This window comes from Malus domestica, chromosome 11 (genome assembly GCF_042453785.1).
Source record: "Malus domestica chromosome 11, GDT2T_hap1".
NCBI classification, from domain to species: domain Eukaryota; kingdom Viridiplantae; phylum Streptophyta; class Magnoliopsida; order Rosales; family Rosaceae; genus Malus; species Malus domestica.
Window position 1 is genome coordinate 29,114,856 of NC_091671.1, and position 60,948 is coordinate 29,175,803.

A 60,948-nucleotide genomic window follows, 5' to 3' on the forward strand; every position below is an offset into this window, starting at 1 on the left:
TGTCCTTACAATCCATCGCCCCAGGAAGAATGTCAACGATTGCCTATCGATCTTCCTGAACACCCTTGCCAATTACCTGCTCATTCCACTATTTGGTTACCGGGTCAATAAGAGAATAGACCCTTTGATTCGGATCAACTACGACCCCCGAGGTTGGGACATGATGTCCATTTGCAAGGCTTAGGATCCAGTAATCCACCCACACCCCTGTCTGATCACCACTCATAATCTGGCAATGAGCCCCTTTAATAATAAAATCTCTGCCTGCTAGAAGACTCGCTCAGGTCCAAGAAAACCGTCCCCCCTTCTTAGCCTTAAGGAAAGAGTAATCGGGAAAATATCGATGTTTGATGGCCTGAGCCTAGAGAGAGTCGAGGGAATGTATAAGGCGCCAACCTTGTATGGCCAACAGTGCTAAGTTGAATTCTTTAAGATTACGAAAACCATGCTCCCTTCCTGCTTTGGTAACCCCAATGTTTCTTGGTTCACCCAATGTATCTTTCTTTCCCTCGTTCTCTGACCCCACCAAAATTTAGCAACCTCCGCATCAATGTCATTACATATGTTGTCGGGAAAACAGATGATGTTCATGGGATAGGCCGGTATTGCCTGAGCTACTGCCTTGATTAGTACCTCCATTTCGACCTGGGAAATGAATCATTGATTCCATCCTTGAATCTTCGCCATAACTCTATCCTTCATAAAAGTCAGGGCATTCGTTTAGATCTCCCCTACACAGTTGGGATACCCAGATAACTCCCAGGTCAACAACTTGTAGCATACCAAGAATATAAGACAACTTGTTCCGGAGCCCCGATGGAGTATTGGCCCTGAAATAGATGGAGGATTTTTGCATGCTGATCTCTTGTCTCGAAGCCGTGCAGAAGGCATTCAAGATGTGGGTAATGTTCTAGCAATTAAGTTGAGTAGCCTAAAGGAAGATTAGTGTATCGTCGGTAAACAACAAATGAGAGAGAGTAAGCCTGTTCATACTCAACCTAATTCTTTCCAAAAATCCCTCATCAACTGTACCTTAGATGAGTCTCGAGAGAACGTCCGTCACAATGAGGAAAAGATACGGGAAGAGTTTGTGGGAGGGTTTAAACCGCTTCCCAGGTTGTCCATTGATAAGAACAAAAAAATCCACTGTAGTGACGCATCCCATCACAACCTTTTATCCACCACAGGTGAAAGCCCATTCGAACCATAACTGCCTCTAAAAAATCCCACTCAATCCTATCGTAAGCCTTGTTTATGTCGATTTTCATTGCCAGCTCAAAGCGAGTTTTAACCTTCCTGAGTTTGAGGAGGTGAAAAATCTCATACACAACCAATATGTTATCCTGAATCTGACGCCCCTCAACAAAAGCATTTTGAGTTGGAGAGATTATCTGAAACAACCAAGGCTTTAACATGTTGGCTAACAACTTGGAGAATATTTATATGAATAGTTACATAGACTAATCGAACGATATTGGCCCACCGTGGTCGGGTTTGTAACCTTCAGGATAAGGACAATGTGCGTGGAGTTTAATTTTTTTAGACTTTCCATACCTTTCGCAAATTCCTTCCCAACCCATTCACATCCTTAGCAATTATGTCCCAAAAAGATTGGTATAAAAACTCCGTGGAAACCGTCCGGGCCCGACACTTTTAAGCCACTCATGTGAAACATTGCCTTATTGATCTCATCTATATTAATTTGTCGGGTAAGATGGGAATTCATTTATGCCGAAATGGATGTTTTGACACTGTCAAGAATCAATCCCCAATCTCTATTCCCCCCCCCCCCCGGATTTGAAGAGCCCAGTAAAGTGATTCTAGTATCACCCTTTTTACCCCAATAGATTCCTCCCTCCATACCCTTTGGGCGTCTTGGAGCTTTTCAATTTTATTAAATCTCATTCTCTAGATAGTAGTTTGATGAAAGAAGCGGGAGTTTGAGTCACCTTTAGTCAACTATTTTATTCTGGACCGTTGACGCCAGAACAACTCATCTTGTTCCTCCAACATATCAATAGAGGTAGATAGTGCACTGATCTCATCAACTTTATATTCCCAATTTTCTTGAAGCAGTACCAACCAATTTAAATGGACCCCAATATCCTCCCTTGCTCACTTGAATCTTCTCCTACTCTAATTCAATAAGTTTCCCTTATAGGAATTTAGATGACGTAGCCACCTATCACACGTGCTGTTTCCCCCGGTCTTACTTCAGCTTCGCTTGACAATCTCCCTACACCCATCCTCATTTACCCAAAAAGCCTGAAAACGAAATAGTTTCTTTCCTTTTGTCTGCAGGGGATCATTAGTGACAATGATCGAGCATTGATCAGAACCTTTCACCACACCATGACTAACAGAAGTCAACGGCCATCTGACCTGCCATCCCCCGTTAACTAGACCTCGATCAAGCTATTCCTGGACAAGACCATTGTTCATGTTTCCCCTCCATGTAAACTTTGGGCCACTAAACCCAAGGTCAATAAGCTCCATCTTCACCATAAATCATGAAAGAACCTGGGTCTAGTATGGCAATCATCGCAACCACCATGCTTATCAAACTCCCACAAAATTTCATTTAAGTCGCCTCCACAAAACCATGGGCCCTTCATGGGATTCATAACCTGTCGCATAGATGTATGAATTATATTTTTTGTTGAGAATAAAATTTGCATATCGGTTGACTCGTGCCACCATAAGCTCAACCCACCAGTTACACCAATTGGGGGAACATTGAAACCCCGATTGTAGCCCAATATCTTCCTAATTTCATCCAATCTATGGCATTTCATTTTAGTTTCCAAAAGAAACACCACATAAGGTCTAACCTTTCTTATCAGCTCATGTAGGTACCGAACTACCGTGTCCGACCAGAGACCACAATAGTTCCAAAGAACATAGATCATGGTGATTTTGCGGCTGTTTCAGGCCAGCCGCCACAACCCCGAGGTTGTTTCCCAGCCTTCCTTGCCCAAAGCTCCTCCATTTCATTCTTCGGAGCCCTGTCCAGATAGTCTCAAATGCTATCCTCTTCCATGATTGGAACATCCTAAAGGTTATCTTTTGCTAGAATGGACATTTTCCACCGCTGACCATTGTTATCTAAGAAAGATACCATGGAATCTGCTCTTTTTTCTCCCACCTTGAACCACCAAGCTCATCCTAGCTTTAAGCTTTCCCAGGCCTCAAAGATTTCGAGTGCCCAACATCCTTCCCATAACCCATCCCCTCAAATAAGTTTCCCACATGCTTAGGGTTTGGCTCCAAGGTTATTGGGATTGCCCTTGAGACTAGTTCTGAAGACATGGGTTATACTATTACACCCCCTTCTCTAAGAGCAATATCTGTCTGGGCCCAATTATTCTCCCTTTCCTCAAACGGAAGCCCAGAAGAATGACTAATCTCTTCCAACTCAATAATTATCACCCCTCTTCCACTTGGCATATAACTGGGCCCCGTCTCCAGGAATTGTCCCTTTCCACCTCATGTACACTCCACTAGGTATTGTTTAGACCCACGTGGTATGAGTCACCCTAAGGATACTTTAAGGAAACCCCTCTGCTGGCTAATGCTGGAGTTGCCCACATAAGTGTTGTCAGTATAGTTCCTTATCCCTTATTTTGTGTGCCTTCCATCTGTCATCTTTCCTTTTGTCAGGTGGTACCTCCCTAGTCGCCCTTTGCCCACTCATCCTAGTGCCCTATCTATCCTGAAACCTAGAGAGTTCCTGCTTAGTCCTTACCTTCACCGCCCCGCCCTGTCGCAGATCCCCTGGCACCACTAGACTAGCCCTTCGAGACTCCTGACTATCTCAGGGTCTCTTGGCCCTAGTCCAGTCACCATACCCCGCATCACGACCCCTTGATGGGGGGAAGAGCAATCGGTATTGACATGACCAATGCGGCCGCACTTGTAACAAAAATCTTGTAAGCTCTAATACTGAAATTCGATCCAGGAATCAATATCCACAGTTCTTGGTAGCCAACACCCCATAGTCAAAGGTTTCTTCATATCAACCATGATCTTCACTTGCAAAAAGCTCTTTCGCAAGGTCCAGATCCTTCATTTCCTGGAACTGTCTAATTTCCTTTGCCAATCTTCTTGCACTCATCTCTGAGCATAGGTTGAGAGGAAGACCTCTAATTTGAAGCCAAAACGAAACCTTCTCCAACTTTATCTCTTCCAAGGAAAGATTGCTAGGCCACATTGGCACCGAAAGTTTTTTACTTATAACCCCCCACGGGACAAGGTCCCTGATGTAGTTCGCAGATTCATCATCCTTCACAATAACGACAAAGGTATTCCCCTGGACCCAGTTAATATTTACCTCCCCTGTCTTCTTCCAAGTGGTGTTTGGATATTCTTCACACCCCACTTATTGAGGGGTTGATCAAACAAAACCGCCCTCACAAGCTTCACCCCATGTTCCATACTTGAAATTTCTAGTGAATCTTCCAATCGTATCACTAAATCATCCACCTCCATCTGCTTCATTCTCCACCAACAACCCCGATGTAATAAGGAAGGTTAAGCAACCTTGGTACAGATGTGAATCTTCATCCTTTGCACTACTTGTAGGTGCATAAAGCTCTTGTATATGCCTAGGAAACACCCACCTACTCGAATACTATTCCAGACGACCCACAAAAAGTTAATGAAATATTCAAACACAATCTTTCTAACCTTGACATTTAGATCTTGAGCTTTCGCAATAAGTTCTGAACAGTAGTTGGTGTTGTTTTCAGACTTTTATCCATCAGATCTGGTGGTTAAGGGCATTTCCCCCCATAAATCCTCATTAATATTTTACCCTCAATTGCTAGTGTCCTAACACACGGGAGTGAGCAAATCAGAACTCAAGGGCTCATTATCCTTGTACGCAGTAACCATAAACTATGTACCCAGGTAGGTAGGGGAATGAAGGTGGGAGTAATTGCACTCACAACGGAGGAAGAGCTCTCACAGAGGAGAGAAGGCAAGAACTCATCATTTGCTTGATGCCTCTAATTATAGCCTTATGGTTTCTGTATCCAGGAAAGAAAAGTTGAGGTCAACCAAAGAGATGTATCATATGGGGATTAGTGCTAGCTTTTTGGTTCGAATCTAAAATGATGATTTGCAACGAAATTTCTTTACCTTTTTTTAGGTGGTGGCCAAATTGTTTTTTTTTTCTTTATCTACATTAAGTGTGGAGGGGTGGGCTAAGCTCACAATAGGCTAGTAATAATGGGATTTAAGTTCAACTTTAGCGAGAATCGAATCTAAGACCTCTCATTTACCAGTGAAAAGGGATACCACTAAACTGTACTAATAATTGGCAATTGTATTTTTTTTATTTGTAGAACTATTTGGCAACTCAGACTGTACTGACTATTTCAATCGGATAGGATAAATAATCATCAGATAGTATTAACTAAGGCGTTTGGTGCAAGATCGAACTAATGACTATATTATTTATATTGTGTTTTGTACAAATATAAATTCAATGTTAATTATGTATTATCTAGAAACCCAAATACTTTTCAAATATTATCTTTAAAATAAGAAGCAAATGAAAGATAGTCGTCACGCCTTGAACCCAAGGTCGGTGGAAGAAATTGAACCCGAATCTAGAGCGTAAGTTAAAAACTAAATAAATAAAAGAAAATTGAAACGAACTGAAAAATAAATTATTCTTATAAAAATAACTCATGATTCTTAAACAAATCATGAATTCTTTACAATTCTATAATAAATAGATGAATAAACTTTCTATTCTCACATCTAATCCAATCTCATCTTGCCTACCCTTTTGAATGTTTAGTTCGTGAACCTGCATAATAATAGAGGGATGAGCTTCAATAGTTTAGTAGGAACATAACCTTAACACAATAAATTGACAATACTAAATAAAGTGTCATGAGATCATATAGCCAAGTATCCAATCATTATTGATAACAATGCATGAATGCAATGCAACCTCTTCGGCTACACCTTTTAATATATATAATAAAACACGCGGGTGCATGTCCCATACCGTGCATTTTACCACTGTAGTGGTGCTTTGAATGTTCTATTGTACAAACTAATATCCCAAGTTCATAAATCTTCTTTGCCAGTCAATCTTATCTAATTTATTGATGTTCAACCTAAATCACCCACAGCGACAATTTATCCCACCGATTTCCTACTCTAATGTGTACACGGGGCTCACCTGGAACTGGTTTCATAATGAATAGATTCAATTACACAAAAGATCCTTTCCAACCACCCGCATTTCCAGAATTCCAATCTCAACATTGAAGTTTAGTCATGTCATCTTTCATATGTATCATCGATTAAGCCATGTCAAATCTTATATTTATTTTTTTTATATAGAGACAATAAGACCAAAAGCAAAATGTGAGAGAAGGGGAAGGAATGGGTTGAGAATAGGAGGGGAAAGAATCATACTTCCTTATTAAAAGCAAAACACTGTTGCTTCTAAGTTGCGGCTACAAGGTGCCTCATGGAAAAGACATCGTGATATGCATTTACCGTTTTCGACTAGTTTGTAATTGATCTAATCTCTCTTCCCCTTCAATCTTATGATGTTGCAGAGAAATGGAGAGGAGCAGTGCGAGTGTCTTGTAGAGTACATGGAAAAGACGCTGGAGCCTGGAAGGTGATAGGGAAAACAGAGCCAGCGAGAGGAGGTGGGGAGAACAGAGTGCGAGACGAGGAGAATAGAACCTGCAAAAGGAGATGGGGAGAACAGAGCCGACGAGAGAATGAGACAGAGAGAACCATGACAACGAGAAGAGGCGAGAGAAAGCCTAGTTTGTGAGAGGGAGATGAATGAGACCCTACTAATTATAAGCTCTTTTGGAAGGTTTTATTAAGGGATCTCTTCCCTTCTAATCTCTCTTCCCTTCTAATCTCTCTTCCCTTCCCTTATCTCATATTTGAACAGTTACGATTTAGCCACGTTAACATCTTATATTGATTTTTTTTTATAGAGCCAATAAGACAAAAAACAATATGTGAGAGGAAGGGAGAGAATGAGATGTGAATAGGAGGAGAGATAATCCTACTCCTTTAGTAAGAGGGTGTATGCCGTATAAAATAAGTGGATCAGATTAAATTAGCTTGTCCAATTTAATACGAGAGGTGCCAAACGACTAAGTCCGTATTATTAGACCCATTTTGTCTCTTATATGACTTGCCAAATAAGGCCTAAGGGTATATGCGAGAAAAACAAAAATTATGCTTTTAGAGAATTAATTTCATAGTTTATAGTAGTGAAGTCCACATGTCAAATGATAAGTGGGAAAGGTAAGTAGGGAAAGATAAACAGGAAGGGCAATGTTATTCACACACAATTTTTTACTTTCCGCACACCCTTACTAGTTTTTGTCCATTGATCTTCTTCAACTCATTTGATCCGATTGCCAAAAATTTAAAGAAGTGTGTGAATAGCACCACCCAAATGAGAAAGGTAGCTAGCATTCCTCATTTTGGAAATGTATTTCTTCCATCCAAACAAAACATAAGGTTAACCCCTACCGTAACCTAGCTCACTAATCCATGTATATCTCGTCCATGCCTTCTTGAGTCTTGTCAAAATCTCTTACTCTTGCCTCAAGATTTACCTCCGCAACAGCTGGCTCAGCCCTCAGCCTCTTCACTTGCGTTTGTAAAGCATCCACATCCTCTCTCAGACTCTTCAACTTCCTTGCCCTTTCCACAGTCTTCTTCATACCCAAAGCCTTTTGAACACAAGGCTCCAACCACGCCAAGTCAAGGCCTCAAGCTCCTCCCACAAAAGTTTTAGTTCTTCACACGCATAGGCTGTCATATCCTTGACCTTTTTCGTCTTCATAAAAAGCAATATGCGGCCCAAAGCTGTGAACGCCCACTCAGCAAACATGCGACTTCTCTTGCGTTGGCATTCAATTAGCGAAGGATGCCACAAACAAACTTCATCTAGCAGTGGAACAAAAGCATTGTCTATGTTCCCTAAACCCCTAAAATCCGCAAGCTCTTCGATTGATGGGGACGGCACATCATCCTTAGGTTCCTTAGCTATGGGAGGATTAGCAGGGCTATCAGTAGGCTCGGTGCAAACCTGCTTGGAACTTGGTGCATCCTGTGGTCGGTAGACCTGTAAACGGGTCAGGTTTATTAGGTTTGGGTCGGGTTGAACCCGACCCGTTAAATTAACGGGTCACCCGAATCCAACCCGTTAAGCTAACGGATCATCCGAACCCGACCCGTTAAGCTAACGGGTCACCCGTTTCACCCGTTAACAATTATTATTATTATTATTTTTTTGCATAAAGTTTATTTTTTGTTATTAAGACTTTACTAAAATTACTAAAATATCATCAACTAACGGATGCTAATGGGTGTTAACGGGTCCTAACGGGTCTAACGGGTTGACCCAAAATGACCCGTTATTTAACAGATCATTAACGGGTTCACCCGTTAGCGACCCGACCCGTTAAGCATCTACCCAAATATAAATATTAACGGGTTTGGTCGGATCGGGTTAACATGTTGGGTCCAAAATGCCAGGCCTAGTGGTCGGCACCTCTCCATAACTTGTGGCCTAATTTGCTGCTCCTTTATGGTTTCATCCAAGGGCTCCACATGTGCAACACTACAACTTTTTGGGTCTTCTAAAAGCTTGATTTCAGACTTATGGACTGCAACCTTGGCCTCAATGATACATATGTCATTCACAAGATATCCTTCACGGTGGTCAGAAAACTTGCTTAGAGGAATTAAAGATGCGAAGCCCGATTCTCTTTCCTTCTTATTGAACACATGTCCAGTATCTGCAAAGTCCGAATATTAGTGATCACAATACATCACTCATTAAGTACAGCAATAGAAAATAAGGATGGTCATTGCATAGAGTACTTATAATAAGTAACAGAAATTACCAGTTAGTCTCAAAGCATTAGATCCACGAATAAAAGACTTCCACGGCCAGCAATCTCAAGATCGAAACAATTCAACTTGAACTGTTTCAACAGGCCAAAGAAAGAGATCTCAAGTTCCAGATTAACTATCAATTTTAAGTTTTAACTACTTATTTCAACTACTTAACAAATACACACATTGCCCACAATTATATTCCAAAAGGATGTTGTGTAAAGCAAACCCAAGTATACTACAGAAAGTGTTCACCTTTAGCGAACATTTGAAGCCAGACTAACCTAATCAGTATCTAAACTGTATCCGTAAATAGGTTTTGTCAGTCAGAAGACCAGAGCATTTACTAAATAGAAAGTAAAAACTTGATTGCCATAATTTCAAGTAAAATTCGAAAAAAATTGTACTTTCAATGCTAATCTCCTTTTTAGACATGAAAAATATTATTGCCCAAGTGATCTAATATACTAATTAAAAGCTGGTAAACTATCAACTGCACTGCAGATATTTTGCAATATCAAATGCACTGGCAAACAGTAAGCAACCTCATATATACTGCCATAAAACAAGATCCCATCTTTGGCAGAAGAAAGATATCCAGCACCTCAACCTCCAATTACACCATTTTAATTACAAATTTATGGCTCATGCACACCCTTTTCATTTTTTATTTTTCAAGAAGAGATAAATTTTTATTGCACAGAACAATAAAAATATAAGGGCGGACAAGAAGTCCACACCCCTTTCATTTTCAAAGATCTAAACCAACCCACCAGACATGCAGACGTATAATTTTCAGACTGCAAAAGTTTACTCAGCACAACTGAACGTCATATCAGCAGGTATTTGTCAACAGAAGAAATGTAACTCCAAATGACCGGGAACAAAATCAGTGAAACCACAGTGCAGTTCACTCTTAGTAAATAGGCCGGGGGACAGGGGAGAAGAAAAGGTCCGAGGGCCTGTCAAGTTGCTCCAGCCATGAGAGCAGTTCCAGCCTTGTAAATAGGCCGGGGGACAGGGGAGAAGAAAAGGCCCGAGGGCCTGTCAAGTTGCTCCAGCCATGAAGAGCCCGAGCTCGTGGAGAAGGCCCGAGCAGGGGCCTGTCAATTTGTGACAGCCCCGGAGCCTGAGCTCCAAGCCCATTTTTTATTTTTTTCTGTCAGGCGCGTGTACCCCACTCGCGCGTGAGGGCACGTCGCCCGACAGCTTTTCAGAAAAACAGACAACTTTTCAGCCTTTCACAGTTACAGTTGGGAAGCCACGTGACTTTCCACGGTCCGTTCGATCTCAACGGCTCCTTCATTTGGACCGTTGGATCTCAATGGTAAAAAAAATAAAAAAAATCTGATTTAATATCAACCGTTCGATCTGAGATCAACGGTCGATATTAATATGCTTTATAAATAAAGAAAAAATAGTTTTAAAATTAAGAAAAGTTACCGTTTTGACACGTGGCACAATCTGGAGTGTTGGAATTCAAATTTTTTTAAATCCAACAGCAGAAATTAATTATTTGAAAAAAAAATTAAAAAAAAATGGAAAAAATCCAAAAAAATTGTAAAAAATCTGAAAAAAATTTGTAAAAAATTGTTTTTACTTTTCTATAAATACCACTTCTTCTCCATCTACCTTACACCACAATTTCATATTTTCTCAACCACTTTCAATCAAATTCTTATCTTTCTCTCAAAGTTTCAATCCAATTTTTTTTTCCACAAAATGACTACTGATGCAGGTACGAATTGGTCGCTTCTTGAAGATGTTGCGTTGTGCACTAGCTGGGTTGAAGTTACTCATAATTCCCTTACGGGTAATGAGATGCAGTTGCGAGAAATGTGGAGTTTAATTCATACCAAATTTCTTGAGCAAATGAGTGGGAAAAGAACCAAAGAATCGATGTCCAGTCGTTGGAAAATACTTTGCCATTCCTTTAGTACGTGGAGAGATGCCTTGACACAAGCTAGTAGTAATGTTCGAAGTGGGGCAAATTATGCGGATGAGGTAAGATTATTTGTTTGTATTATTTATTTGTTACCTAATTTCATTATTATTATTATTTGTGACCTAATTTCATTATTATTATTTGTTTGTATTATTTATTTGTTATCTAATAATTTCATTATTATTATTTATTTGTGACCTAATTTCATTATTATTATTTGTTTGTATTATTTATTTGTTACCTAATAATTTCATTATTATTATTTATTTGTATTATTTATTTGTGACCTAATTTCATTATTATTATTATTTGTTTGTATTATTTATTTGTTACCTAATAATTTCATTATTATTATTTATTTGTATTATTTATTTGTGACCTAATTTCATTATTATTATTTATTTGTATTATTTATTTGTTACCTAATTTCATTATTATTATTATTTATTTGTTACCTAATAGTCTCAATATTATTATTTGTAGCAACTTCAAACACAAGCATGGTATGGTGCCAAAATCAAATCAAGAAACAAATCATTCACCCGGTGGGAATGTTGGAATATTGTTAAAGATTGTCCTAAATTTAAAGTTGTGCCTATTGGTCCAGAAGTATGCATGAACAGCATCCCTCTACACAGCACCTTTGTACATAGCACCCCTCCACACTCTACACCCGATCATGGCTCCCATGTTGATGAAGAAGATGGAGAAGAAGTGCCTGAAACGCCCATTCCTGAACAAGCGTCGGGGTCGACCCGTTATCCAATTAGGCCTCTAGGTAAGAAGGCTTCAAAGAGGAAAGGGAGTGCTTCCAAGAATGATTATGGAAAGTACATGCAAGAACTTGCTCGTCAAGGTGAATTGACGTTGGCGCGGGAATTGGCGAAATATGAGGTTGACAAGGCTAGAGATGAGGTAAAAGCTGCAGCTATTCAACAAGCATTTCAAGCTGAACAGGGGAAAGAGATCTACTTAGGCAAGAAAGGGAGTTGCTTAGAGAAGAAAGAATTACACAACGAGATCGTGACATTATGAACACGCGTTTAGAAGGGATGTCTCCAAATTCTAAATATTTTTGGCAGTCGAAGAAAGCGGATGTGGTGCAAAGGAGGCGTGCAAGAGAAGCGAGATCAAGACAAGATGGTCCTAGCACAACAAGACAAGATGATCCTAGCACCACAGATCGGTTAAGTGGTGAGGAATAGGGTACTTTTGTAATCGGAGCCCATAGTTTTCCAATCACTTTGGGTTGTAATTTATTATTTATGTTGTTTCCATGTAATCGGAATAGGGTACTTATGTAATTTATTATTTATGTTGTTTCCATTTTATTGAAGTTAGTACTTTATTCAAAGTGAGAGTACATGTATTTAATTTCGTAATATATTTATCCTAATAATAGAATCTTTATTCATCAAATTGTTCACGTATAATGAAATTACAAAACACACCAAATAAAACTAAAAAACTCACCAATTGGAATTACATAAACACACCAAATAAAATTACATAAACATACAAAATAATAAAAAACTCACTACAAAAAACACACCAAATAAAATTACATAAATATACCAAATAATTCACACCAAATAAAATTACATAAACATACGAAATAATAAAAAACTCACTACAAAAACCACACCAAATAAAATTACATAAACACACCAAATACAAACAAACATACTAAATAAACTTAAGTATCTTCAGCTTGTTTCAATGCCCACTGGTGCTCTGTCAAGTCAATTTGCCGATCAATGTGCATAGATGACCTTTGAAGTGCAGTATATCGTTGAATGACCCTTTCATTGTAACGTCCATCCCTTTCTAATGGGTCGTGTTGCACGGGTTCTTCGGTGGCATCATGCGCACAATATATCCATGTTCTTGAATTGTTCATCGTGTCTGCCTCTGGCTCATATTCATCAACCGCATCATAATCGAACTCATCTTCCACAATCATGTTGTGAAGAATGACGCACGTCATCATGATGGATCGAAGTGACTCTACATCGAACATTCTGGCAGCACCCCTGACGATCGCTCAACGAGCTTGAAGGATACCAAAACAACGCTCCACATCCTTCCTGCACCCCTCTTGACAGGTTGCAAAGTGTTTTTCCTTTGCACTTCGCGGACGTGGCACTGTTTTGACAAATGTTTCCCACCGTGGGTAAATGCCGTCAGCTAGGTAGTATGCCCCTTCGTACCTACGTCCGTTGACGACGTACGTGACTTTTGGTGCCTTTCCTTGCAGGATGTCGTTGAACACTGGGGATTGGGCAAGGACGTTGAGATCATTTTGAGCCCCCTGAACCCCGAAAAAGGCGTGCCATATCCATGTATCAAAAGATGCCACTGCCTCCAAAATGATAGATTTTGATCCTTTTTTGTCCCCATATGCGCCTTGCCATGCACTTGGACAGTTTTTCCACGTCCAGTGTATACAATCGATGCTTCCTATCATCCCAGGAAAACCTCGCATCTCGCCCTTCTTCAGAAGCCTTTGCAAGTCCCAGCGAGTAGGTTTTCGGAGGTACTCTGCGGTATACAAAGATTCGACTGCTCCGCAAAACCTCATCAGGGCCTCAAGAATGGTTGATTTCCCCATCCTCGTTATCTCATCCACTTGGTCTGCAGATGCTCCATACGCAAGCATCCGCAAAGCAGCAGTGATTTTTTGCTCAGGCAGGAGACCCATAACACCACAAGCATCCTGCTTTTGCACAAAGTAAGAATCATGGTTGCAAACATCAGTCATGATTCTGTTGAACAAATGTCGTTCCATTCTAAAACGGCGTCTGAAGCACGTATCAGGAAATGCACTGTTATGGACAAAGTAATCGTCCAACAGCTCTTCACCCCGTCGTTGCCTGCTTCTATCAAGGTTTCTTGAACGGTTGGGCCTGCATATCTGAGCAACAGTCTGGATGACTCGACGGGAATGTGAGGCTCTAGCCATTCTTGTTTCGTCATCTCTCCTTCTACGCTCCTCATCCTCTTCCATCTCATTTTCGGTTATCTGAAGGTTGAACATTCCTTTAGATTGGTTAAATAATTCTTCCTCTTGCTGATCGATTTCCCACATCATCCTTGATGAAGAAGAAGACATTGTAATGATGGATGGTGAAGAAGAAGCAGAAACTATGAATAATGAGATAGAGATGTTGAGAAAATTGGTGTGAGATTTGTGAGGATGGATGGTGGATTATATGGACGATTCAGAAAGGATTGGATTGTAGATAAGGCCACGTGGCATGCCGTCATTCGTTAAAAATCTGATCGAAATCTATCCTCAAAGATTCTGAAAAGATAATGACACGTGGCACGATCGTATTGGATAAAAATCTTATCGAAATCGATCTCCAATAATTATATTTTCGGATAATGACACGTGGCGCAATTTTGAACGAGTTAAAATCTGATCAAAATCTATCGTCAAAGATTCTCAAAAGATAACGACACGTGGCACGATGACATTGGATAAAAATCTTATCGAAATCCATCGCTAAATAATTGTTTTTTTTTATAAAATGACACGTGGCGCAACGAGAACGATTTAAAAAATTTTATCCGAAATTACAAATAATTTTATTTTGTATTATTTAAACAAACAAAAAAAACTAATATTTTATTGCCTATTGCCAGGGGGAGGGCTCCAAGGGTGGAGATGCAAATGGCAATTACTGTTCATTAATGGCAGTTACTATTCATTAAAGGCAGTTATTGTTCAAAAGGGTGGATTCAATAGTGGATTGCCAGGGGAAAGGCTCCATGGGTGGAGTTGCTCTAAAGAAAATACAATAAAAAGAAACATAGCTGTAATATTTTCTGGTGATTGTTTTTTTAGAGGACCCTATCATACGCTTTTTCCAAATCTATAAAGACCATGTGTAAATCCTTTTTCCCATCTCTATATCTTTCCATCAATCTTCGTAAGAAACGGTGTTGGCATCATCGTGGACAAGACCTTGACACAAGATGTTGTAGAAGTCAAGAGGGTAGGAGATAGAATCATGGCAATCAAGATTGTAATAGGACAAGAACTCATCAATGTGATTAGTGCGTACGCACCTCAAGTAGGGTTGGATATGAGTTCGAAGGAGAAATTTTGGGAAGACCTTGGAGACTTGGTGCAAGGAATTGCCCAGACGGAGAAGTTATTTATAGGAGGAGATTTAAATGGACACGTGGGCAGAGAGACATGCAACTATGGAGGTTTTCATGGTGGCCATGGTTTTGGGGAGAGAAACGAGGATGGGGAAGCTATCTTGGATTTTGCAATGGCATATGATCTCTTCTTAGCCAACACCTTCTTTAAGAAGAGAGAAGAACACGTGATCACTTACAAGAGTGGGTCGTCAAAAACACAAATAGATTTTCTTCTAATGAGGAAAGGGGATTGTATAACTTGTAAGGATTGCAAAGTTATACCGGGAGAGAGCTTGGCTAATCAACATCGCTTATTGGTGATGGATGTACATATCAAAAGAGGGAGAAAAAAGAACAAGACTTGGAAGTGCCCTAGGACTAGATGGTGGAATCTAAAAGGAGAAAAACAAGCCATTTTCAAAGAGAAAGTAATCACCCAGTGTGTGTGGGATAGAGAGGAGGAAGCTAGCCAAATGTGGGATTCCATGGCTAGTTGTATCCAAAAAGTAGCAAAAGAGGTATTAGGAGAGTCCAAGGGCTTTGCTCCACACCAAAAGGAATCTTGGTGGTGGAATGAGGAGGTACAAACAAAGGTGAAGGCTAAGAAGGAATGTTGTAAAGCTTTATACAAGGACAGGACCGATGAAAATGGTGAAAGGTATAGAAGAGCGAAGCAAGAGGCAAAGAAAGCTATGAGAGAAGCTAAGTTAGCGACTTATGACGATATGTATAAGCGACTAGATACTAAAGAAGGAGAGTTGGATATCTATAAACTAGCTAGAGTAAGGGAAAAGAAGACAAGGGACCTAAACCAAGTGAGGTGCATCAAGGATGAGGATGGAAAGGTTCTTGCTACAGAGAACGCGGTCAAAGACAGATGGAGAGATTATTTTCATAATCTTTTCAATGAAGGACACGAAAGGAGTACTTCTTTAGGGGAGTTGAGTAACTTAGAAGAGTGTAGAAACTACTCCTTTTATCGTCGAATCAGGAAGGAAAAAGTGGTTGTAGCTTTGAAGAAGATGAAGCATAGAAAAGCAGTGGGCCCAGACGATATACCGATCGAAGTGTGGAAAGTCTTGGGAGAGACAGGTATAGCATGGCTCACTGACCTTTTCAATAGGATTTTGAAAACGAAGAAGATGCCAAATGAGTGGCGAAAGAGCACTTTGGTGCCTATCTACAAGAATAAGGGCGATGTACAAAATTGCATGAACTATAGGGGTATTAAGCTAATGAGTCATACAATGAAGCTCTGGGAGAGAGTCATTGAACATAGATTGAGGCAAGAGACACGAGTTTCGGACAACCAATTCGGGTTCATGCCAGGGCACTCAACCATGGAGGCAATCTATCTCTTACGAAGATTGATGGAAAGATATAGAGATGGGAAAAAGGATTTACACATGGTCTTTATAGATTTGGAAAAAGTGTATGATAGGGTCCCAAGAGACATTCTTTGGAGGATTTTAGAGAAGAAATGAGTACGAGTAGCATATATCCAAGCTATAAAGGATATGTATGCAGGAGCAAAGACTGCCGTAAAAACTCATAAAGGACAAACCGAAAGCTTCCCCATAACTGTAGGATTACATCAAGTCTCATCCTTAAGTCTTTACCTTTTTGCGTTGGTAATGGATGAGTTAACATGACATATTCAAGATGATATTCCTTGGTGTATGCTTTTCGCAGACGATATAATGTTGATAGATGAAACTCAGGAATGGGTAAATGTGAAGCTTAACCTTTGGAGAGAAGTGTTGGAATCTAAAGGTCTTCGCCTAATCCGATCAAAGACAGAATATATGGAGTGCAAGTTCAATGCAAATTGAGGCCAAAATGAGTTAGGGGTGAGGATCGGAGATCAGGAAATACCAAAGAGCGATCGTTTTCGCTACTTAGGATCTATCTTGCAAAAGAACGGAGAATTAGATGGAGATCTCAACCATAGAATACAAGCTGGATGGATGAAGTGGAAGAGTGCATCCGGCGTGTTGTGTGACCGCCATATGCCACTGAAGCTCAAGGGAAAATTTTATAGGACGTCAATAAGGCTAGCGATGTTGTATGGCACAGAATGTTGGGCGGTGAAGCATCAACATGTACACGAAATGGGTGTAGCGGAGATGAGGATGCTTCGTTGGATATGTGGGCACACGAGAAATGATAAGATTAGGAATAAGGATATTCGAGGTAAAGTAGGAGTAGCCGAAATTGTAGGAAAGCTGAGAGAAAATCAGTTACGGTGGTTTGGACATGTGCAAAGAAGGCCTACTAATGCTCCGATTAGAAGATACGACTACGGGACAGAGGTTCAGGGCCGAAAGGGTAGAGGAAGACCTAGGAAAACTTTGGATGAGACTCTAAGAAAAGACTTAGAGTACTTGGATCTAACGGAGGACATGACACAGGACCAAGCACAATGGCGTTCTAAGATTCATATAGCCGACCCCACTCAGTGAAGAATGCTTTGGTGTATTTAACACAATACGTTGAAATGAAGCAAAGCTTATTTATTGATATCTCCGAAAAGTTACAAATATGTACATATACATGAGTCAAAATAAACAAACAAGAGGGAGCCTTCACAAAGGTTGCTTAGGAGAAGTCTCAGCAGTCGGTAGAGCCCCCAAAAGAGAAGGCACCGGAGGGGGATCATTTGGAGCCTCAATACTAGACAGAACCCTAGAATGAGGAGGTATCAGAGGTTGATCATTTAGAGCTTCATTACGCGGTACAGCCACAGAAGACGAAGGCAATAAATGCCTTTGGAACAAACCTACAAACCGCTGATGATCAAGTAAAACCTGACCATCAGATTCCTTCATCTGGTCAAGCTTCCTTTTCATGTTTGTAGCATAGTCATGTGCGAGCTGGTGCAACTGTTTCTCATGCTCGAGCCCTCTAATCTCCTGTTTGAGACTCATCACTTCAGCCGCCAATGATTCAACTTGGCGGGTTTGAGCAAATAGGCATTGGGCCATATTAGACACAGAACCTGCACACTGAACACTCAGAGCCAGAGAATCCTTAACAGCCAATTCATCAGACCGTTTGGAAAGTAGTTTGTTATCTTTGGGAGTGAGAAGGTTCCTGGCCACCACCGCAGCGGTCATATCATTCTTCATCATGGAATCCCCAACGGTAAGAGGACCAGTAGGGGATAAGAAGGATGGGCGCCAAATGTTGTCTGGAGAAGGCGTGGCTGCCTCTTCAACAAGGTTCAAGTCAAAACAACGGTCGGACGGGCCAGACATTTTCAAAGGTGTTGAAGAGAGAAGAGGTCGGATAAATAAAGATCTTAGAAGTGCAAAAAGGGAGCTTCTACTGGTGGAGATTCAAGTGTGCTTTGGAACTTAATGCCAGCCTCTATAAAAATCTGCACTCGACGGAGCTTCAGAAATCGAAGAGGCACCTGCCCAGAAATCGAAAAGGCGTTTGCTTTCTCAAAAGCTGGGCTGCTCAGAGACCACGAGGGCCGATCTCAGAAATCAAAGAGGCGTTTGCTTTCTCAAAAGCTGGGCTGCTCAAAGACCACAAAGGCCGATCTCAGAAATCGAAGAGGCGCTTGCTTTCTCAAAAGCTGGGCTGCTCAGAAACCACGAGGGCCAATCTCAGAAATTGAAGAGGCACCTGCTTTTTTCAGCCTTGTCAGCACCTGTCACATGCACACTCAGCTTTGCTGAAATTACGGGCATTCTGTTGAAGATTTCTGGTAAAGTAGAAAACATGTGAATCTTACTGTTCAATCATCCACTTTCCACACGCACCATCAGCTCATGGGTACCACAGATAACTTTGCCAAAGATCTCTGACAAAGTTTAGACACGTGAAGCTTGCAGCTCCCACTACATCGCTATGACCAAGAAGGGTAGCAAAGAAATAGCACTAACAAAGTTTAGACACATAAATTTTGAAGGTCTAGTTACCATATTATTACCTACAAGGGTAAAGGAACAGCACCACTGCTGGATAATTGGAAAGTCCCTGTGTGTCAACCTCTGTGCTCCGTGGCAAGGTAGACTAGCAAACATGCCCAACCTTTACTCATATTCGAGAAAACACACCCAACAAGATTGCTTGCTCCAAAATCAAAGAGGCACCGCCCTCCGAATCTCGAAAGCCAGACTCCCAACATAATTACTTTCTCAAAAATCGAAGAGACACCGCTCTCCGAATCTCGAGAGCCAGACTCCCAGCAGGATTGCTTTCTCAAAAATCGAAGAGGCACCATTCTCCGAATCTTGAGAGACAGATCCCCGACATGATTTCTTGTTTGAAAATCGAAGAGGCACCACTTTCTCAACTTCGAGAGCCAGATCTCCTTGGATAAAGCTTGTCTGTAATCTTCACATGCAACATCAGCTTTCCAGATACCACAGACCACTTTTTCAAAGTGCTCTGACACACATGAAGCTGACAGCTCCCACTACCGTGCTATGACCAAGCAGGGTAAAGGAATAACATTACTACTTGTTGTTAGGGAGACTCTTATATATGTCGACCTCCATCCTCAACAGACAGGCAGACCTACAAAAATGCTTAACCCTTCCTCATATCTGAGAGGGCACTCTCAACGAAGCTTCTCGAAATACTCAGCTTTCTTTCCCCCCGATAATACCTCTACAAACAAGCTACACCAGAGCAAGAATATGTCATATCATCAGGGTTAAAAGCAAGAGTATCCCATATCATGCTTTTTCCCTGTCTTTTCCTTTGGCCTTGTTCTTACCTGCAAGACAAAGAGAAAGTGAGCAATCAGTCATACAAGAAAGCATGTGGAGACAAGCGTAACAGAACACGTGCCGATACATCCACTACTTTGTCAACAGCAAAAGTATCCCATATCAGCAGGGTCGAACGTACTCTAGATTTGATGGACTTGTTTTGACCCTTAAATTCTTCAGTCGGCCTTATACTATGGAGGAAACCAGAAAACCCTTCAGCCCAGTTCAAGAATAAGCCTGTGGAAAGTTACTTCTTCAAAATCAAAAGTATCTCATATCATCTATTCTCCTTTTTCTTCTCTTTATCCTTCATGCTGCCTGCAAGATAGGGAGAATGAGAACAATCAGCCGGAACTCGAAATCAAACTTCTGATCTGGGACTGATTGCTTGGAGCTCTGATTGCTTACTTTGTCTGTCACCTCTTTCAGCAGATCCCCTAGCTCGGCGACTTGGGGGACTTCTACTACATGGTTTGTATCGCGCTTGACCAAGCCTGAAACTACAAGTAAGCTTCAAGTGAAATTGATACATTACCTTGTGCATCTCCACCAGTTAAAGATACCACCCCTGGATGGAGGAAGAGTACTTCCAGAGAAGATGCCACATCTACCTATGAGACAGATAAAGCAAGTGAAGACGATACCACACTTCGGTACTTAGAAGTTTCGTGATTACGAGATCATTCTCCCACACTATTTCCTAATGTCATTTGTACTAAATCATTCACTTGTACTCACTAAAGAAAAGCTTGAACCTATGTACTTGTGTAAACCCTTCACAATTAATGAGAACTCCTCTACTCCGTGGACGTAGCCAATCTGGGTGAACCACGTACATCTTGTGTTTGCTTTCCTGTCTCTATCCATTTACATACTTATCCACACTAATGACCAGAGCAATCTAGCGAAGATCACAAACTTAATACTTTCTGTTGTACCAAAGTCCTCACTGATTTTGTGCATCAACAATCTTTAAGTCCTTACCTTTTTGCGTTGGTAATGGATGAGTTAACAGGACATATTTAAGATGATATTCCTTGGTGTATGCTTTTCGCAAATGATATAGTGTTGATAGATGAAACTTCGGAGGGGTAAATGCGAAGCTTAACATTTGGAGAGTGATGTGAAAAATAAGTTAACACACAAAATTAAACCCTCTTTTTATCAAATGTAGTAAAGTATGTAAGTAGGGATCGTTCTAGGCCGGGGATTAGGAGGGATTGCTAAACACTTGAAAACTGACTTAAAAACATAAAAACAAAATTTAAAACACTAAACTAGACTCAAAGAATGCAAAACTATACTTTAAAATACTTAAACAAACATAAAACTCAAAACAGCAACCTAATGACTCAAAACTGCCTAAAAACCACTTTCTGGGCAGTTTTGAGAACCTAACAAGAACTTGGACGAAGTTGGATGAAAACTTGAATCAAAACACTTAGAAACACAAATCAAAACACTTTCTAACTAATCTAAGACTTCAAAATAAAGGGGGATTTGTTTTGGACGAAAATTGAAAACAAAACAGAAACTTTAAAACAAAACAGATTGTAAAACGTTTTTGGATGAAAAGGATGGATAAAAGGCTAGTTAGGAGGTTCTTCTCCACACATGACACACTTGCAAACAAAATGATTTTCAGTTGTTCTTTCAATAAATTATGAAACTCAACACCCCAAGTTAATTAGATACGCTTAAATTAACCTTCAAGTTCTCCTTAAGTTAATGAATTTGATGGAAAAGCGCATACAACAATTCAAAGCATTCCTCAAAGGTTCCTTACGTGATGAGCACAATAAAGATACAATCAAGAATCATGAAGCACAATGAGAACTATAAGTGTTGACGAGGCATTCGTTACTATGATGAGCATGAAACTAGTGCCAAGAATTCATTCAACGCGATCGTTTTCAAGCGACCTTCAGTACTTGTGATTATAAGATTGTAACTATTAGGTGAAACTCCCTCATAATCTAGCATCATATTCATGCATGAAAACTAAGCGTGCACTCTCAATAAATATACACAAATAAGTTATCAATCAAGTAGATGAACGAATTGAATCCGCAACTTATGAAATACAAACTGAATGTAATCAAATCATATTGCAAGCATGTACATGGTTTCGAATCACCCCCCAACTAAGGGGGTTTAGTTCCTCATTCTTGCAATACAAAGATACATAAAATTAGACATTAAAATCAAAGGAAAGAAAACACCTAAAATGCTCCAACTTGGAAAGCAAGTGCATCAATGGATCTCCCTTCCTCCTTGTTGCGGCATGAAGCTTGTGGACAAATTTTTGGGTGGATTTATGGTGTAGAATGGATGGGGAATTTTGTGGAAGGGTTTAGGGTGAGAGTGGAAGAGTGTTTGATGGTTGGGGAGTGGTAGAGAACTAGGCAAAGAGGGTGGAAGAAGGTGGAGTGGCTGTTATGTTTTCTAGGCACTAGAATGGTGTTTTTTGGGTGTTTTGCTTCCTAGGGTGTGTATGGACGAATTTCTGTGATAAAATGATGAATATGGGGGATTGTTCTTTGGCCAAGGGGTGTAAACATGTATTTATAGGCCCCAAAAACCTTAGAAAATCAGGTTAGGTTAAGGATGAAATGCATGGTAATTTGTGTGTGTGGTGTGCAATGGTCCAAAGGTGAAAATGAAGTGATGATGCAAAGTGTGAAGGGTAAAATGGAGTGGTCTTGAAGCTAGGGAGCATGAATGATTGTGTACATTGCATAGAGATGGAAATGGAGGTGTAAATGGGTCAAAGGTGCAGCAACATGTGGTACACAAGGCATGGGATTCCAAATGTGAATGATGGAGCATCAATTGGTGCATGTAATGGATGTAAATGTTGTCTAAAATCTAATGAGTGAAGGGAACAAGAGGTATCAAGCAATTGAGTGTAATAATTAAATGAATTGAAGCATGAAATTAGAAATTATGTAGGGGACAAGAGTGATCAAGCATGGCATGGAATCCAAAGGGAATTCTATGTGGTTTGCATGGCAAGGAATGCAAGTTGGGGTGACAGATTTTTGGGCTGTTTTCTTCATCTTTTGGACCATAATTCTTCATATTCTTGGCCTCTTTAGTTCTCAAATTCGTCCATCCACTTGGCCCATGCATTTGCTATCCATTCCAAGCCCGAAACATGCTCCAAAGGCCTCAAAAATGCATCTTCTTGCATACTTTGTACTTAGAGTCTGAAAACACACGAAAATGACTTTAAACATTAAAATAACTAAGGAAACACGACATAAATGCACAAGAACAAGCCAACTAAGTCGCATAAATATGCTCCTATCAAATTCCCCCACACTTAGCTTTTGCTAGTCCTCGAGCAAAACAAAGAGATAAAACGAAACAAAACAAATAAAACACAACCTAAACCTTCCAACATTTGCCTCAGGGATTTCCAATGCACATGACACGTTAAAAATCATTATCCCCACAGATTTGAGTCATCTTTACACTTAAGCACATACTTAATCATAGTCACCACTTACTAGTTCACAATTAATCAATTAAAACAATGTTTTTGATGTAGTAACATGCCTTAGAGAAATCACTCAATTCCTTACAAGATATGCACTCAATTTTCACTCAGATTTTCTAACTACACACCCTATACTAGTTATATGTGAGAAGATTGATGTAGATATGAAAACGAACGCTCACATATATGTATCACAAAGAAAGCAATTTCTGGAGTTAATAAGCATGTTTAGATATGATCTCATGAATGGAATGCTACTACTTAGATGCGAGAACCAGTGACACCATATGCTCATACCAAATTCAAACTCCACATATTGAAACGCATGACACTCAAGATGAAGTTAAGGGTTGTAACGGGGCTTGGGGTGATGGCTAACAAATGAAGGATAAGGATAACAATCGTTCTTAAAGCAATAGCAAGTAAAGTAATGAAATTGAAACTTAGAATTCACTTAGATTGCAGAAATCAGCTTTTAGACACGAAGGGAAAATTCAAGCAATAATTAGGGCCGAATTCTATGTTTTGGACCCTTTCTTCAACAAGCAGCACTTTAAAACTCTTTTTTTTTTTTTTTTTTTTTTTTTCTCAACTCTTCTTTTCTTTTCAACAAGCATAATAACTCACAATTCCCCCACACTTGTTTTCTGCCATACATTAATCAAAAGAAATTCAATTTGAATCATGTTTTACTATGCTTCAAGAACAAGGGTATGGATGGTCCTAAACTAGGCTAGGTAAGGATAATGTGGTTTAACAAAGAATGTAGGCTATCAAGGCTCAATGGGGTTAACTTAAACATATAACGATATGGGATACATGGCAGTTTGGCTTTGGTGGTGGTAACTACACAACTTCATCTTGAATATGTTTTATGCAAATCAATAGCATGCTTTGAATGAAATAGGCATGAGTTCTAGCATTTGGAACTAAATGATGAAACGCCTTCTAAGTAATAGCCAAGCAAAGAATAATGAGATCATGCAACGACTTTAGAAAACAAGAATGCACAGATTTTAACTCTCCAAATAAACGTTTAAGCTCAAGTCTCACAAGGTTGTAGCGTTAGTTTGAGTTCTTTCCTTCAAGCATGTTACAAAAACTAATTTTTTCTTTTATGATTACATGTGATTTCATAAGTTATAACCACAACCACGCATAAATAAAGAGTAAATCAAACTTTCATCCATGTTTATAACTCTCTTTAACAGTCATGCAATTACAAACCGAATCCTCATCATTGTGTTGGAAGGTACCCTAAGACACAAATAAGCGCACAAAAACAACTCTTTTTTTGGATTTTCAAAAACAATTTTTCAAATTTTTATGAATTTTCGGATTTTTTATGTCAAAACACACTGAAACACTCCAAAACAGCTTAAAAAAATACTTAAAACAACAAGGAACAACACTAGAAGTAATGGGTGATAAATTTCTACGAATTTCATGCAAAACAATGGTTACCCCCCCACACTTAAATCAAACATTGTCCTCAATGTTTCAAGCATATACTCACACCAAAAACAAGCAAATAATAAACGACAAATAAACATGACAAATATGGCAAAGTAAAAACCAGACAGAGTAGAGTTTAAGAACGCAAATCTGGTTTTGGAGATAGTTGATCTTGTTGACTTTCCACAGCTTTGATCTTGAACTGGATTGGAATTGTACGGCGAAGCTTTTCTCTTTGGCGATGTTGCAATTCCTTATTTGTTCTCCAAGCAGATGTGGCAGCTTCTCTAGTTCTTCATCTCAGACTCCTTCCGCTGGGATGATTGTGCAAGCTGCATTCTTCTCTGCTTGTTTCTTCTGCACGACGGGCAGGCACGAGGGAAAGGTGTTGGTCTGTTTCTTTCTTCAATCTTTCCAAGTGCCCACCTCTTGCTTTCTTTCTCCTTGTCCCTAGTTGAGGATGAATCAGCACGTTGTCTCCACATGCTTCGAGGTATCATCTTCACTTCCCTTATACGTAAGAGACGAAGAGGAAACACAAGATGATGAGTACTCGAGAGCAAGTGCTGGCTGGAGAAAGGACAGGGAGAAAGCATGATATGAGATACTCGTGCTCTCAACCTGTATGATATGAAATACTTGTGCTCTGGATGGGTTGTTTGCAAGGGTATCCCAGGGGATGAGAAATACAGAGTGACTCGAGAGGGTTTGTTGGAAAGCCATTTCAGAGAGATGAAGAAGTGCTGAGAGGGTGTGCCTTTGCTGTGGAAGGTGAAGGTAGATACTTATAGGGCTTTTCTTCACAACCGGAACTATTCTCTCACTCATTGTCAGTAGCCGGTGGATGGATGAATAGTATAAATTACGCGCTTTCTGACAAAGCTGCCCGTAATTTCCGCAAAGCTGCAAGTTGCATGTGACGAGTGACGACACGTCTGGACAAATTGATCTTTTGAAATCCGGGTTTCGGCTCGTGGTTTCTGAGCAAGCCCATTTTTTGAGAAATGAAACGCCTCTTTTGAGAAAAGAATCCGGCTTTTGAGAAAGGAGCCTCGACTCTTCGATTTGCGAGAGGACGCTTCTTCGATTTCTGATGAGCGCTTCTTTGATTTCTTCTTTTTATAGAGGCATTAATTTTGTTCCACAACACACTTGAGCTCCCTCCTGTAAACACTCCCTTCTTGCACTTCCGAAATCTTAATATGTCCGATCTCTTCTTTCTCCAAAACCTCTGAAAAATGTCTGGCCCTTCTGATCGTCGTTTTGATTTGAACCTTGGTGAAGGTGCAGCCCCGCCTTCTCCAGACAACATATGGCGCCCGTCCTTCATATCCCCTACTGGTCCTCTTACCGTTGGGGATTCGGTGATGAAAAATGACATGACCGCTGCGGTGGTGGCCTGGAACCTTGTCACTCCCAGAGATAACAGACTGCTCGCTAGACGGTCTGATGAATTGGCGGTTAAGGAGTCTTTGGCTCTTAGCGTGCAGTGTGCGGGTTCTGTGTCCAACATGGCCCAACGCCTATTTGCTCGAACCCGTCACGTTGAATCGTTGGTGGCTGAAATACAAAGTCTCAAAGAGGAGATTAGAGGACTCAAGCATGAAAATAAACAATTGCATAAGCTTGCACACAGTTATGCCACAAACATGAAGAGGAAAATTGACCAGCTGCAGGAAACTGATGGTCAGATTTTACTTGATCACCGGAGGTTTGTGGGTTTGTTCCAACAGCATCTGCCTTCGTCTTCTGGGGCGGCACCGCATAGTGAAGCTCCAAATGATCAACCTCCGATACCTCCTCCTTCCGTGGCCCCACCGACTGCTGAGACTTCGCCGACTACTACGACCTCTCCCAAGCAGCCTTTGTGAAGGCTCCCTCTTGTATTATGCTATGTTTCTTTATTTCCCAGTTTGCTGTTCATTTCCACGAAGTTTAATGTTAAAATCCTTTGCATATTTGTTAATGTTTCAAAATAGAAAGTCATAACCAAAAATAATTAAACAAGTAATAAAATAGACAATCAAACAGAATAAATGGGTTGCCTCCCTTAAAGCGCTTGCTTTAACGTCTTCCAGCCGGACGATGAACACCTTCACTTCTCCTTGGAACCCACGACATGCAGTGGGATCTCCTCCACAACATGCTCCACAAAGTTCTCGTAGTATGGCTTCAAGCGATGTCCATTCACTTTGAATTCTTGCCCGGTTCTCAAGCTCTTAATTTGGACTGCACCATGCACAAAAAGATTAGTAACAACAAACGGGCCAACCCATTTGGAACGTAACTTACCAGGGAATAGACGAAGGCGGGAGTTGAACAACAACACTTTCTGCCCAATTTCGAAAGTCTTGCCTCGAAGCATCTTATCATGGAATGCCGTGGTCTTCTCTTTGTAAATTCTAGCATTCTCATAAGCTTCATGCCTTATCTCATCAAGTTCACTCAATTGAAGCTTTCGATGAATTCCAGCTTGGTCCACATTCAAATTGAAGGTCTTGATGGCCCATTGAGCTCTATGTTCTAATTCCACGGGAAGATGGCAAGGCTTGCCATACATAAGTCGAAAAGGAGACATACCAATGGGGGTCTTGTAAGCCGTTCGATACGCCCATAGTGCATCATCCAGCCGTAAGCTCCAATCTTTTCTATTTGGCCCAACGGTCTTCTCCAAAATCTGTTTGATCTCACGATTAGATACCTCGGCTTGGCCATTGGTTTGGGGGTGGTAAGGTGTGGAAACCTTATGCGTCACATGATACTTCTTGAGTAATGCCCCAATGGTACGGTTGCAAAAATGAGACCCTCCATCACTGATTAGCACCCTAGGCATCCCAAATCTAGAAAAGATATTAGTTTTCACAAAATCTGCCACAACTTTAGAATCGTTAGTTCGAGTGGCTTTCACTTCCACCCACTTTGAAACATAATCAACGGCAAGTAATATGTAGGTGAAACCAAAAGATGAAGGAAAAGGACCCATAAAATCGATACCCCAAACATCAAAGATTTCAACAACAAAGATGGGTACCTGCGGCATTTGATCTTTTTGGCTAATATTACCTGTCCTTTGGCAGCGATCACATGTTAAACAGAAGGTTCTAGCATCTTTAAACAAAGTAGGCCAATAAAAACCACATTCAAGAACCTTAAAAGCTGTCCTTTGGGTGCCAAAGTGACCCCCACATGCATATGTGTGACAAAAACTTAAAATTGAGTGAAAATCTGATTCATGCACACATCTTCTTATAACCTGATCTGAACAATATTTCCACAAGTATGGGTCATCCCAAACATAAAATCTAGCATCCTTTTTAAGTTTATCACGTTGGAATTTGTTTAGGGTGCTAGGAACTTGTTTAGTCACCAAATAATTCACCAAATCCGCGTACCAAGGCTCACTTACCTGGATAGACATTAGTTGCTCATCGGGGAAGGTTTTAGAAATTGGCGATACTTCCTCATGCACCATTCGACTTAGGTGGTCAGCCACCACATTCTCCACGCCCTTCTTATCCCAAATCTCAATGTCAAACTCTTGTAGAAGCAACATCCATCGAATTAGTCTAGGCTTGGCCTCTTTTTTTGTGAGTAAATACTTGAGAGCTGCATGATCAGTAAAAATAATAACTTTAGTACCAAGTAAGTATGATCGGAACTTATCTAATGCAAATACCACAGCAAGTAATTCTTTTTCAGTGGTGGAGTAATTTAATTGAGCATCATTTAATGTCCTAGAGGCATAATAAATAACATGAGGTTGTTTGTTCTTTCGTTGCCCCAAAACAGCACCAATCGCATAATCCGAAGCATCGCACATCAACTCGAATGGAAGGCTCCAATCTGGAGGTGTGATAATGGGAGCCGAAGTAAGAGCTTCTTTTAATTGCTTGAATGCCGTGGAGCATGCATCATCAAACTCGAAAGCCACCTCTTTTTGAAGCAATCGGCATAGTGGTTGTGAAATCTTGGAGAAATCCTTTATGAAACGCCTATAAAAACCTGCGTGACCAAGAAACGAACGAACCTCTCTAACCGAAGTTGGAGGGGGTAAGTGACGAACAAGGTCTACCTTAGATTTATCCACTTCAATGCCTTCTTCAGAAATAATATGTCCTAGAACAATACCTTGCTTAACCATGAAGTGACATTTTTCCCAATTAAGCACAAGATTCGTTTCAACACAACGTTTCAAAATTAAGGTCAGATTACTCAAGCAATGATCGAATGAATTACCAAACACGCTGAAATCATCCATGAATATCTCAATAATTTTCTCCACATAATCAGAAAAGATACTCACCATGCATCGTTGAAATGTCGCAGGGGCATTGCACAAACCAAATGGCATGCGCCTGTATGCAAAGGTGCCAAAGGGGCACGTGAACGTTGTCTTTTCTTGGTCCTCCGGAGCTATCACAATTTGGTTATATCCGGAATATCCATCAAGAAAGCAATAAAATTTATAACCGGCTAACCTTTCTAACATTTGGTCCAGGAATGGCAACGGAAAGTGATCCTTCCTTGTCATGGCATTTAACTTCCTGTAATCAATACAAACACGCCAACCGGTCACCACACGAGTGGGTACAAGCTCTTGTTCTTCATTCTTCACCACCGTGATCCCGGACTTCTTTGGAACAACCTGCACGGGAGACACCCAACGACTATCAGAAATAGGGTATATAACACCACAGTCAAGCAATTTTATAACCTCCTTCTTTACTACTTCCAACATGGGTGGATTAAGGCGACGTTGAGCCTCCCGAGATGGCTTAGCTCCCTCCTCCAAAAGGATGCGATGCATGCACGTGGTGGGACTAATGCCTTTGATATCCGCCAAGGTCCATCCAATGGCAGATTTGTGCTCCTTTAACACCCTTATCAACTTGTCTTCTTCTTGGGCCGTGAGTGAGCTAGATATGATGACGGGTAGTGTTTGATCTTCTCCCAAGAAAACATACTTCAAGTGACTAGGTAATGGCTTCAACTCAAGTGTAGGTGGCTGCACAATGGATGGAAGTAACTTGTTAGCCAAAACCGAATCTAAAATTGAGAGTGAAGACTTACCAGAATGTGATGGCAATGACTCGAGGGCCGCGACCATTTCAAACACTTCACCACAAGGGGGCACGGCAATATGGTCAGATTCCATGCCGTGGGTTGCTTGGATTCCCCCACACTTGTTTCTTGCTCCTATGCCGTGCACTAAGGCTATTTCAAGTGCATCGTCGTTCATTCCATCCAAATGTACCTGTGCCAAAGAATCAACAATGTCAATAGCGAAACAAGAATGGTCCTCCATTGGATATTTAATGGTTTCAGAAAGATTAAAACGAATAATGTCTCCATCAAACTCCATGGTTAATGTTCCCATAAACACATCTATTTTTGTTCTCGCTGTTTTCATGAATGGTCGGCCTAGCAAGATTGGCAATGATGGAGCATGGCTTGAATCCTCCATTTCTAAGACATAAAAATCTGCAGGAAAGATAAGATGATTGACCTGCACTAAAACATCCTCAAGGACTCCCTTGGGATAAGCGTTAGAACGATCGGCCAATTGAATTATCACGCCATCCTGTTTTAACTCACCAAGGTTCATTGATGCATAAATGGAATATGGCATAACATTAATAGAAGCACCTAAATCTAACATGCATTTTTCAAATCTAGTGTTTCCAATTACACATGGGATAGTAAAGCTCCCTGGATCCTTACACTTTGGAGGTAACTTCCGTTGCAAAACCGCGGATACATTTTCACTTACCTTCACAACTTCTTTGTTTGAAATTCTTTTCCTAGTTGTGCATAATTCTTTTAAAAACTTTGCGTACCTGGGCACTTGCTTAATAGCATCAATTAAAGGAATGTTCACTTGGACTTTTCGAAAGGTATCCAAAATGTCCTTTTCGCTTTCTTCTTTCTTCGATTGTGCAAATCTGCGAGGGAAAGGAACATTGGGCAGATTAGTGTTCGAAATCACAACATTTGGAACATTCTTACCTGAGGTGGACGGATGGGATGTCTTAGATGGCTGCGGCATGGGTGATGGTACCCTTGCCGTGGGGTAGGTGTTCTCATCTTCTTTGAGTTGTATCTTCTCATCTTCCTTGTTTCTCACCTCTTTTCCACTTTGTAATGTGATAGCCTTTGCAGATTCAAAGCCACCCTTTGGATTGACCACCGTAGTGCTTGGTAACTTACCATTTTCACGGAATTGCCCCAAAAATTCGGCCATTTGGCCCATTTGCTTATTCAGCTCATTAACCTCCTTTGCTTGGTTCTGCATTCCCTGCGCCATGGTGGTTAGTAACTGATATGTTTTATCATCATTCATAGACGTACCTGGGTTGGTTTGGGAAGATTGTGCCTGAGGAGGTGGTTGTGGTGCCATTGGCCTTGGAAAGAAACCTGGGGGTTGTCGGAATCCACTTTGTTGGCCATATTGTGGTGCATCTCTCCATCTGAAATTGGGGTGGTCACGCCATCCCGGGTTGTATGTATTGGAGAAAGGATCATTCCTTGGTTGGTTTTGATTCCCATAACCTACAGCATTGGCCGATTCCCATCCTCCATTCTCAATTAATTGAGGGCATTGATCAGATTGGTGTCCTTGAATGAAGCATACACCACAGATTGTAGTTCCTTGCGTTTTGGGGCCTTCAACCAACTGCGATAACATAGACGTAAGGTTAGCCATTTGGGACTGTAACTCAGAAATAGAACTTACCTCATTGACATGATGTGGCCGTGGGGTGTCTCTTTGCCCAACACCTTCATATTGTTGTGCATTGAGTGCTCGATTCGCAATAAGAGTTTTGGCATCCCTAGGTGTCTTATCCACTAGAGCTCCTCCCGCGGAAGCATCCAACATTTGCCGTTCAAGTGGTAAAAGACCTTCGTAAAAGTATTGAAGAAGTAGCTCCTCCTTCATCTGATGCTGTGGACAAGAAGCAACAAGTGATTTAAATCGTTCATAATAAGATGGGAAAGATTCACCTTGGCTTTGCTGAATTCCACTTATTTTTTTACAAAGAAGAATGATGCGAGAAGTTGGGAAAAACTTCTCCAGAAACGCCCTCTTCATACTCTCCCAAGATGTAACTGTACCGGGAGCCAACTCGTATAACCAATCCTTGGCTTTGTCCATTAAAGAGAATGGAAAAGCCTTCATCTTTAAAATACTTCCGTCAACGGTAACCGGAGTCATACTTGAGCACACCACTTCAAATTCCTTCAAATGTTTGTTCGGATCCTCCATGGAAAGCCCATGGAACTTTGGAATGTGGTGGAGCAAACTTGACTTTAACTCGAACTCTTCGGTTTTACCTTGAGCAGCCATGGGATATTGGATACACAATGGTGCGGCATTATCCAAACCCGAGGCGGCAAGCTCCTTGAGCGTACGGTTGTCCATAGCTATACCTTGCTCTTCTCCACCCACTTGTGTCGTGGCCTTCTCTTCAACCTCAACTTCTTGCTCTTCTAATTCAGGCTCGGGACTAGGAGGATTAGACTCTTGCAATTTCTTTTTCCTTCTCAAAGTCCTCTCAAAATCACCGTCAAAGTCGGAGATATGCTCACGAACAGGTTGTGAGCTACGGGTCATAAACTAGTACCTAAAAACAAAGAAAACAAAACAAATCAGCAACTTAAACAGAAACTTAAACAAAATACAATAATTCGAAAGAAAACAATCCAAGAGATTAGAAAAGTTGCTAATCCCCGGCAACGGCGCCAAAATTTGATGTGAAAAATAAGTTAACACACAAAATTAAACCCTTTTTTTATCAAATGTAGTAAAGTATGTAAGTAGGGATCGTTCTAGGCCGGGGATTAGGAGGGATTGCTAAACACTTGAAAACTGACTTAAAAACATAAAAACAAAATTTAAAACACTAAACTAGACTCAAAGAATGCAAAACTATACTTTAAAATACTTAAACAAACATAAAACTCAAAACTGCAACCTAATGACTCAAAACTGCCTAAAAACCACTTTCTGGGCAGTTTTGAGAACCTAACAAGAACTTGGATGAAGTTGGATGAAAACTTGAATCAAAACACTTAGAAACACAAATCAAAACACTTTCTAACTAATCTAAGACTTCAAAATAAAGGGGGATTTGTTTTGGACGAAAATTGAAAACAAAACAGAAACTTTAAAACAAAACAGATTGTAAAACGTTTTTGGATGAAAATGATGGATAAAAGGCTAGTTAGGAGGTTCTTCTCCACACATGACACACTTGCAAACAAAATGATTTTCAGTTGTTCTTTCAATAAATTATGAAACTCAACACCCCAAGTTAATTAGATACGCTTAAATTAACCTTCAAGTTCTCCTTAAGTTAATGAATTGGATGGAAAAGCGCATACAACAATTCAAAGCATTCCTCAAAGGTTCCTTACGTGATGAGCACAATAAAGATACAATCAAGAATCATCGGCACCCGGATGCAGTGTTAAATGAGCAAGGGGGCCGTAGAAACTTCTTTTCGAACGACTCCACTCAAAGTTGTTTGGGAGCATATGCTCCTATCAACTTTACACGGGACACACAAAAGAAGTACTTTGATCCTATTAGACGGGGGAGGGTGAAGAAGCTAGGACAGAAGGGTAGAGTTCAAGAGAGCAAAATGCGTTTAGGAACGTGGAATATAGGAACCTTAACGGGAAAATCTATGGAAGTAGTGGAAGTTATGGTGAGGAGAAGGATAAATATTATGTGCCTACAAGAAACTAAGTGGGTTGGTAGTAAGGCAAAGGATCTAGAAAACTCAGGGTTTAAACTTTGGTATTCGGGCACAAATAGAACGAGAAACGGTGTTGGCATCATTGTGGACAAGACCTTGACACAAGATGTTGTAGATGTCAAGAGGGTAGGAGATAGAATCATGGCAATCAAGATTGTAATAGGACAAGAACTTATCAATGTGATTAGTGCGTACGCACCTCAAGTAGGGTTGGATACGAGTTCGAAGGAGAAATTTTGGGAAGACCTTGGAGACTTGGTGCAAGGAATTGCTCAGACAGAGAAGTTATTTATAGGAGGAGATCTAAATGGACACGTGGGCAGGGAGACAGGCAACTATGGAGGTTTTCATGGTGGCCATGGTTTTGGGGAGAGAAACGAGGATGGGGAAGCTATCTTGGATTTTGCAATGGCATATGATCTCTTCTTAGCCAACACCTTCTTTAAGAAGAGAGAAGAACATGTGATCACCTACAAGAGTGGGTCGTCAAAAACACAAATAGATTTTCTTCTAATGAGGAAAGGGGATCGTATAACTTGTAAGGATTGCAAAGTTATACCAGGAGAGAGCGTGGCTAATCAACATCGCTTGTTGGTGATGGATGTACATATCAAAAGAGGGAGACAAAAGAACAAGACTTGGAAGTGCCCAAGGACTAGATGGTGGAATCTAAAAGAAGAAAAACAAGCCATTTTCAAAGAGAAGGTAATCACCCAATGTGTGTGGGATAGAGAGGGGGAAGCTAGCCAAATGTGGGATTCCATGGCTAGTTGTATCCGAAAAGTAGCAAAAGACGTATTAGGAGAGTCCAAGGGCTTTGCCCCACACCAAAAGGAATCTTGGTGGTGGAATGAGGAGGTACAAACAAAGGTGAAGGCTAACAAGGAATGTTGTAAAGCCTTATACAAGGAGAGGACCGATGAAAATGGTGAAAGGTATAGAAAAGCGAAGCAAGAGGCGAAGAAAGCGGTCAGAGAAGCTAAGTTAGCGGCTTACGACGATATGTATAAACGACTAGATACCAAAGAAGGAGAGTTGGATATCTATAAACTAGCTAGAGCAAGGGAAAAGAAGACAAGGGACCTAAACCAAGTGAGGTGCATCAAGGATGAGGATGGAAAGGTTCTTGCTACAGAGAACGCGGTTAAAGACAGATGGAGAGGTTATTTTCATAATCTTTTCAATGAAGGACATGAAAGGAGTGCTTCTTTAGGGGAGTTGAGTAACTCAGAAGAGTGTAGAAACTACTCTTTTTATCGTCGAATCCGGAAGGAAGAAGTGGTTGTAGCTTTGAAGAAGATGAAGCATAGAAAAGCAATAGGCCCAGACGATATACCAATCGAAGTGTGGAAAGTTTTGGGAGAGACAGGTATAACATGGCTCACTGACCTTTTCAATAGGATTTTGAAAACGAAGAAGATGCCAAATGAGTGGCGAACGAGCACTTTGGTGCCTATCTACAAGAATAAGGGCGACGTACAAAATTGCATGAACTATAGGGGTATTAAGTTAATGAGTCATACAATGAAGCTCTGGGAGAGAGTCATTGAGCATAGATTGAGGCAAGAGACACGGGTTTCGGACAACCAATTCGGGTTCATGCCAGGGCGCTCAACCATGGAGGCAATCTATCTCTTACGAAGATTGATGGAAAGATATAGAGATGGGAAAAAGGATTTACACATGGTCTTTATAGATTTGGAAAAAGCGTATGATAGGGTCCCAAGAGACATTCTTTGGAGGATCTTAGAGAAGAAAGGAGTACGAGTAGCATATATCCAAGCTATAAAGGATATGTATGAAGGAGCAAAGACTGCCGTAAGAACTCATGAAGGACAAACCGAAAGCTTTCCCATAACTGTAGGATTACATCAAGGCTCATCCTTAAGTCCTTACCTTTTTGCGTTGGTAATGGATGAGTTAACAGGACATATTCAAGGTGATATTCCTTGGTGTATGCTTTTCGCAGACGATATAGTGTTGATAGATGAAACTCAGGAAGGGGTAAATGTAAAGCTTAACCTTTGGAGAGAAGTGTTGGAATCTAAAGGTCTTCGTCTAAGCCGATCAAAGACAGAATATATGGAGTGCAAGTTCAGTGCAGATGGAGGCCAAAACGAGTTAGGGGTGAGGATCGGAGATCAAGAAATACCAAAGAGCGACCGTTTTCGTTACCTAGGATCTATCTTGCAAAAGAACGGAGAATTAGATGGAGATCTCAACCATAGAATACAAGCTGGATGGATGAAGTGGAAGAGTGCATCTGGCGTGTTGTGTGACCGCCGTATGCCACTGAAGCTCAAGGGAAAATTTTATAGGACGGCAATAAGGCCGGCGATGCTGTATGGCACAGAATGTTGGGCGGTGAAGCATCAACACGTACACAAAATGGGTGTAGCGGAGATGAGGATGCTTCGTTGGATGTGTGGGCACACGAGAAAGGATAAGATTAGGAATGAGGATATCCGGGGTAAAGTAGGAGTAGCCGAAATTGAAGGAAAGATGAGAGAAAATCGGTTACGGTGGTTTGGACATGTGCAAAGAAGGCCTACTGACGCTCCGATTAGAAGATGCGACTATGGGACAGAGGTTCAGGGCCGAAGGGGTAGAGGAAGACCTAGGAAAACTTTGGAAGAGACTCTAAGAAAAGACTTAGAGTACTTGGATCTAACGAAGGACATGACACAGGACCGAGCACAATGGCGTTCTAAGATTCATATAGCCGATCCCACTCAGTGACTTGGATTTTCCAAGTCTCCAACCGAGAAGTTTTCCTCACTCGAAAAATTAAGGGAACACTACCCCAACCTACATGCTCCACTCAGAAAGCTTCAACATACAAGCTTCAACAAAAGAAAATTCAAAGAACTTAGCGAAGAAGGTTTTGGTGTATTTAACACAATACGTTGAAATGAAGGAAAACTTATTTATTGATATCCTCGATAAGCTACAAATATGTACATATACATGAGTCAAAATAAACAAACAAGATGGAGCCTTCACAAAGGTTGCTTGGGAGAAGTCTCAGCAGTCGGTAGAGCCCCAGAAAGAGAAGGCATCGGAGGGGGATCATTCGGAGCCTCAGTACTGGACAGAACCCTAGAAAGAGGAGGCATCAGAGGTTGATCATTTGGAGCTTCATTACGCGGTACAGCCCCAGAAGACGAAGGCAATAAATGCCTTTGGAACAAACCCACAAATCTCTGATGATCAAGTAAAACCTGACCATCAGTTTCCTTCATCTGGTCAAGCTTCCTCTTCATGTTGGTAGCATAGTCATGTGCGAGCCGGTGCAACTGTTTATTCTCATGCTTGAGCCCTCTAATCTCCTGTTTGAGACTCATCACTTCGGCCGCCAATGATTCAACTTGGCGGGTTCGAGCAAATAGGCGTTGGGCCATATTAGACACAGAACCTGCACACTGAACACTGAGAGCCAGTGAATCCTTAACAGCTAACTCATCAGACCGTTTGGAAAGTAGTATGTTATCTTTGGGAGTGAGAAGGTTCCTGGCCACCACCGCAGCGGTCATATCATTCTTCATCACGGAATCCCCAACGGTAAGAGGACCAGTAGGGGAGACGAAGGATGGGCGCCATATGTTGTCTGGAGAAGGCGGGGCTGCCTCTTCAACAAGGTTCAAGTCAAAACGACGGTCGGAGGGGCCAGACATTTTCAAAGGTATTGAAGAGAGAAGAGGTCGGACAAATCAAGATCTTAGAAGTGCAAGAATGGAGCTTCTACTGGTGGAGATTCAAGTGTGCTTTGGAACTTAATGCCAGCCCCTATAAAAAGCTGCACTCGACGGAGCTTCAGACATCGAAGAGGCGCCTGCTCAGAAATCGAAGAGGCGTTTGCTTTCTCAAAAGCTGGGCTGCTTAGAGACCACGAGGGTTGATCTCATAAATCGAAGAGGTGTTTGCTTTCTCAAAAGTTGGGCTGCTCAAAGACCACGAAAGCCGATCTCAGAAATCGAAGAGGCGCTCGCTTCCTCAAAAGCTGGGCTCCTCAGAGACCACGAGGGCCGATCTCAGAAATCGAAGAGGCACCTACTTTTCCAGCTTTGTCAGCACCTGTCACACGCACACTCAGCTTTGCGGAAATTATGGGTATTCTGTCGAAGACTTCTGGGGAAGTAGAAAACACATGAATCTTACTGTCCAATCACCCACTTCCCACACGCAGCAATAGCTCATGGGTACCACAGATAACTTTGCCAAAGTTCTCTGCCAAAGTTGAGCACGTGAAGCTTGCAGCTCCCACTACATCGCTCTGACCAAGAAGGGTAAAAGAATAGCAAAGAAACAGCACTAACAAAGTTTAGACCCATAAATTTTGAAGGTCTAGCTACCATATTATTACCCACAAGGGTAAAGGAACAGTACCACTGTTGGATAATTGGAAAGTCCCTGTGTGTCAACCTCTGTGCCTCGTGGCAAGGTAGACTAGCAAACATGCCCAACCTTTACTCACATTCGAGAAAACACTCCCAATAAGATTGCTTGCTCCAAAATCGAAGAGGCACCGTCCTCCGAATCTCGAGAGCCAGACTCCCAACATGACTACTTTCTCAAAAATCAAAGAGAGGGTAAAGGAACAGTACCATTGCTGGATAATTGGAAAGTCCCTGTGTGTCAACCTCTGTGCTTCGTGGTAAGGTAGACTAGCAAACATGCCCAACCTTTACTCACATTCGAGAAAACACTCCCAACAAGATTGCTTGCTCCAAAATCGAAGAGGCACCGCCCTCCGAATCTCGAGAGCCAGACTCCCAACATGATTACTTTCTCAAAAATCGAAGAGACACTGCTCCCCGAATCTCGAGAGCCAGACCCCCAGCATGATTGCTTTCTCAAAAATCGAAGAGGCATCGTTCTCCGAATCAATCGAAGAGGCGCTCGCTTTCTCAAAAGCTGGGCTGCTCAGAGACCACGAGGGCCGATCTCAGAAATCGAAGAGGCACCTTCTTTTCTAGCCTTGTCAGCACCTGTCACACGCACACTCAGCTTTGCGGAAATTATGGGCATTCTGTCGAAGACTTCTGGTGAAGTAGAAAGCACATGAATCTTACTGTTCAATCACCCACTTCCCACACGCAACAATAGCTCATGGGTACCACAGATAACTTTGTCAAAGTCTCTGCCAAAGTTGAGCACGTGAAGCTTGCAGCTCCCACTACATCGCTCTGACCAAGAAAGGTAAAAGAATAGCAAAGAAACAGCACTAACAAAGTTTAGACACATAAATTTTGAAGGTCTAGCTACCATATTATTACCCACAAGGGTAAAGGAACAGTACCACTGCTGGATAATTGGAAAGTCCCTGTGTGTCAACCTCCGTGCTTCGTGGCAAGGTAGACTAGCAAACATGCCCAACCTTTACTCACATCCGAGAAAACACTCCCAACAAGATTGCTTACTCCAAAATCGAAGAGGCACCACCTTCCGAATCTCGAGAGCCAGACTCCCAACATGATTACTTTCTCAAAAATCGAAGAGACACTGCTCCCCGAATCTCGAGAGCCAGACCCCCATCATGATTGCTTTCTCAAAAATCGAAGAAGCATCGTTCTCCGAATCTCGAGAGCCAGATACCACATACCACTTTTTCAAAGTGCTCTGACAGAGTTAAAACATGTGAAGCTGGCAGCTCCCACTACCGTGCTATGACCAAGCAGGGTAAAGGAATAGCATTACTACTTGTTGTTAGGGAGACTCCTATATATGTCGACCTCCATCCCCAACGGACAGGCAGACCTGCAAAAATGCTCAACCCTTCCTCATATCTGAGAGGGCACTCCCAACGAAGCCTTTCGAAATATTCAGCTTTCTTTCCCCCCGATAATACCTCTGCAAACAAGCTATACTAGAGCAAGAATATCTCATATCATCAGGGTTAAAAGCAAGAGTATCCCATATCATGCTTTTTCCCTGTCTTTTCCTTTGGCCTTGTTTTTACCTGCAAGACAAGGAGAAAGAGAGCAATCAGTCAGCACTTGAAATCAAGCTCCCAGCCAGGAACTGACAGCCTGGAACCCCTTACCTGATTACTTACCTGGCATTGCTCTCGAGTACTCATCTTCAACATCTTATGTTGCCAGGGAAGATACCGCATCTGCTTGAGGAACAGATAGGGCAAGTGCGAAGGATACAAGGAAGCATGTGGAGACAAGCGTAACAGCACACATGCCGATCCATCCATTACTCTGTCAAAAGCAAAAGTATCCCATATCAGCAGGGTCGAACGTACTCTAGATTTGATGGACTTGTTTTGACCCTCAAATTCTTCAGTCGGCCTTGTACTCTGGAGGAAACCAGAAAACCCTCCAGCTCAGTTCAAGAATAAGCCTGTGGAAAGTTACTTCTTCAAAAGCAAAAGTATCCCATATCATCTCTTCTCATTTTTCTTCTCTTTATCTTTCATGCTGCTGCAAGATGGGGAGAAGGTGAACAATCAGCCGGAGCTCTGATTGCTTACCTTGTCTGTCACCTCTTTCAGCAAATCCCCTAGCTTGGCGACTTGGGGGACTCCTACTACATGGTTTGTATCGCGCTTGACCAAGCCTGAAACTACAAGTAAGCTTCAAGTGAAATTGATACATTACCTTGTGCATCTCCACCAGTTAAAGATACCACCCCTGGATGGAGGAAGAGTACTTCCAGAGAAGCTGCCACATCTACCTATGAGACAGATAAGGCAAGTCAAGATGATACCACACTCCGATACTTAGAAGTTTCGTGATTACGAGATCATTCTCCCACAATATTTCCCAATGTCATTTGTACTCTAATGTCATTTGTACTAAATCATTCACTTGTACTCACTAAAGGAGAGCTTGAACCTATGTACTTGTGTAAACCCTTCACAATTAATGAGAACTCTTCTATTCCGTGGACGTAGCCAATCTGGGTGAACCACGTACATCTTGTGTTTGCTTTCCTATCTCTATCCATTTATATACTTATCCACACTAATGACCGGAGCAATTTAGCGAAGATCACAAAAAGCGACCGTTTTCGCTACCTATGATCTATCTTACAAGAGAACGGAGAATTAGATGAAGATCTCAACCATAGAATACGAGCTGGATGGATGAAGTGTAAGAGTGCATCCAGCATGTTGTGTGACCGTCGTAGGCCACTGAAGCTCAAGGGAAAATTTTATAAGACGGCAATAAGGCCAGCGATGTTGTATGGCACAGAATGTTGGGCGGTGAAACATCAATACGTACACAAAATGGGTGTAGCAGAGATGAGGATGCTTCGTGGGATGTGTGGGCACACGAGAAAGGATAAGATTGAGAATGAGGATATCCGAGGTAAAGTAGGAGTAGCCGAAATTGAAGGAAAGATGAGAGAAAATCGGTTCCGGTGATTTGGACATGTGCAAAGAAGGCCGACTGACGCTCCGGTTCAAAGATGTGACTACGGGACAGAGGTTCAGGACCAAAGGGGTAGAGGAAGACCTAGGAAAACTTTGGAAGAGACTCTAAGAAAAGGCTTAGAGTACTTGGATCTAACGGAGGACATGACACAAAACCGAGCGCAATGGCGTTCTAGGATTCATATAGCCGACCCCACTTAGTGGGAAAAGGCTTTGTTGTTGTTGTTGTTGTTGTTTTCAAGCGACCTTCACTACTTGTGATTATAAGATTGTAACTATTAGGTGAAACTCCCTCATAATCTAGCATCATATTCATGCATGAAAACTAAGCGTGCACTCTCAATCAATATACACAAATAAGTTATCAATCAAGTAGATGAACGAATTGAATCCGCAACTTATGAAATACAAACTGAATGTAATCAAATCATATTGCAAGCATGTACATGGTTTCGAATCACCCCCCAACTAAGGGGGTTTAGTTCCTCATTCTTGCAATACAAAGATACATAAAATTAGACATTAAAATCAAAGGAAAGAAAACACCTAAAATGCTCCAACTTGGAAAGCAAGTGCATCAATGGATCTCCCTTCCTCCTTGTTGCGGCATGAAGCTTGTGGACAGATTTTTGGGTGGATTTATGGTGTAGAATGGATGGGGAATTTTGTGGAAGGGTTTAGGGTGAGAGTGGAAGAGTGTTTGATGGTTGGGGAGTGGTAGAGAACTAGGCAAAGAGGGTGGAAGAAGGTGGAGTGGCTGTTATGTTTTCTAGTCACTAGAATGGTGTTTTTTGGGTGTTTTGCTTCCTAGGGTGTGTATGGACGAATTTCTGTGATAAAATGATGAATATGGGGGATTTTTCTTTGGCCAAGGGGTGTAAACATGTATTTATAGGCCCCAAAAACCTTAGAAAATCAGGTTAGGTTAAGGATGAAATGCATGGTAATTTGAGTGTGTGGTGTGCAATGGTCCAAGGGTGAAAATGAAGTGATGATGCAAAGTGTGAAGGGTAAAATGGAGTGGTCTTGAAGCTAGGGAGCATGAATGATTGTGTACATTGCATAGAGATGGAAAGGGAGGTGAAAATGTGTCAATAAATGGGTCAAAGGTGCAGCAACATGTGGTACACAAGGCATGGGATTCCAAATGTGAATGATGGAGCATCAATTGGTGCATGTAATGGATGTAAATGTTGTCTAAAATCTAATGAGTGAAGGGAACAAGAGGTATCAAGCAATTGAGTGTAATAATTAAATGAATTGAAGCATGAAATTAGAAATTATGTAGGGGACAAGAGTGATCAAGCATGGCATGGAATCCAAAGGGAATTCTATGTGGTTTGCATGGCAAGGAATGCAAGTTGGGGTGACAGATTTTTGGGCTGTTTTCTTCATCTTTTGGACCATAATTCTTCATATTCTTGGCCTCTTTAGTTCTCAAATTCGTCCATCCACTTGGCCCATGCATTTGCTATCCATTCCAAGCCCGAAACATGCTCCAAAGGCCTCCAAAATGCATCTTCTTGCATACTTTGTACTTAGAGTCTGAAAACACACGAAAATGACTTTAAACATTAAAATAACTAAGGAAACACGACATAAATGCACAAGAACAAGCCAACTAAGTCGCATAAATATGCTCCTATCAGAGAGAAGTGTTAAAATCTAAAGATCTTCGCCTAAGCCAATCAAAGACAGAATATATGGAGTGCAAGTTCAGTGCAAATGGAGGCCAAAATGAGTTAGGGGTGAGGATCGGAGATCAGGAAATACCAAAGAGCGACCGTTTTTGCTACTTAGGATATATCTTGCAAAAGAACGGAGAATTAGATGGAGATCTTAACCATAGAATACAAGCTGGATTGATGAAGTGGAAGAGTGCATCCGGCGTGTTGTGTGACCGTCGTAGGCCACTGAAGCTCAAGGGAAAATTTTATAAGACGGCAATAAGGCCGGCGATGCTGTATGGCACAGAATATTGGGCGGTGAAGCATCAACACGTACACAAAATGGGCTTGGACATGTGCAAAGAAGGCTTACTGACGCTCTGGTTCAAAGATGTGACTACGGGATAAAGGTTCAGGGTCGAAGGGGTAGAGGAAGACCTAGGAATACTTTGGAAGAGACCCTAAGAAAAGACTTAGAGTACTTGGATCTAACGGAGGACATGACACATAATCGAGCGCAATGGCGTTCTAGGATTCATATATAGCCGACCCCACTTAGTGGAAAAAGGCTTTGTTGTTGTTGTTGTTGTTGTTGCTTGTTTTTTTAGAGGAGAGAGACTCAAAAAAAAAAAAAAACATAGCAGATATTACCATTTGAATGTTTCCTAAAAGGCAACCCAGAATAAAACAAAAATCATACTGAACAATAAGATATTGTGCAAGTTCTACTACTTTCAAAGGAGATCTCTCCCTATATTGGGAAATATTGTTAGCATTCTACTTCCGTCAAATTCTAATTATTCTTTAATTTTGTACATAAAACAAGAGAAACAAATTAGCACATTGCCTTTCGTTCATCCCCTTTTAGTATGTTTTATGGTAAAGTTCAATGAAGAGTTGAGAAGGCATTCAGGCAATGACTTGTAAACATTATGATAATTGTTCCCTTGCAGAAGTGTGAGACTGAATTAAACAAAAATGTTCATAAAAGGATAATATAACCACGAGTTCCCTTTGACAAATTAGCTTTCCCATAAAGGTTATAGAATGACATGCAAGAGGCAAGGACAAGGATAAACATGAACTAAGCAACAGGAAAGTACCATTTGTTATTGACTTGCTGCTTTGTTGTTGATTGATGACAGTCAAGCTGAATCGCACATGTCTAGCCCACCCTTGTGGCAATGTTGAAGAACCTGTAACGTCCAGATATAGCGATAAGTAGCCTATGTTGTTGTTCCCCCTTGGATACACAAGGATTCACCTGACGGAACCAACCAAGACAAGTCAGAAAACCATAAACATCACAAATGAAAAATAAAAACAAAATTTAAGCTTGTGGATGGTAGGAGACACTAAAATACCATTCAAAACAACCGATGACAAAGGCACCAGAGTAATGCTTGATGGCATCCAACTTAGTGAAGTTGTCAAATTTCCATGTGAATGTCGCAGATGCAGCTTTCTTCTGGTGAGTATTCAGTTCCTCCAATTTCTTTACTCTTCTACAAACTCAAAACCCACAAATAAGTAACAATAGCATGTCACCATAACACCAAATACAACCCAACAGAAACTAGTTTACAGAAGGCCCAAAAACACAAGCATGCAACCCACAACAAACCTGTACTCTATAACCGTGGGAGTAAGAAACCTAGGCTGAGCCACCCTACATATATCCTAAACCAAAACCGCCTCGCAGCCAGGCGGGGGGGGGGGGCATCGAAATAATGGCACCCTGGCTCCAAAGTAAGGCTGAAAGTGGCCAAAAAATCAACCACTGTTTTTTTGCCGGTACACATGCTACACGAAGTAGTTCCAGATTTGGGTAAGCAGATTCTGGCAATTCCTAATCATTTGATGGTAGTTCCTAATCAACATAAACTGAGCATTCAAGAAGAAGGTGTGTGATAGACTCGTCCCGAACACAACAAATGGGGCAAAGAGGCGATGAAGAGGAACGATGCTAATACAAGTTCGCCATTGTTGCCAATGCACCGTTCAGGGTCTTCCACAAGAAACATCTAATCTTGGGAGGAACCTTTAGCTACCATATAAACATCCATAAAGATGCAGGGATAATATTCGACCTGTGAACTTGAAATAACACTCAATCATGAGCCCAAGGGTATCTAGATTTAACCGTATGCAACCTTTTTTTTATCATGAGGCCACACGAGTCTATCCATTAACGTCTTTTCACCAATATGGGTCTCCAAGATTGCATTATAATCCTCAACCACCAAGAAGGGTTTCAAAAATTCAATATCCCACTCCCCAATTTCCGGGCATATTAGTGAGTTCACAGTTAAGTTCTTAGAGACCTGAACCGTGCCTAAGGGGAAAGGTTTACCTAAGGGAATGTCTGGGAGCCACCTATCAATCCAAACCTAGACACACTCACCATTCATTATCTTCCAGTGTGCCCCCTATTAGCAAACCCCTTCCAACCAACAAGCTTGACCAAGCCCATAAAGCTCTCCTCCCCTAATTTCGCATCTAGGAATGAGTTATTCGGGAAGTACCGACCCTTAATCACTCTCGCCCATAAGGAATTTGGTTCAGTAATCAATCGCCAACACTATTTAGTCAACAAAGCATCGTTAAAGGCCTCAAAATTCCTCAAACCTAATCCTCCCTCCTTCTTAGATCGGCCCAAAAGCTCTCTTGATACCCAGTGAATACGGTTTTCCCCTCCTTTTGGCCCCACAAGAAATTAGATATTATGGCATCCATTTCCTTGCACAGCGACTTACAAAATTTGAATAGATTCATCGAATAAGCAGGGATGGCCTACGCCACCGCCTTAATGAGGACTTCTCTTCCGGCTTGAGATAGAGAAGACTTTTTCCAACCTTTCAATTTTTCCATAAGTCTCCCTTTCACATAAGAAGGCCACATTTTTTGGAACGACCCCAAATTGCCGACATCCCAAGGTAAACCCCCGGATCCCCAACTTTCTCCATTCCCAGAATAGCACTCAGATGATCAGATAATGAGTCCGGCACATTAGCACCAAAGAAAACACTTGACTTTGCCTTATTGACTTGTTGCCCAAAAGCTACACAATCATCATCAATCACCTTAATTAAGTTCCTGCAATTTATCACCTCTGCTTTGAGGAAAATGAGAGTGTCATCTGCAAAGAGAATGTGAGAAATGGATGGCCCATAAAGGCTTATCTAAACGCCCTTTATCCTATTCCTTTCACTTTTCTTTTGAATAAGCAGAGAAAGGACCTCACTAACAAAAAGGAAAAGATAAGGGAAAAGTGGATCACCTTGACGAAGCCCACGGGAAGGGGCAAATTTGGAACCCGGTTGACCATTGAGGAGGTAGCAAAATTAATCGAGGAAATGCATCCCAAAATCAAGTTTCGCCATCTAGAATCAAAACCCAATTTCTCCATTACTGCCAAGAGGAAATCTCATTCAACCCTATCATAGGCTTTTTGCATATCCAATTTGACAGCTAGTTCAAACTTTTTCCTGGTTTTCTTTGTTTTTAGAAAGTGGAACACCTCATGAGCTATGCCAATATTGTCTTGAATTAATCTTCCAGCAACGAAAGCATTCTGGGTCGAAGAAATTAACTCCGGAATACGCACCTTAAGGCGGTTGGCAAGTACCTTGAAGAGCACCTTGTAGGAGTAATTACATAAACTTATAGGCCTGAATTGAGACACGGACTCCGGGTTTTAAGTTTTTGGAATCAATACCAAATGAGTTGCGTTGAAACGCTTAGGCTCCTCCAACCCGTGCATTAAAACCTCAATAAAATTGTTCACATCTGCTGCTAGGATATCCCAATGAGACTGATAAAAAATTCCAGGAAAACCATCAGGGCCTGGAGCATTCAAAGCCGCAACTTTTACTTCTTCAACAAAAACCGAACCTGAAAGGGCAGCATTCATTTCATCAATGACTTTTGGAATAATGCAGCCCAGGACATCCCCCCAATCACGTTACCCTGAAGAAGTATACAGATTCACAAAGTGGTCATCCACCAATTTCCTCACAAGGCTCGGGTTGTCAACCATAACCCCATTGTTATTTTTTAGAGAAACCACACTATTCCATCTTCTTCTATTCAAGGTAGATTGATGAAAGAACTTTGTATTAACATCCCCTTCCTTTAACCATTGGACCTGAGAACGTTGTAACCAGTAGCTTTCCTCTTGCTGCCGAAGGTTGTCCACAACTTTTGAAACCTCAGAAATCTCTTTCACATTCTCCCTCCAGTTTTGTTGAAGATTTTCCAGATGGGTCATCATCTCTCCTATTTGTTTTCCACGCTTCCTGAATTTGTCATTGCTCCATCTGATAAGTTTGTTACAGCATAGATTAAGTTTAAAGTTCCATCTGTCAATAAGGCCTCTTTCTCTTCCATTGGTCCACGTTTTTTGAACTATATCTTTGCACTCCCCATCCTTCGTCCAAAAAACTTCAAAGTGGAACCTCTTTTTTTTCCTTCCCGGTTGTGCTCCGCATTTCATCAGAACCGGACTGTGGTCAGAACCAAGAGTAGTGTTATTCATGACCAAAGTATTTGGCCAACACGATTGCCAATTCATATTAACCAGACATCTATCAAGACAAGCTTCTACCAACTACCCATTTCTATTTCCCCTCCATGTAAAATTTTGGCCTTTACACCCCCAAGTCAATGAGATCTGTTTTGTGCATAAATTCCTCCAAGTATCTTGGTCTGTTATAGGGCACTTCAGCTCCTCCCACTTTTTCATGACTCCACATAAATTCATTAAAGTCTCCCCCACAGATCTAGGGAGTACTATCTGGGCTAAAAATCTGGACCATATTTCTCCAAAACACCTCATTTTCCGCTCGATATGACGTCCCATAAACACCGGTAAAATGAAAGTTAAATTGTGAATCCACTATGTTACAAGTAGCATCAATATAATGCCAAGAAGAATCATTCACAACAACCTGTATAGAATCATCCCACCAGAGACTCAGACCTCCCGCTCTACCAACGGGTGAAACATCAAAACCATTAGTGTATCCTATGCGTTTTCTCACCCCAGCTATTCTGTGATCTTTCATCTTTGTTTCAGATAGAAAGATCATAGAGGGTCTATGTTCCCTAATTTGCCCATTTAGGGAACGAACTACCGTGTCCAACCCAAGATCACGACAATTCCAAAAGAGGTGTATCATGGTTGTTCTGCGTCTGTTGAGGGCCAGCCGCCACCGCATCTGGATGAGAGTATTTCTTTCACTGCCATTTTGGTTCTTTTCTGAGGAAAAAGAAACTCCTCGTCTAGCTTGGTTTCCAACTCTCTTTTATTTCTCTCGTCTCCTCCAAAGAGGCAGTAATGGTGCTACCATTTCTTTCTTCTTTTACAACGACTACCTTCTCCTTTTGGGTCGCTATAATTCTGTGACATTCCAGCACCTTATTCCCACTTGGTGTACTCTGATCTTTCGCCCCCATACCTTCTTTTCCACTTGACTCTCCTACACCAACCATATTTTGATAAGGAGGATGATTTATGGTTCCCTTTCTAGTAGTCCCCGTCAACCTTCTTTCTGCCGAGGTAGTGGCTAGTTGTTTTAGAGGTTTGATGTGATCCCTTACAAGAGGTGCTTTTGTCCATTCCCCGTACCATGTCATGCCTCCCTTCGTCCCTTCAAACGTACATTCCAAATTAGCATGACCGATCTTCCTGCATTTATAACAAAAGTCTTGTAGTCTCTCATACCTGAATTCGATCCAAGATTCATTATTGTTGTGTCTTCGCAGCCAACACCCTGAAATGAGGGGTTTTGCCGTATCAATGGCAACTTTCGCTCTAAAAAATCCTCTAGCCCTTGCCGGATCTTTCGTATCCACCACTTCCCCAATCTTGGATGCTAGGCACCTTAGATTTTCAACTGAGTTCATATTAGGCAGAATACCCCTGATTTAAACCCAGAAGGACATAATATTCATCTTAATTTCCTCCAAGGCAAGCTCATGTGGCCACCTTTGGACTACAAAGTTTTGTTTCATCACTGCCCAAGGAGCTTGATCTAAAATCTTCATAGCAGTGGATTTGTCTTTCGTGGTGATGATGAATGTGTTGCCTTTTACCCATTTGATATCTATGTCGCCGAACTCACTCCATGAAGATCTAAGGATGTTTCTAGTCCCCCATTTATTCAAGGTTTTATTTGCCATAACGTTACCCACCAGCTTGACTCCATGTTCCAATGTGGACAGCTCTATATTCTTCTTCAGATGAACAACCAAATCCTCTATCTCTACCTCTGCCATCTTCTTCCTGGTTTGGGTTAATTTCCAGATGATTATTGAAAGAGCCATCAACAGATTTGAGTTCGACACCTTCCCCAAACTCTTACCATTAATACGAGATTTAGTTGTTCCTGGGTAGTTGACCCTTTCCATGGTTAGAGTAAATAACAGAGGTAGTTTAAACTTTGGTTGCCTACTTGGATTTGGCTGTTTGTATTTAATGCAGGGATCCATACTGTGAGAGAGCGATCTGCCCATCTCTTTAATTCTCTTTGTGCCTTTTTTCCTGGTAGATGGGTATCCGTATTCTTTGAAGCTTGCCATAGATTCAATTCGCACCAGCTTCCACAGATCTGACAAGAAAGGGAAAGAAATGACAAGAGGGAGGTTCTGAAAAAGGCCAGAGACAGTAGATCTAGGGGAATAAGGGTTTGGATACAAAACGTAGCAGGGTATAGTTTGGTGGGAACAGGATCGAACTAGGGAAGAGATTAATGAGATGGCTGGTTGTTGGGATAGTAAAGAGACCTGAATGGTTGTTGGAGACCGGATCTGAATAAAGGAAGCAGAGAAAAGCTTGCAATAAAGAACGAAACCTCACAGCGGAGGGACTCTCACACAGGAGAGAAATTTTTTAGTGTTTTTTTCTTTTTATTGTTGTTGAAATAAGTGCTTTTGATCATAAAGTTAACCCAGCGCAAAACGGGCATTGAGCAATTCGGAATCCACCAAAAATAGACAAAACCTCCAAAGATTTTTAAAAGATCGTGAACGAATTTGAATCACAACTCCAGGATAAGCCTTCATATAGGCATCAGATCCTAATTTTAATGGTGATTGAATAATGGAATAGGATTACCATTTATTGAGTTTTCTTTTTCTATTTTAATCCAGAGAAGATTGGAGTTTAATCTTGAAAAATAGGTTTGCACTAGATAGTAATGCCCGCGCATTGCTGCGGGATAGAAATCGGATGCAATATATGAATTTGAACTAATAATATATGTTGGAATAACATTAATTAATCTAAATAAAAATATCTCAGGATAGGAAAGATTTTTATTTGCTGCAAAAAAATTCTTATTTTGTTACTTTACATAGGTAATTCGCTCCAACTTCCTTGGTATCATTGCTCATCTCTGCGACAACTCTTTGACATTCCAAAAAACTAAAAACGAATGCAAAATTACCTAATCAAAATTTGAAGCAAACTGATTGAACAATAAAAACATTTGCAGACATGCATATAAGTATTAAATGTGAAAGGAGAACAAACCTTTTGCACAGTGGTCATGAAGCAAGTATGCATTAACAAAATCATCAATGTGATCCTTCAAATCCTCCAAGAAAGTGGCTTGCTCGTTCTTCTTCCGGCATGAAGCGTGCACGGAAAAATGCATACAGAAAAGAGGCAACAACATAGTGCAGCTTTATTATTTGGGTTGAAAATAAAAAACAAAGTAGCTGAAAAACTCAAAAACATCATAAACTGGACATCTTTTAAACGCAAAATTGTAATGTGTTGTTCATGCATTTGTATAACTCTGACATATCCAATAAAACACACCAAAACAAAGAATGAAATTTCACACAACACAACAAAACACATTAATCAAACAAACCCCAATACATAATGAAACAAAAATCAAATATTCAAAATTCAAATAATTTGTAAAACATGAAAAATTACAGGAATAAATGAAGGAGAAGGAGAAGCAACAAAACTTAACAGTCTGGGGGAAGTTGAGACAAGGTATTGCAATGGAAGTGTCGCTGAAAGTCTATAAATAAAATTGACCTTCTTGGTGGGGATTTGGTTTCAGTTTAGTTACAGTCTCTGATGGGATCTCTAAACTCTTCCTCTTTCTCCAATGACCCAAAATTTTCAACAAAAAAAAGGGTAAATTTATTAGAGATTTTGAGGTAATTGCTAAGATATTTAAAATCCAAGCATGAAAACTTTACAAAGATAAATTTATAAATTAACTAATTAGGCTTTGAATAAATGAAGCTAATTCCTTTATAGTAACAAATTGTTGGTTAAAATACTACAATTTGATTAAATATATAATAAAAGAAAAATAGGAAAATGATGCTTACCAATATGGACATGTGGATTGCTTCAAAAGAATGTAAATGCAAGGTTATTATCCCAATGGTTTTGTCTGCAATAAGAAGAGTAACTAACTTAAATAGAATCATCATTGCTACTTGCTAGTCTTCCTACACGATCTAATCACATTGACCATAAACTATTACATGCAACTTAAAAAATAAAATGAAGATAGAGAAATTCACTGAAAAACTCGAAAACACTTGCCGGAAAAACTCACTGATAAGCATTTAGATATATTTGAATAATTGCACAGTTAAAGCGTGATAGCTACGATATTCCTCTAGGCATCAAAACCTGGAACACATAACTAATGAGTTTACCACGAAATTGTCAAAAGAGATTATACGACCATAAGCTACATCCAGTTTCATGGCATATCGTATCAGTTTATTAAAATCTCCTTGCAGTCTGTCATTCAAAAATCCAACTCAAGAGTAAAAATCAACAACAGTAACTCATAACAACATTGTAAGATACCACATCGTCCAGGGGAGTGGAACATGTAAGCCTTATATGTATATTCCCATCTCTACCTAGCAAGAGACCTTTTGGAAGCTCACTGGCTTCGGGTTCCATAAAAACTCCAAAGTTAAGCGAGATCACGAGAGAGCAATCCCAAGATGGGTGACCCACTGGGAAGTTCTCGTGTGAGTTCCCAGAAACAAAACCGTGAGGGCATGGTCAGGGCCCAAAGCGGACAATATCGTGCTACGGTGGAGTCGAGCCCAGGATGTGATGAGGGCCCAAGTTGGGATGTGACAATTTGGTATCAGAGTCAATCTCTGGCTGGAAGTATGCCGACGAGGACATCGGGCCCCTAAGGGGGGTGGATCCTATAAGCCTTATATGTATATTCTCATCTCTACCTAACACGAGGCCTTTTGGGAGCTCACTGGCTTCGGGTTCTGTAAGAACTCCGAAGTTAAGCGAGACCGCACGAGAGCAATCCCAGGATGGGTGACCCACTGGGAAGTTCTTGTGTGAGTTCCCAGAAACAAAACCGTGAGGGTGTGGTGGGGCCCAAAGCGGACAATATCGTGCTACGGTGGAGTCAAGCCCGGGATGTGGTGGGGGCCCGAGCCGGGATGTGACAAACATAAATTCAACATAACACAGAAACAATTTCACTACCATACATAAAACTCCATAAATTCCTTACCACATAAACCTTGAGAGGTCCAATAGGTCTAGAAGTCTCAAAACCTTCTCCATATTCAGCTCCAGCCGCATGAAAACACCGAAAAATAGAGGGAAAAAAAAAACATAAATTCATCAAAATTCCCTACCCAAAACTAAGCTAAAAAATGGAAAATATTCAAACCTCATAAGCTCTGGTTTCCTAAACGCCACATGGATCTACATTAGAAAACATTGAAGTAGCGGTATAAAAGTGAAAGATTAAAGACATTTCAGTACAATGCAAGTGGTAGACATGTCAAAATTAAGTTTTATTTGATAATTATCAAGGAATATCATTTATAAATGACAAAACCAAATTATAGTTGTAGCAATGATTTCACCTTTGTTTATTTTTCTTTTACAATAGGTCCTACATGTGTCTTAATCTCTTATAAACAGTTATTTGATTGAGTCTAAAAGCTTCAATCAAACATTTCAACAATAAAAGATCTTTGATCCATTCAAATTATGTATTAAATTTTATTATCAAATATAGGTGCACTGGGCAATTGAGACTCATGCAAAACAGAGGAAATACCTACATACTCTTGCACTCTTTCCCTAAGTTCTGTCTACTGACTGTGAATTGTAAACAACAACATTATCAACAATGTTTACCCTCGGTACGCAAAAAAAATTAACAGAAAGAGGCCCAAATTTTTAGTATGACAGATGATATTATAAATGTTATTAGAATGAGTAGTGATAGAATGAAGCAAACTATATGCACTAGTTAATTGAGACTCACCCAAAACAGAGGAAATACTTGCATACTCTTTCACTCTTTCCCTAGGTTCTATCCACTGATTGTGAATTGTAAACAATGACATTATCAACAATGTTGACACTCGGTACGCAGAAAAATTTAAAAGAAGGAGGCCCAAAATTTTAGCATGACAAATGAGATTATAAATGTTATTAAAATGAGTTGTGATAGAATGCAGTGCAGATTTTTAGATGGTCACATTAATCTACTGCATTTATCTATGTCAATATCTCTTTATGAGATGTGAATGCGGTAACCTATAAAATGTTTGAATTCCACAAACAACTGCACATCAATTCTCGAACTGCACAACTACTAAATTACAACAGTACTATATCGATGACTGAAATGATCTTTAGAGCATCTAGGTACCCAGGTTTTCGATTAAAAAATTTATCCAATTGAATTCAATTTAAAAAATGATCTCTCGGGCATCTAGGTACACATGCATGCATTCAAGTGCACAAACACACTCAAATGAGTTATGAACTAACAGAAAACATACCAAAGGCAGTGGGAAGCAGTACGTCGATGTCAAACATGAAACTTAGCTGATTCAACTAAGCGGGCCTGCTAACCAGAATGCTCAGACTTGGATCATATTTAAAAATACCCATAAATCATCATGACCTCAATCAAATATAATCAAGATAAGAAAAACATAACAGGCACATATCACATAATCATCAATAGCTAAATTAAACCCAAAAATTAATCATGATCATCCATTTGTATATCAAACCATGACAAAGATTTAAAATTTATTCCTAATCCATCAAACTTTTGAAATTTTTACAAACCGGGTTCAATTTACTACACAGAAAATCTAACAATACAGAAAAATACATACCTTTAACGCCAAGAAAACCTTCACAATATGAGAGGTTAAGTCAATCTACCACACAAAACCCAGATGCAGATTTACATCAAGCATCAAACTTTTCGAAAATTCGAATCAAATTTCATAGCAAAAGGAAAAAATCATCCACAATGAGGCAAAACCCAGATGAAAAAACTCACATTGATAGTCAGATCCCACCACCAGATCTCAGAATGCCACCACAGAAGCCAAATAGAAGTCAAGAGAGAGAGAGAACGTGCGAGCCTGCGAGGTCCAAACAGTGTCAAGAACCATATTTAAGCTTCGGTCTCCGACGTTTCAGTGGAGGATACAAATCAGAGGAAGAGTGACAGATGAGGAGAGGCGAGAAGAGAAGATCGTAGAGAAAGAAATGGAAACGGAAGGAAAAGTCGGGAAGAAAGTCCTAGGGAACCTTTGATGATGATCGACGCGTAGCCAAAAATGAAAGAAGCGGAAGCCGAAAGAAGGATCAAGAAAAGACAAAAAACAGAGGGTTAAACGATGAGTGACGCATGGCCAAAATGGGTAAAACCGAAATTTTGCTGTACCAAGCCAACAACAGAACATGGGAGTGAGAAGAAACAAAGGGTATTTCCACCATTTCACTGTTTACGAACAGTGAAAAATAGTGTCGTCCTAACTGAGTTTTAGTATATAGATAATGTCTCCCACAAAAGGTGAAGACGAATGCTCCAAACGAGCCCTCAGACTTGTAAGGTGTCAGACCAAGTAGAAAGCATTTGCGACAAAAAAAAATTGGCAATTTAGTTACTCGTATAATGTGTCAGACATGTGTATCTCCTATGAAAGATGCATGTGGGAGTCCAAGATAGTAGATATAGCTTCATTTAGTGCGTTCACGACAAACTTAATAATAAACGGACTTACTCTTATAATTAGACAGATGTGAGATGCTAGATAAAGTAGACATCTGTATCTCTTATAAATTAGGCTGCTCATTATATGGCTTAGCCAAACTCTTTCTCTTCTTAGTGTAAAAATATCGATGTACTAAAAAAAAAATTACTCATAAAATTTGACAAATTTAAAGTGTTAGACGAAATAGAAACTGCATATCTCGGAAAAAAAAAACACAAAAAAAAACATACGTGCACGTCGAAGACAGTAAACAGCTCCAATCGGTACATTCACGGTATAGAAATGGCAATGGCATAATTGTCTTTCCACAAAGTTCCATTTTAGCTGGATGCTTTTGGATTTCTCATGATTGTTCCATAGAACTAAGGTCCAAAATATGGAAGAAAGTCAGAAACACAACTCTACCGCTCAATCGATTATGTTCCCCTTAATCCAAGTTTCATGGCCACATATCTTTTTGGCTATAAAATGAAAAACCTTTATGTTGTAACATGAATCAAATTTCCATTTCATCCGAGAAAAGCCTTATTTTTCTCAAGAATGCCTATCATTTGAACCAATGAGGTTAATCGGTATTTATTTGACACTTGTGTAAATAATAGGTCGAATTTGAGTAGTCAAATTCTTTTGCTTCTTGACGTTCTCTCCATGGGCATTGAAATTATTTCAATTTCTTGACTTCCCATTTATTTGACACAACAGAGAGCGAAAGTATTCCGATTTCTACTTCTCCGTGATTGACAAGAACTATCTGATTTTGCTTGTCACTCACGGCAAGGCTAATATATACTTTATACATGGTCCAAAGAAGGCATCCTTATTCTTGGTCGTCGCCTCGATGGCGTATACTAATTTTAACACAAATTTAGAACAAGTTGATCGCACATTCCTTCATTGACGATAACCTTGCAGCTTCTCTTTACCGACTCAGTAGACACGCAGCTTCTCTTCTCTCGGAATTCAATAGGGGAAGGATGACACGAACAAACTTCATCGCGCAGTGGAACAAAAGCTTTCCTTATTTTACCTAAACTGGTGTGGAGGACGCATCCTAATGGTCCTTGACAATGGGACCGTTAAGAGGGCTATCAGTAGGCTCGGTGCAAACCTGCTTGGAACTTGGTGCATCCTGTGGTAGGCAGCCCCCTAGAACAAGTGCAGCTTTACAACCTTTTTGGTCTTCTAAAAGCTTAATTTCAGACTTATGGACTACAACCTTGGCCTCAATTATACACATGTCATTCACAAGATATCCTTCACGGTCGTTGTAAAACTCGCTTAGAGGAATTAAAGACGCGAAGCCCGATTCACTTTCCCTTTTAGTGAAAACATGTCCAGCATCTGCAAAGTCCAAATATTCATGATCACAATAGAAGCATAACAATTTCTAATATAGAAATAAAAATAAGGGGTAGCTCGTTACATAGAGTACTTAAAAATAAGTAACGGAAACAAAAACAGTTAGTCCTAGAGCATTAGATCCAAGAATAAAAGACTTCCACGATCAGCGAATGTAAGACTCAAGGTCAAAACAATCGAATTTCAATTGCTTCAATCCCGCAGAAAGAGATTGAAGGTCCAGAATTTAACTATCTATTTTAGCTACTTATTTCAACTGCTTAACAAACACACTGGTTGCCTATAATTATATTCCAAAAACAAACGTTGTGCAGAGCAAACCCAAGTACATACTCACCTCACCTTTAGCTAACATTTGAGGCCAGACTACCCAAATCGGTAAAAAGATATTATTTTCAATAAATTGGGGTGTAAGATTCAATATTGATTTAGTAATATGTGGTAATGTACCTAAACAAAGGGCCAAAGTCAAAACTCATTGTAAAACTTGATTTCAATGAAAAAACCATATTCTCCAAGGATGAAAATCTATCCCTACCTTAAACTAAACGGGTTTTATCACAGGAATATTTACTAAATAGAAGCTAAATACTCAATTGCCATAACTTCAAGTAAATTTGAACAGTTGGGCTTTCAACGGTAATCACCATTTTAGACATGAAAAGTTATACTGTCACTCCTAGGTGATTTACTATACTAATTAATAGCAGGTAAACTATCAACCATGCTGCAGATAAGGTATATTTGCAATTGAGTATTTAGCAGAAGAAAGATATCCAGCATCTCAACCTTCAGCTGCACCATGTTAATTAAACAATCATGGCTCATGCACGCCCTTTTCATTTTCAAAGGGTCTAAGCCAACCAGCCAGAAATGCAGACATAGAAATTTGGTTTAATTTTTTACAGTTAAAAGGAAAACAAGCTTCCGTTGTCAGAGGTCGTTAAATATAAGATATAATTTTCAGACTCCAAACTGGAAATCCAAGCAGTGATAACACATTGAAGTTTCACATTTAGTAGAGAAAATAGAATAATACGAAACCTAGCAGTAATATTTGACGGTTCCTGGATATTCTGAGGAAATGAAGGGAGAATAAAGAAAGAGAACATGACCTTAATTGTCTTCAGGACCCGGGGAAATTACCATTTGAATGTTTCCTAAAGGGCGACCCGAAATACAGCAAAAATAATATTGAACAATAAGATGTTCCTCAAGTTCTATGATTTTCTTCAAGGGAGATCTCCCAATAGTGGAAAGTATTGCTAGCATACTACTTCCGTGCTAAACCTAATTAATCTTTTGAACGAGAGATACAAAATTACCTATTGCCTTTCGTTTATCTACTTTCAGTTCCATATATAGTAAAGTTCAATAAAAAGTCGAGAAGGCAGTCGGGCATTGATAGTAAGCGTGAGACTAAATCAAAGAAAAACCTCCATGACAGGACACAGCAACGACTAGTTCCCTTCGATAATTTAGCTTTACCCTACAAATTATAAACTAACATGGCAAGAGACAAAAACAAGGATGAATGTGAAATAAGCAACAGGAACATAAAAACAACGTACCCTTTGTTATTGACTTGCTGCTCTGAAGTTGATTGACGACACTCAAGCTGAAGTGCGCATATCTAGCCCACCCTTTTGGCAATGTTGAAGAACCAGTAACATCCAGATAGACTGACAAGTAGCCTACGGTTTTCTTCCCACGTGGATACATAAGGATTCGCCTGATAGAACCAAGACAGGTGGAAAACCATAAATAGCACAATGCAAAAAGAAAAATTTAAGCTTGTGGATGGTACGAGACAATAAAATACCATTCAAAACAACCGATGACGTAGACATCAGAGAAATGCTTGACGGCATTTAACTTAGAGAAATTGTCAATTTTCCATGTGAATGTCACAGATGCAGCATCATCCTTGTGAATATTCAGTTCCTCCAATTTCTTTACTCTTCTACAAACTCAGAGTAACAATAACATGTCACCGTAACACTAAATACCATACAACAAAAACTAAAAACATAAGTGTGCAACCCGCAACAAACCTGCATTCTATAACTGTGGGAAGAAGAAACCTGGGCTGAGCCACCCTACAGATATCCTGAACCAGAACAGCCTCGCAGCCAGGCGGCGGAGCATCGAAATAATGGCACCCCAACTCCAATGTCAGCCCAAAATTGGCCAAAAAATCAGCCACGCTGTTTTTTTGCCGGTACACATGCTGCAGAGTGTAGCTTTGGATTTGGTCAAGCAGATTCAGGCAATTCCTAATCAGATTTTGGCTATTCGTAATCTGATTCAGGCACTTATTAATCAACTTAAACTGAGGGTGTTTCGGATACAACTGAACCGGGCTGAACACGAGAGTCACCGCCATGGCTGAGTCGGTTTCCACCTCAATTGGGACCCACCCAGAATTCCAGGCAAGTTCCAGGCCTCTGTACAATGCCCAGACCTCAGCCTCAATGGGTTTCTTGCCCGTTCCCAGATTTTCAGCAAACCCACGCAGCCATTCTCCGTCCTGATTTCTGATCACGCCGCCGCCTGCTATGCACCCTGATCCGCTGCGGTAAGTTCCGTCGACGTTGAGCTTGTACCAGCCATGTTGGGGGAAGCTCCAGCACAAAAGCACCTCCTGCTTGTTTTTATGCTTTTTCTTTGTGCTGGGCGTAAATAGAAGAAAACCCATAAGTTTAAAGGTCTAAGCATTAAAGATGAAACAAGAGAATCAGAGAGATTGATCGAGAGATGAACCTTCCCATGGACGATTCCGATAACTCCGGCTCGGAACCAGACTCACTCTGCAACTGCAACTCAGTCATGGTTAAAGCGGATTCAGGGGGAGAAAGACGAAGAGTTGACTATGGTTGACACCAGTGTTTCTTGACTTTGCAGGCGTGTGAAAAACCTGCCCGAAGCAGTTGGGTCGCTGCTTATGATTGTTTCCAATGACCCATTTATTACTATCACAATCTTTTTAGCGGTAATTAAGAGGGATTAAATTTGAATTTCAAAAATAATGAATTCGGAATTAAATTGTTGTAATGTAAATATATCGTTGTATAAAAATATAAATATATCATACTTTATTTGGTAGAATAATTAAGAAGTATTTGTGAGTTGTTATTTCAAAAAGTATTTCTTCAATAAAAATTTGTGTTTATAATAAAAATACTTCTAGTACAAGTTTTTTTGTTTTTTTTTTTTTTTCAGGCGTGTGGGTTAAACAAAAGCGATTTCTAACAAATCGAGAGTGTTTCAGAGACATTTACTTTCTTTGGACAGCGTATGAAAAATTTTCACTTTTTTTGGGACACCCCAGGGAAGCAATGTTCTTGGATTAACCCTCAGATTATTTGCATAAAACAAAGGCTTAAAAGTAGCAATGATCTCACAATTTTACCTCTAGTTTAATTTTAGTCTCTAAACTCTTATATTACTTTCTTTAGTCCTCGAGCTTAATAATGTGTTTCACCATTGGTCCTTTTCCACTAATTGTCACATCCTGGCCTGGGCCGCCACCACATCTTAGGCTCGACTCCACCGTATCACGATATTGTCCGCTTTGGGCCCCAACCACACCCTCACGGTTTTGTTTCTGGGAACTCACACTAGAACTTCCCAGTAGATCACCCATCATGAGATGCTATCGCACGAACTCGCTTAATTTCGGAGTTCCGATGAAACCCGAAGCTAGTGAGCTCCCAAAAAGCCTTGTGTTAGATAGAGATGAGAATATACATATATGGCTTACATGATCCACTCCCCTAGGCGATGTGGAATGTTATAATCCACCCCCCTTAGGGGCCCGACGTCCTCTTCAGCACACTTCCGGCTAAAGATTGGCTCTGATACCAAATTGTCACGTCCAGCCCCGGGCCGCCACCATATCCCGGGCTTGACTCCACCGTAGCACGATATTATCCGCTTTGGGCCCTGACCACACCCTCACGCTTTGGGCCCTGACCACGCCCTTACGGTTTTGTTTCTAGGAACTCACACGAGCACTTCCTAGTAGGTCACCTATCATGGGATTGCTCTCGCGCAAACTCGCTTAACTTCGGAATTCTGATGTAACCCGAAGCCAGTGAGCTCCCAAAAGGCCTCATGCTAGGTAGAGATGGGAATATACATATAAGGCTTACATGATCCACTCCATTGGGAGATGTGGGATGTTACATTAATGTTGTCTTCTTCTTTTTTTTTTTGGGTTTAAATCTAGGGGTATATTAGAACTTCAACTTAAAACTTCGAAAAACAATAGAAGAAGCTAAAAATTAAATTAAAATTTATAAATTGATATCTAAAACTTAAAACAAAATGAAACTTGAACTATAAAAATACATTGAAAATGGTTAGACTTTAGCAACTTGTAAATATTAGGCAATGCAATTTCAAAGTTGGTAGGAGATCAAACTATAGCTGAACTTAAACAACTAAAAAATCACATATTGAACTAAGGAAAAAAAGTCCTATATATTCAATTTTCTTACACATAAAAAACATTGATTATTTTAGGTTTTTTTTTTTTTTTTACTTTTTCATATACTCGTAAATTTATTGAAAAAATAGACGGCGTTATTGAGAGGACCAATGGTACAACACATTGTTAAGTTCGAAGACTAAATAAACTAATGTTAAAGTTCAAGGAATAAAATTAAATTAGGGGTAAAATTCATGGGCCATTCTACAATTAAGCCTAAAACAAACAATTATAACAAAAATGAATAAAAAGATAGGGAGGGAGGCCGGCCATGCATGGTGGACCGGTGTGGAGAGACCGGGGGGGATGGTGAGTTGGGTATAATTTTTTTTTTTTAATGTGCTAGAAATACGGCCCGATACATCAAGTATAATAATAAATAAAAAAATTAGGACTTAAATCAAAATTTTTTTTAATTTAAAAACCAATTTTCAAGTTTTTGAACCAAGATCATATCGAATTGGAAAAAACAAAATCGAAAATGAATCGTTTCGAAAAAAGTGAAAAAAACTTAAGCGAATAGTAGTTTCGGTTTGATTTTTGGT

The 60,948-nt window shown here is 40.5% G+C and overlaps 1 protein-coding gene and 2 long non-coding RNA genes across 4 annotated transcripts; all 3 read right to left on the reverse strand.

Annotated features, from left to right (window-relative positions):
- Positions 1 to 8,511: 8,511 nt before the first annotated feature.
- On the reverse strand, positions 8,512 to 43,993 carry LOC139189113 (uncharacterized). Its single transcript, XR_011572642.1, has 4 exons — positions 43,857 to 43,993; positions 43,596 to 43,756; positions 8,910 to 8,990; positions 8,512 to 8,801 (listed from the first exon to the last, which is right to left on the reverse strand). It is a non-coding gene; the product is annotated as an uncharacterized lncRNA (long non-coding RNA).
- Positions 43,994 to 49,795: 5,802 nt separating this feature from the next.
- LOC139189284 (uncharacterized) lies at positions 49,796 to 50,150 on the reverse strand. Its single transcript, XR_011573015.1, has 2 exons — positions 50,027 to 50,150; positions 49,796 to 49,918 (listed from the first exon to the last, which is right to left on the reverse strand). It is a non-coding gene; the product is annotated as an uncharacterized lncRNA (long non-coding RNA).
- A 5,063-nt stretch (positions 50,151 to 55,213) lies between these two features.
- LOC139189126 (uncharacterized) lies at positions 55,214 to 58,963 on the reverse strand. 2 transcript variants are annotated; one of them, XM_070807399.1, is made up of 5 exons: positions 58,675 to 58,963; positions 57,966 to 58,583; positions 57,734 to 57,874; positions 57,483 to 57,643; positions 55,214 to 55,893 (listed from the first exon to the last, which is right to left on the reverse strand). In XM_070807399.1, exons 1-5 carry the CDS (start codon positions 58,740 to 58,742, stop codon positions 55,604 to 55,606), a joined length of 1,278 nt encoding a protein of 425 aa, XP_070663500.1. In that variant the 5' UTR covers positions 58,743 to 58,963; the 3' UTR covers positions 55,214 to 55,603. The 2 variants fall into 2 exon arrangements, with proteins under 2 accessions (XP_070663500.1, XP_070663501.1); XM_070807400.1 differs by having other exon boundaries at positions 57,734 to 57,871; positions 58,675 to 58,860.
- Between the last annotated feature and the right edge of the window lie 1,985 nt (positions 58,964 to 60,948).

Coding starts and splice junctions, on each gene's coding strand:
- LOC139189126 (XM_070807399.1), bottom strand. CDS start 58,742: ATGACTGAGTTGCAGTTGCAGAGTGAGTCTGGTTCCGAGCCGGAGTTA. Junction 57,875..57,965: donor CCCACAGTTATAGAATGCAG/GTTTGTTGCGGG, acceptor CTGAGTTTGTAG/AAGAGTAAAGAAATTGGAGG. Junction 55,894..57,482: donor CAGCAAGTCAATAACAAAGG/GTACGTTGTTTT, acceptor TGGACTTTGCAG/ATGCTGGACATGTTTTCACT.